At 35.6% G+C, this 72,089-nt stretch overlaps 1 protein-coding gene across 1 annotated transcript; it reads right to left on the reverse strand.

Annotated features, from left to right (window-relative positions):
- Positions 1 to 25,734: 25,734 nt before the first annotated feature.
- LOC150097224 (chaoptin-like) lies at positions 25,735 to 44,340 on the reverse strand. Its single transcript, XM_090407618.1, has 3 exons — positions 41,357 to 44,340; positions 33,045 to 33,460; positions 25,735 to 26,057 (listed from the first exon to the last, which is right to left on the reverse strand). The coding sequence occupies exons 1-3, from the start codon at positions 44,338 to 44,340 to the stop codon at positions 25,735 to 25,737; spliced, it is 3,723 nt and encodes a 1,240-aa protein (XP_090263744.1).
- Between the last annotated feature and the right edge of the window lie 27,749 nt (positions 44,341 to 72,089).

A 72,089-nucleotide genomic window follows, 5' to 3' on the forward strand; every position in this document is an offset into this window, starting at 1 on the left:
TTTTTCTTTCTTTTTTTTTCTTTCTCCCGTAATATTTATAGAAAATCATTGCCAGAATATCAGATATTTATTAAAATCGATCACCTAAATTAAATCGATCTGCTCTAATAATGGAGCCAACAATTTGATGTCATCCTGAAGTTGCAAATTCCACATCATGTTGGAATGTATTCTACGGTCAAAATGTTTCATAAAGATATGACCATTTAACAAAGCTTTTCTTTGTTTAAAATATGACCAGAGGAAATTATACCATTTACTACTAAGGCCTTATTCATTGTTCTCTCTGGTTTCCCGATCTCATATCATTACAATTTTATGTGTTTGTCATGGTACTAGAGGTGCACGTATGAAATCAATAGAACTTATAAGGCCGCTATTTCAATCATCTGGTATTCATTTCTCTGATCAGGCTTTCTGAATTATGCAGTGTAGCCACTGGAAAACTTTTTTCCTCTCTTTGAGCATTTCTGGTTGAATATCATCTACTATGGCTACCTTTCTACCTTTGAGGTTTTCGATGGTTTCTTCACCTTCTTGTATTGATAAGTATTCCTGGATCCATTTCTGTTGAGTCTTTTCTATCATCATGCTGTAGTTTGTTGTTTCATTTTGCAAATTTTTAAAGGTAATTATTCCAGACATTTAGACCATCTTTTTCTTCAGTTTTCATGTCATCTTGATCGTCTCTGATTCCTTTCACAGAACTCTTTTCACCCGGAGACTAAAGTTATGAAAATCACAAGTTCTCGACAGGATGGTGTTGTGATATACAGTGGCATGTATGTACTTGCATGTGCATGTAGGATTCCTATAGACTGAGCTCATTAGGGACGTATCTGATTGCCTTGTATCCATGAAGGCCAAATCCGTAATTTTCCTCTTCAACTTTAAAGGTAATTCGTGGGTGGATGTTGTTGAGGAACTGTAAAAAATTAGAAACACCCTACGGACTGTGTAACCAAATGTCAGAGACATTATATTCCGACCATAGAAGGGAGAGTTCTCGTTGGTAGATTGCTAAGAAGAGTCCATTCATGCTGAAGGGGAGAAAGAAATAAGCCAATGAACGAATTGGCCAATAATACGCGAAATCACATGCTTTATATGTAAACGTTTCCAACTGTTATACACGCAAAATAGTTACCACTTTAAAAACTACAGTGATCATAAAAGAGAAGTTAATTTTTCGACGTGTAATAATAAACAACTCATCCCAGAAGACGGATTGATTACCCTATTATCGGAATGGATTCTCCTTCTTTTGACATGCGCAGAAGTGTCGAAAGGTCTTGTATCTGTGGGCGTATTATATGTCTGTCCTTAAAGTGGGCTGAACTAAATGTCAACGTTTCAAAAGATTCCACGTAACGAAAGTCGGACGTCCATTGCTGTATTTTCGATTTATTTAAAGAGTAGATTATTCCACTTAAAATACCCAATTTGAGGCAGTACGTAAAGAGCATCCAAATGTCAATGGGGTGGAATATTTTGGAAAGGAGCACTAGTGCCTCGTTCACTGGAACATTAGTGAAAATGGAAGACACATCAAAGTATACCCTGTCAATGTGTGATCTAGCTTTGGACGGACGGGACCGATCATCCTATTAAGAAAAGAAAACATAAAAATATAGTCAGGACATTATCTTTGATAGAATACTTTAGTTTCAAATCTTATTTTGCGATCCTAATGATCTTTTTTACTTTCTGAATACCATAGACGGGGAGGGTCTAATTACTATTAGTTGTATCACATAATTTATATACTCGACTAGAAATTTTATAAAGTCTAGAATGTTATGGGCACAAAAAGAGTTTTTATCTTTACCTTTCTATTCTATTTTCTCACTATTCATTTGTTTATGACTTTTCCTACGACTTATTCTGACACGGACCTTTTAACCTGCGTCTGATGTGTACAGGTAGAGACGAGTCGGTGAGAGATTCATCGTATACCATAGGCGGAAAGCCAGCACTCCAGCGTCCCTTCGTGCATATTCGCACTATAAGTGTTATTTGTCCTCGTTAGTCTTATTTTTCACTGTCATTACCTGTGATGCCCTCTTTGTACAAGGAAAACAAACAACCTGTGACTTGCGATCGTAAACGCAGCTTTTTGCCACGACAGATTGCCAAAATAAATCTCCTACCAGAAATTCGTTTGGAGAAAGACAACTACAGCACACAGACAAAACCTCCCATGAATTTCATAGAATTCCTGTAAACAAAATTTCCCTATATACACAAATAAGGAATTAAATAATGGGTCGTAAAATAATATGACACGACAGCAATACAAAAATATACTAGGCACAAATAATGTATGAGATGAGTGGTCAGGAAGCACAAATAGAGGGCCAAGGTCAAACCAGGAAACACAGAACCATACCATCACACCCCCACCTCCGATTTTCATAGTTGGGGTTAAGCACTCTGCTAAGAGGTGTGTACCGGGCAACCGCCACGCCAATAATCGTCGATCTGCTCGGTAGCGGGGGAGGGTCTATCGTGATTCCTCACTCTATAACAAACTTTCCAAGCTTCCACTTCCCACCATGCATGCTATTTGCCCCACTGAAGACGTTCATGTTGGTGACCGAAGATGATCCTAACGTGGGATTTGCATATTGCGGCCCTACCATGTAAACTCATGTTGTGAGCCTCGGTTCCGAATGTTTTTGTGCAGATTAGTTTTCCACAGGATTCCCGAATTCAGCATTTAAAGCATTGGCCGATGAATGGCGCTTTTTACATACTATACTTCATATCACCCTACAGCAAAGTTCGGTGAGTGTGGTGAATCGTCCACTGTGGTCTGCACATTCAGTTGACTTCCTTCGCATCCATCTCAGTATGGTATCACTAGTTATATTGAGCTGGAATGGACAAATTGTCAACAATTTGCCTAATAGATAGGTCTGCAACATGACATCCTAAGAGAATGCCTCTTTCAAAGTCAGTTGCCTACTCATAGCCATTTTACTCGGGCACAGTTGCACTGATTTGGAAGCAACACATTCCTCCAATTTTTCCTGGCTACAAACACGGGGCTCGTTAAATGGCACGATGCACCTCTCCCAAGAGTGTGTAGGTTGACTTTTTTCCAAGCAGTGTATACTTTCACAACGCTTGCCTGCAATTGTACTTGAGAAGGAAAATTCTTGACACGGACCAGAAATCTATTTCTGCTTAGCTTTATTGAAGCGATGTTTGTTTTAATATTTGGAAGCAGGTCGAAGTTTCAGGAACTTCATTTAACTTAATTTCCTTGAATTTTCAAATCAGTTTCATTATTCACTTTAGTCATAAACGAAAATACGTATCTCACCATAGGTTGTTATAAACTCGATTAGCAATGTTTGTTTTTCTTTAAAAAATTCTAAAATTTTCACTAGTACTAAAAATAAAAATTAATAAAATACATAAATTTACAAACATGAATTACACATGCGAAATTTCTCATATTCATATATGAAAATGGAAATTTTATGAACAATGTAAGAAACTAATAAACACAACAAAAGGTTCAGATATTAAAATACGAATGGCAGTATTAGTGTAAATTTTACTAAAATTAAAGAAAAAAAAAAAGAAACAATCACAGTCCGTGAGTGTTTATTATTATTAGCAGAAGCAGAACGGATCGTTTCTTTTTTCCTATGTAGACTTTCACCAACAGATAAAAGGCGAATTTCATTTCCCTCTGTTCTTTATTCTTTGCATTATTTCAAAGAAACGTCCATTACTTCGATAGTTCCCTGCGAACATCTCTCAAATATCCGAATGCCACTGCTCTTTCCGTAAGCTTAATAGTTGGAACAAGTACGACATTGAAGAACCAAGTATTAGATCGCAAATATAAACTTTTATTGATTTTCGATTAGATTGCTCAGTGTCAAAAGAAATGAAATCGTAATCATAGTCCTGCGATTGAAGACGTTGATATTCAGATAAAAAACACATATTCTGTCTCGCGGCTTCAGTAACAAAGACTCTACGAACGTAGAACATATTAGTGAAATAAAGAGCCAAGAACACTTTATTTTAGTAATAAAGAGCTCTTGGCGATGCAACATCATAAAAATTAGGTGGATATTGAATCTAAAATTATTTCAAAGCGAATATATAGAAACTAGAAGAGTTTCGTGCCGAATATAGAAACTATAAAAGTTTCGACGGATCCAAGCGTAAGCAACCTTTCACGACAGGAACAGGTCGTGGAAAATTTGGGTAATTTCTGATCACTTTCCTTAGTATTCTCCATAATGCAAAGCACATCTCCTTGCGGGAAGGGGTCACTGCCTAGACCGGTTTCGACCTTTGTTGAGGTCTCGTCAGTGGGAGCCAGATCGATATGTAAAATACCCAGGTTGAAGTGATGCAGAAGTCATCATTTCCCATACGAGTTGCCAAAAGGTGTCACATTTTAAAATACCTTTTAAAATGTGACACCTTTTAAAATCATCAAGAATTACTGAAATAAAGAGACAAGAGGCATCACTTCGGTGAATCAACGCTGTCCTGAAAGGTTGGATCCGCCGAAACGTTATAGTTTCTATATATTCGGCTTTCAAATAATGTTATATTCAATATCCACTTAATTTGTAGAACACCTTTCTCTTATTTCTGCATCTGGAAACATACTTTTATAATGAATTGTATTAAGATATCATAATTTAATTTTCCAAGTCTCTTTTCCAATTGCTCAAACATTTTCTATTGTGGTATATCAGGAGAGTTACCTGACTACAGAAGCAATTGGATGTTCTGATTTTTGAGGCACTCTTTCATTTTTTGAAGTGTGGCATGGAGCAGGATCCTGTCTAAAATCAGTAGTTTGTGTTTTTGGCTCTCTGGGACCACTCTTTTCTCCTATAATTTTATGCACTGGTCACATTTCATCATCCTGTCAACAGGCACAAGTGATCTTGGACCTTCATTTAAAAATCGACTCCAGAACATCATTTAGACAGGGTGTTTAGGATCGCTGATAGTGTGTGTGGGAGGTGTCTTCTCAGCCATTTGCGAACATAGACTACTCACTTTCCTTGGACAAAGAAATGGCTCTCCTCTAAGAATACTACTACCTTTTCCACTTCTCAACCTTTGTATAGTTTGCCCACTGGGACCTCTTTTGCTGCAAAGCCTTTGTCAACAGTTGTTCACTCTGCTTCTAACAATCTTCGACGGACTGTAATATCAAAAATATTAATCCCATTAGCTGCAAAGTTTCTATTTAAGTATATTACAAACAATATTGCATTAATGTTTCATTTCCTAACTAGCAAATGATCTTGAGTAAGTGTAGATTTCCTTTTTTTGCCTACATTTTCCATTTTTGTCAGGAGAAAAGTTACATATCTCCTTAAAACCTTTTTAAAATCGCATTAACGCACGCAAATCAACACCACACTCATTGCCAAATTGTCTTTGAGTCATCGATATGCTTCAATTTTCAAAATATTTTGCAAATAGTTGAATATATTAATATATTTTAATATATAATATAATAGATTAATTTTAGAAATATAAATTTTATTTATCATTATAAATTTCATAATCGTGCTACGCAACGTTGTTTTCCGGAAATGATAAGACAGCAAAGAGGAAGTCGTCTTTTTTCTAAATTATATTATATTATATTATATTATAAGGAGAATTTTTTGTTCTGAATGGAAAACATGCTTGCAAGATACTTTCATTAATTTCTGTGTTCATAAGGGATGCCATTAATGTTGATGTCTGTAAATTGAGTATTTTTTATATCGTTTCACTAGCTACTTTCCAATTTTCGAAGCAGAAATGATATCATTAAAACTGTGTAAAAATAATTCGTACTGTTGCTGAATTTCGAAACATTAACTGTTTTAATAAAATACATAATTTTAGTAACAAGGAATACGATTTGCCCTAAAAATTCTGTGACAATTTCTGCAGTATTTACAGTATATTTAAATTGCGATGATTATGTGCATTTTTATTCCAGCGAACTTATAAAAGTTCGCTTGAATAGGCTTTTTATAATCTCTCCCTACGTAATTTGAAGGAAACAAACGCCCCGTTAAACTGCCTGTTTCATTTACTGCTTATGAGCAAGTAATGAAAATTCGTGAGCAACGTTTCCTTATTTAGGATGTAAGCAAGGATGTTTGTTCAGATTTCTTTTATTCTTTTTTCCTCCTGTTTTTCACAATCTACACTGCAAAACGAGGAAGGCATTCTTTTCTCTCTCTCTCTCTCTCTCTTAGAGAGAAGGAAAGTATCAGGAAAGACGTTGCTACATTTATCCACCTCAATTTGGTCACTTCTCACACGATGTAAGATAGACGATGACGTTCGCCTGAAATGTATCTCTGTACTTGAAATATAAAGCGATTTTAACGTCATTCTACATCGATCGTTGAATTGACTTCGGAAATAACGTACAGCCAATTCAACCATCGGTGGTCGAAGCCCAAGAGAACCGTATCCCAAAGAAGATTAACGCCGTGATCTACCGGAACGGTAGGACGTGAACGTTCCCTCGCGACCTATCTTCGCCCGACTACATCGTGAATCTTGTTTGGTGCTTCTCCATCTCCCTAGGCCCTCTCCATGCGAATTATCAACGAATGTCAACGCTAACCGCAGCCACTATTGAAATTTGGTGTTTTTTGATTTTACCTCCTGACATATACGAAGGGTTATTTAATTTCGTTTCTTTCTAACTTTTCTATATTCTAATTTGCCAGTGGCATTTCACACTAATTAATATACTTACAGTTTTACAATAATATATGTACTGTCTATTTTTATTATATTTTTATCATATGGTTTCCATTTTAAAACAAAAAATTAGTTCGTTCGCACAAATTAATGGAAAGGAGGCTATTCTTTGAAAAAAAAAGAGATTTTTGAATATAAAATACGAAAGAAAAATTACTGTAAGTAATTTTTTCAAAATTGTTAAAGTTCAGTAAATTTAAAGAGGAGAAATGTAATCAGTTTTAATATTACACCTTTTAGTTTTATATCTAGTGTTTTTAGTGACTTAACCTGTTCGGTTAAATTATTTCCCAGAGCGATGGAAAATTGCCGAGGTTTTCCTAATTCCCAAACCTGGAAAAAATACACTGTTTCCTGAAAACTACAGACCAATCAGCCTTCTTTCATGCATAGGTAAGATAGCCGAACGTGCTATTCTCACACGGATTCAAGAGGCAGCAGATATCAACCATATCATTCAAGACGAACAATTCGGTTTTAGGAAATATCACTCCACAACGCTACAAATTTACAGAGTTGTCGAATATATAACCGAAGGGTATGAATGGCAACACTCTGGCACATTTTTCCTGGACATTACTCAGGCATTTGATAGAGTGTGGCATCACGGACTAATTTTTAAACTACACGAAGTTGGAATTCCATTACCACTAGTTCTACTTATCAAATCATATCTAAATAACAGAAAATTTTAAATAAAACTCAACGGGATCAGTTCCACAGAGAGGAGAATCACATTCCTCAAGGTTCTCTGTTATCTCCCCTACTCTTCTCCATATACATGGCTGATCTCCCCAAATCATCCCAATCTATCACGGCTCTATATGCCGATGATACAATCATTATAGCAAGATCCCTCCTTCCACATCTGGCCATAATCAAGCTGCAGAGAGCAGTCAATGAATTGGAGGATTGGTACACCAAATGGCGTATCGCAATCGACCCCCCCAAAAAGCTCTGCAGTACTTTTCACCAGACGTAAAGCAGAACCGAATACAAGCATACAAATGTTTGGTAAAATCATCTCTTGGCACAATTCTACCAAATATCTGGGAGTTCATCTTGACAGAGATCTAAATTTCAAGTCAGACCATCGCACAGATATATCCACTTTTGAATAGGAACAGCTTTCTAAGCATAAGCAACAAAATTCTCCTTTACAAATCAGTAATCAGACCACAACTAACTTACACCTCTCCAACCTGAGGTCACACAACTAAAAACAATATCAACAGACTTCAGATAATACAGAATAAATGCCTAAGAATGGCATTTAATGTTCAGTGGTTCATCAGAAACATCCAGTTACATCAAGACCTACATAATAGTCATTGCAGAAATTCTTCACAATCACAGATAATCAGCTAATTCGACAAGCAGTGGACTACAAACCCTCACATCATTTCAAACATAAAAAACCGAAATCTTCCATCACAAGAGAAAGCTGATTCAGCCTTGATGATCACAATTAGCGGGTAAATTACCCGCAATAATTTCATCACCCACAAACTAAAATCCAGATGAAGGGTCAATGACTCAGTTCATCAACCAATTAAGTTCAAATTTCAAAGTTCAAATCTACATTTAATATTAAGTTATTCATTAGGAATTAGCTAAACATGATATATTCATAATGATGTAATTCACTTGTTATAAATAAACATTTCAAGATGTAGCTTTTTTGATATTTTATTTATGATACTCTGTAAGAAAAGATTTTAATTGAGTTACGAATATTTTCAAAAAATAAAGTTCCATGTTAAATATAATTGTTGAATAAATGATTTTAAATTACATTGATAGAGGTACTGAATTCAGTTCAACTATCAATTCTTAATAATAATAATAATAATAATAATAATAATAATAATAATAATAATTAATAGTATAAAATAACATTAATGAACATTACTGTAATTATTAATATAATAATTATAGTACCTCTAGTTACAAAATAAACTTGGATTAATAAATACACACCGATTTCCTCTTCATTGTATGGATAGAAATTTAAAAAAAAGATAAATCTTGAAAAAATGACTTTAAGGTTAAAATGAAGAAATTTTTCAAATTCACATAAATTCTGTTATTAAGTGGAATATTATTTATTTTATTTTATTTTAAATTCACTTTTATCAATATGTTATCACTGTAACCCATTCGAAAAATAATGCAAAGAAATAACTAATAATAATAATTGAACATACAAATTATATATAAATTCCACTTTATTCATTAAGATCAAAAGTGTTGGATTATAATACCTAATAATGCGCGATGCAATTTGTTAACAGAAGGGAAGAAGATGTTAACAGAAGATGCAATTTGTTAACAGAAGGGAAGAAGATGTTAACAGAAGATGCAATTGGTTAACAGAAGGGAAGAAGATGTTAACAGAATATGCAATTTATTAACAGAAGGGAAGAAGATCAGAGGACACATAACGTAAATAATTCTCTGAAATAAACAACGAAACAAGATATATATTTGAATACCATGTAATTGTATTTGTGCTAAGGAAAAAGGGTAAATGTTATTGTCTTGTCCTTCACTTCTTTTCTACAGTTGCCGATGAGTCATAACCTGGAGAGCAACAGACAAATTTGGTAGGATGTGGAAGTAGACATGGAAACAGCATATATTCTCGCTCGATTTTAGCTAAAACATTAAACGGAAGTAGTTAATTCAATTATTAAAAGCGTAAGCGAGTTTATGTCTCTAAAGTCATTTGAAAATTTCCACGTCATTTCTGTAGATGGGTTTGGCAAAGAAATTGTACAAAATCATGATGACGTATGGTGGGAATTATTCGTCATATTTCATTCGGCTCTGTATTCTGACGGGCGTATTTCTTCGATACTATTCACACATAATCATATTAACTAATTAGTAAATGTTAATTAACCTGATTTGTTCAGGCATTCTGTTTCAGGAATAAATGCGATTAATTCCTCAGGTGTTCAAGTATCACTCATGACGTTAACAGCTTTTGCGATTCTCACTTTAATGTTTTCGCTCAGTCGGTTGGTAATTAACGGAGACTGGGAACTGGTCCATCCATAATGAACCAGCTTTGTCTCTTAATCCCGATGGTTATCTCCCGCCTCACATTTTTCGTTCATTCTCTTGCAATGACTTTAATATTCAGAGAATAACCCAATATATTTTTTTAAATTCTTCCCAGCTGTTTATTTAATAACAGGAACTTTAATTTGCATCTCGCCGCGATAATCCAAGGACACGTGTTATTTTATTTATTTTCCAACTTATTTAATTGCTCTCATCAATGGAATATTCGTCTGCTTCTTCTGTCGCAAGAAGATCATAAAAGTGAAGCAGGAAACCACAATTAAAGATCATTATGTGAAGCATGAGAATTGCAGACTATCCGGACGATATAAATGTTAATAAAAAATAGAAAAGAAATAAAACTAAACGGAAAAATAATAGAAAGGCAAAAAGAAATAAAAGAACACGCATTCAAAGAAGCGGCCTTGCTACTTTTAATGCACTTCTTTTATTTATTTCAGTCTATTGAAGAGTTTACATTAACTTCAGTCATTCAATGGATATAATACCAGCAAGGTATTCATCACACAGCCTTTTTACTGCCTCAGATTTGCAGGGAGAGGACTTTGCTCCCTGAACAGCTTTTCTAATTTGTTCCACACATTCTCAATGATTTGAAATTCGGACTTTGTGATGGCCAGAGAAGATAGTGATAGTCGCTGTGATGATCACTGGACCACTGCTGAACAGTTCTTGCTTGATGGACATAGAATGTCGTCCATGAAACAACCATCACCTGCTGAATAAAAAGTCAACATTGCAGAATGAACTTGATCTAAAACAATGATCAACTATTCTTTGATAGGCACCCGACTTTCCAGAAAATCGCTGGACTCGTTTCGTACAAAGTGAACATTCTCCAAACCATCAAGAAACGTGAGTAGTGTTTATAAGGTAAACAGGGTTCATTGCTTAATTTGGCTGCCGCCAAATTTTCTGTCAGTACACAAGAAGGAGCACTGTGAACTCCTCGGACCACATGAATGTTTTCTGATCTTCGGGCGTTTAGTCACAGTGTTCCTGACACCACTGGAGAAAAAAATTCCTGTTCTGTGCAGAAATCAGTGGCTTCCGTATAGGCAAGCGACTGCTAAAACCGAATCTGTTCATTTCTCTGCGATTGGTTCGGTAAGATGTGGATCGGGAACAGCCTTCGTTAAATGCTTCGGTCAATTGCGCGCAGTTCCTTCTCTTAGACCTGCAGTGTGAATTATTTTCCCACTGATTATACCCCCTCAATATCTCTCCTTTTGAGAAATAAGAGTACTCCGTTGTTTTCAAAATCGTGGCTTCAGCCAGACCGGTACCAACAATAAGTCCTGCATCGAACTTCGAAAGATCCTTTGTTTTTCCCGCTGTGATCGATACTATTTACGAATACTGACCGCCAGCATTCTTAAGTAGTTTGCCTAGAACACGAGGTGACACACGTGACCAATCATTTTGGATATAAGCTGACGTTTATATATATATGTATAAAGGTTTCTTATTGAGTGCCGATATGTGTACAGTCAACGTTAAATCCCTGTGGATCTTTTAAGTTCTACATCATAACCAAATCATTTTTTTCTTGGAACCTTTAGAATTTCATTCGATAAAGTTGAATAATCTTTTTGAAAAGATAATCGTGTATTGCTGATTTTTTTTTATTTCATTTATATTTGTTTTCATGAATCTCCATTTAGTGTTTTTTATTTATTTATTTTCTTGAAAGAGAAGGATTGGTAAGATGTACTTCATTCATTATTTATGAAACTATTATCAAGTCAAACTACTTGTGAATAAAATATATTCCATTTTATTAAAGATCTACATTTGGCAGTTGTAATAAAATAATCTTTATGACTAGACATATGTAAAAAATAGAATAAAAGCAAATAATGGAGAGAAAGAGAGAAAAACAATAGCAGAGAGAGAGAGAGAGAGAGAAGAGAGAATAAGAAAGAGAGGTGGATATATAAGAATGAAAACAGAGAATAAGAAAAAAGAAGGGATAAACAAGAAACAAAAGAAAGAACGAAAGAGGGAGAGAGATAGAATAGAAACAAACGCACGAGCAGAATAGAAGGGCAAAGAAAGATGATATAGAAATAAAGAAAGGTAGAATTCAAGATTGAATGAAAGCCGTGAAAGTGCGATTTTAAACTAACTGATAAACAAAAAAAAAACCCAAAAAAAACACAAAAAGTCAGATGGTGAAAGAAAGAATGGTAAAAATTGGGAAAGAAAAAGAAAGATTGTAAGGCTCGAAAATACAAGAAATGGAAAATTATCGGAAATAGAACGATAAAGAAATAGAGAAAATAGGTCAGGAGATGGATGGATGGATATGTGGAAAAAATAGCCACTTTTCCATTGCTAATAAGGAGCGTCGGAGTTTACAGGTAGTCCACAAATGTTTACCTTGATTATAATATATTATAACTCTTCAGTGGATACTTGAAATGGAACACAAATTTAGACTTCAATGCATAACATAGAGAAAAAAAAGTCAATGAACAACTTCAACATGTGCACCGCGGGTAACACGTCTAAAGGTAATGTCCGGTGACCTCGGGGTCATGGGATTGGACCATCTCTGCCAATCCAGCGATTCGGGAATTCTCGATTAAGACGATTGCAAACATCACGAGACCAATGAGGAGGAGGGGGGGGGACTCCGTCCTGTTGAAAGATAACATTTGGTTGCATCTCCTGTAGCTAGGGAATGGCATAATTATTGAGCGTGTCTAAGTACACATTTCCATTAATTTCTTTTTCAAGAAAGAAGAAAGGGCCAATCACTCGATCATGCATTAGTACACACCACACATTGAGTTTTGGACTAGCTCGGATGTGTTCTCTTATGGCGTGTGGGTTTTCAGATCCCCCAGATCCTTACATTGCGTCTGTTGACTACTCCAATCACGTGAAATGTTGCCTCATCAGAGAAACAAACCCGCTGCAAAAAATTATTATCCTCATCGATGCGGTTCAAAATGAGGTTAGCAAATTCTTCACGCCTTGGAAGATTATCTCGCTTTATCTCCTGGACAATTTGGACTTTGTACGCAAACAATTCCAAGCGTTTGCGTACAAAGTCCAAATTGTCCAAACATGTTCCAAACAATTTGGCACTGTAACTGGAGATTTTCTTTCTGATAGTCACAAAACATATTGGGCTTTTTCCTGTACTGAAGCCATTTTTAAAGAAAATAAGCAGTCTTGCTCCCGGTGGTAAAAGCAGTATGCTGAAGAAACCAGTATGGAAACTTTATGAGTGCCCAAGTTTACCTGCAACAAAATTTATTCCGTTAGTTTTATTGTTAAAATATTATAGCCAGTTGAAATCAGGGTAAACATTTGTGGCCACCCTGTATTTGCTTTTAGAGCAAGGGAGTGTCTCAAAAGCCCGGGCTGATATTTAGCAAACAGATTGCTTTTGCATTTTACAACAAATTCTTCTTAATTCGACTGCAACCAAATTTATGCTCTTGTTGGGTTTTGATTCATTACTAGTGCACAGTAAAAGGAGGATCATTTGAAGCTAAATAGCCTTCTTTATATATTCTTCTACTTGATAATAGCCGAAGTTCGTAAACAATCTTCAAAAATGTGTCCGTCTTCGGTAGGCTTAACGACATTGAAAATCCACGAAATAGCGTAACAAAGATGGCCACCGAAGTGTACTTCTCACAATGTCTCTAAGTGATATTTCAATAAGGTCGAAGTAGAAGGTACATTTTGAGACTTCGGAGGGACATGTTTTGGTATAAAAATACGCAGTGACATAATCTCTCTCTCTCTCTCTCTCTCTCTCTCTCTCTCTCGTATAAAAAGGAAGGAAATCGATGCACCTAAAGAATGGAGACCGCGGCCCTTTGTAGGCCTTGCACCTGCATTGTTACGAGATAAGCAAAGAGAAGAGGGAAGAAAGGATACTCTATAGAAAGAAGGGATACGACCATCAAAAGGCGTTTATGCAATGAAGTGCGTTGTGACATCTACTCGACCATTTGTTAATGTTTCTTTCTGCCGAGGCCTTTGAGAAAGTTGCAATTTCCTTGTGGTAGAGCCCTGCATTAAACTCTACCGTGGTGATTGCCAGTGGCACCGATAACAACTTGCATTTCGCAGTCAGTGCTACAACAGACGTAGGGGGATATACTAGTATGACAGCTAGCTGGTCAGAGAGAGAGAGAAAGAGAGAAACTGACATAGAAGCAGAGAAAAGAGACAACATAAAAAGTGTGTGTGTGTGTGTGTGTGTGTGTGTGTGTGTGTGTGTGTGTGTGTGTGTGTGTGTGTGTGTGTGTGTGTGTGTGTGTGTGTGTGTGTGTGTGTGTGTGTGTGTGTGTGTGTGTGTTGTAGAGACAAGGATAAACAGAATAAATAGCCTTTCGTGTTCTGCCATAGATTTCCATTATGTTCCAATATCTAATAAACCTAATCGGACTTTTGATGAAGGTTGATTGCATCAACGGGAATTTCTTTAGCCGTTACAATGACTGAAGCAAATGCATGCTTGGACAATAACGTCTAGTTTTGGCAACAACAGATAATAGAAATTGATCGTTTATTTTGTTAACGACTGTAAGACATACAAAATATAATTTGGCATGTATTTTTATTACCGAAATATCCAGTGAATATTATCTCTGGATGATTGTTTATAGTTTCCTTAGCGCCATTATCTTGCTCATATCATCTTTCTTTAACTGTTCTAAAACCTAACAGAAAAAGAATGTAGGCATGATTAATGGGAAGAGCAGAGTCGTCTAGCATGCACTATTATCTTTATTTACTTTCTAAAGAAAAATAGTTCAACGTTTACTGAAACTCTTGTAAGACTCTATTAATCACAGAATCTTTGTCAAACACCTATTGGGTGAACTCTCTACAGTTCTAATATTTGATGGTCCCGACCTTTTAAATACCCCGTTAAGACCATCTGGTGCCTTCTGAAGTCGTTGCTGAATCCAATTACAGGTGACAAACGCAATAAGCGTGTCAGTGATATCAATAAGGCTAACAAATACCGTAGCAACGGCTCTGGATCCTTAACTCAACACAGTGTCTTTAAAAATGCGACAGATTGTCAGTTAAGGAAGGAAGCGTTGGAGATTGCATTAAAAAAGATGGAGACGAGTCCAATGTTAAACATTTTTATTAAGAAACAAACAAGTTCTTGTTTCTTGATGCAAACGTTTCACACTTGCCATCTGCACATGGCAATTTGGCAACGAGCCAAATCATGTTAACAAAAGATGCCTTCGTACTATGAATTTGGATCCCAGATTGCTACCAAAGGTACTGCTTTACCACACTAACAGTTCATTTTATTAAGAGATGGATATCGGTGTAAATCATCTTCACTTTTACCTTCCTTTTTATAATAACGGACTTGTTTTTCGTATCAATGAAGACAGTAACCGAAACACTAGGCTGTGTTCGATTATTAATGGAAAGAGATTCAGAAAATGAAAACTAATGTACACAATATACGCAAAGACTCGGTAAGAAAAAGGGTTCGCGTGGTGAATAGTGAATACTTCTTTTAATTTTTTTAGTCTCAAAAATTGAAATACAATGCAATGTATTTTATGTCGTTTATTTATTTATCTGCCTCTGTTATTGACAGAACAGTATTTCGTGATTTCTGATTTTTTTTTGTGTGTTTTCATTCTTTATTTTGTTAATGAAGTAAAACTTTTAACGATTAACATTTCTGACATAAAGGGTGAAGCAAAATGCTTTTATTACTCTCCGCTATCTGATAGAGAAACAGTGAGTGGAAAATTTTATGAGCCAATTGCTCACCCTGAGTGCGCTTGGAGATTAAACATCAAAATTTGAGTTTAGATGGCTTTTGGTCTTTTATGTTTGAAGTAATCCGTTGCTTCGTAATTTGCAGGCTAGTTTTACCAATTTGTTTGGGTGTATGCTTTTGAAAAGAACTTTGTTGCTATATGCAGGAAAATGTAAATATAGGGGACATCTTTGTCCCGATGGAGTTGCACATTTCTTACGACACCCTCCATGGTCGCATCATTCGTAAACATTTATTTTGCACTCGATGTCATTTGAGAATATTAGTATCAGCGGGATGGTTCCAAGCCGGAGAAGCATAAGTGAGTATAGGAGGAACAATCAGTTTGTAGATAAGTAGTTTGATTCTGGAGTTTAGTTTACTGTTCCCGTTAATTAGAGGATAGACTTTAGCAATGGCTTTTGATGCCTTTACACAGAGAGCTTTGATATGGCAGTTGAAAGTTAGCCTTCCGTCCAGTAGTACAACAAGGTATGACTTCTGTTTGCCACGGGATTATTGTGTTAAAAACGAAGATGTCCCCTTTAGGAAGCATTGGTCTTCTGGTGAATAGCATGGCCATGCTCTTCTGGGGATTCACTTGCAGTCTCCATTTGGAGAATCATTTTTCAATCAGTAGTCGTTTTGTTTTTGCAGTTTTTTGATGGTAAGATGTGGCTGTAGAGATCTGGCTAATATTGCTGTATCATCCGCGTAGAGGGCCATGATAGATGACAATGGATTGTGCAGTATATCAGACATGTATATGGAAAACAGAATCGGTGCGAAGTAAAACTTTAAATTAATAAAAATGTATAAATTAGAAAATTATATTTTACATGATAAGGTTTGCAAGACAATACATCATTATTTCGATTATTAATTAATATGTATTTGAATCATGTTATATTATTGATTACTATTTTTATTTTAATCCCCACCAATGTAAGATTCGAACCGTTGGGGATGGTTCAATTGTTAATATTGGATTATATGATTACCCTATTACTTCTTGGCTACTATTCATATTAGGAGAATAGTATTTATGATTCGTGTTCTTTATTATTGGTGTTGAATCTTCCTTCCATATAAAGTTAACTTTGTATTTTTAACTAATAGTAGTAATAGTAAATATAGGAGTCATCCTTGTCTCTATGCATGGAAAGCAATGTTTCTGTTGCCATTTTCTTCTGTCTTGCCATCGTTCTCGCTTGGGCGTATCTTCTGCATTCTGGTTCCCTCATAACTATTCAAAATCGGTTATTCCAGATATGTCTGCTTTGGCCTTATTTCCTTAATAAATAAAGCAAAGACTGATGTGTTTATCTATTTTCCACTGTTTCTATACTTTGTAATTGGTACATTTTCAGTATATTAAGTTTTAAGTAGACCTCGCTAACAGCAAAACTCAAAAAATGTCTTAATTCTTTTAATGTCTTGTTTTGACAAAGTCATTATTTTACTTGCATAATTCCATCACTTCTAAAAGCTGTTTCTTAATACTTCTAAATTTATCTTGGATGAGAAAGGATAACTGTCTCATCTTTATTAAAGCTTCATTAAAGAGCCTTCCTAGTTCAGTCGGTATAGATGAATCCTTCTGATTGAAAAGACCTGGGGTCGAATCCCGTCTAGGAGGCGAAGAAACCTTATTAGGGCTTTTCAACTGAAGGTGAGTTAGCCCGATCTTATACAGAGGTAGAGGGTTTCTTCTCCCATTAACTTGGCGTTCTTTCCCCTCAGAACTGGTAAACCGTCCATTAGAACACACGCAATTAACTTACAAATACACTGTAGGGAACAAGAGTTGTCCTCCTTCTGCCGAGGGGACGTAAAACCAGACAGGTAACCAATGGTCAAATAGTCCAGCGTCAATTTCCATAATCTCGTATTGCCAAATCATTATGGGAAGGACCACTACCAGACCGATTTCAACCTGCACTGAGATCTCATAAAGGATCTAGATCAAAGAGGATACCAATGGGGAATCAATGCAGAAGTCGTGAAGATACTTCACGCCCAGACTTTGTTTACTTACTGTTGGGTAAAAAACAAAAACAAACAAGAATACAATTTCTTGTCAAACTTAATATAATCTTAGAGAGTAGGATAAATATTCTGGTTTACATCAAAAACTGATAATGGAAAACATACTCTGTTATTTTCAAGGCTAGGTTTCAGGGGTCGTTTTAAGTTCGTACAGAATTACAGCAAAGATACTAAGATTTTTGAATTAAATAATCTTGTTCAGTGAATGACAATGAAAGCAGAATTTTACTTGCAAATGTATCCCTTTTATTACGATTCCTAAAAGGTGTAATAAAGTTTTAGATTTTTTTGCCATCTGTTTTAAAAGTTAATGCTATTATTAGAGTGTAATTAAACAAATGTTTTACAGATATTTATATTTCTTATAAAATATAAAAAAAATTATAAAATTTTTTTTTATTTTTACTAATTATTTCAAATTGTATATTTGAAGTCATTAGTAAATGTTAGCAAGCGATTTCAATTTATCTATGTTTCTAAGGTCGGAAATTTAAAGAAAAGAAGAAAAAAAAACGGTTTAACATGACTTCATCATAGAGATAATTCTATTCTCGAAGAAATTCAAAGAACGTGGTATTAATAATCTATACTGAAATATATTCCAGTCATTTGAACTGGAGTTTTTGAGGAGTGTCTTGAATAAATTCCTTACCTCTCGATATTGATTCTCTGCCACTGAATTTTTATAGTAATGTTTGCTTAAAATTTTTTATAAGCTTTCATAGAATTCATCTCAGCAGTCTTTTGTTCATTTAGTGTGTCTAATGACATGGTCAGATTAAACAAATAAAGAAAACGAACTTCATATAAATTACCTTTCTCATTACTATCCATTCAAATTACTGTCGGGTAATGAAGATAATTTCCTATTATATTAATTGCTCCCAGCTAGGGCTGAAATCGAGATTCCTTTAACACAGGCTTTTGTGGACAAACATCGTTAGCAAGACGTGTTTATTTTAAAAGAGTGAGATTTGCTGTTAGAAGGTGTAATTCTTTGAATGAACACCGTCTACATTCAGGAATGTTTTCTTTACATTTAAATACCACACAAGAACATGCTAAGGTTTGAAGTGGACGACTGGTTATCAGGAAGTCGCGTTAATCTGCTTAAAGTTGAAAAATTTTAGAGTTACAGATAAATATTAAAACTCTTTGATATGATTTTATATTTAATCGTTTGAAGAAGATTGCTTTTTGTTTGTCTTCATGGTACTCACAGAAACACCCTTAGAGGTAACGAAAGAGCAAAAAAAAAAAAAAAAAAAAAAAAAAAAGTATTTATTTATTTATTATTTTTGGCTGTCGCGTGTTATTTTCTTTAGCCCATGGGAGAAACTGCCCTTCGAATGATAACAAGGAAGCCAAGAAATAAGAGAAAAAATTCAATCGACGTGTGTCTGTTTTGTTAATCTGAAAGAGACGTGCTATTGGTTTCATCTGTCTCTCAATATGCAGCGCATATGACAATAACTCTCAAATATGACAAAATGACATCCTCAGAACTATTATTTCCCTGTTCCAACTGTAAGCAGTTAGCAGCGACGGATTTCTTGCGTATTTTGGTTCAGATTGTTTCAGTTAGCATACTGAATTAAGAAGGATGAGATCAAAAACATGTGAGCGTATAAATTTACTCATTACAGTTTCCATACGTTTTATATAATAAACATTAAAAATAATAACAACCAAAGAGGCAGTCTGTAAGCACGAGAGTAAGATACAATTAATTGTATTTTTATGTTAGTGTCGATTTCATTGTTTGATAGAGTCATGATGCACTATCTCCCATTGGCTTACTCTAGGGATCTTTGGAAAATAGCTTTAATTGGACTATCAAGAGAGCAGTACGACATGCTCTTTTCATGACAACATCTTAAAATAGACACTGTAGTTTTTTCTTTTTGTTTGTTCCCTATTTTTGTAGTCTGCATAGCATCGAACATGATAAAACACATGGAAGAATTCGTTACTTTCTTACAAACCTTATGCATCGCATAGTCGACTTCTAATGAACTATAGAAGAACTATTAATTCTCTCATTTTCAGTTAAAAGAGATGAAAGACAGAATTAATTTTCTCACAGAGTCAGCACAGATATATTCACTAGAAAGAACGATATACTATATACAGTAATACTTGAATACTAGACTGTTTACTAGAAGAAAATACTAGATAACAAATTCGATCCACTAAATATAAACCGGTCACTGAATATAAATGATACCCGCAGTGAATGAGAAATATTTACAAAATACATGGTGTCCCAAGGGTTCGAAGAATACAAACGTCACAGTTCACAATCTTATTAAGGAAGATATTATTAAGAGAACGGGAAACAAATTTGGTGGGTATATAGATGATGATAACAGTTATGAACATTATAAGTTATTTAAAAGAAAATTATGAAAATTATATCTCATCCTCCGCATTTCCAACTTCACCACTACCCAGAAATATTACTGGCTGCATCTGCGTAGTTAGACACATCAGTATTTCCACCCTTGTGTAACGTGAGTGGAAAGAATATATCATCATTTTCTGTATTTCTCTTTACACAAGGGTAGTGCAGAAACTGATATATCTAATTAGGCAGATGGAGATAGCAGTATCTCTGGGTTGCGGAGATTTTGGAAACTGATGATTGGAGTGCGGGTAAGTTAACCATTTAGCTAACAGCAATTATGTTACTGTTCAGTTGACTGACTGATTTTCCCTTTTTAGTCGTTTCCGACTGGAGGTGACTTTGTAGGCTTTGTCCACAAAGTATTCCTGGTGAGATTTTTACAGGGTAGTTTACCATCGCTTTCTCCCCCACCCCCCAAATTTTATTTGGACTGGCATATGGCTAGAATGTATTCATGACTGTAGTCCATGTGCATACAGGGGTCGGTTTGCCTGATTGCGTGAGGAAAAACCCCAGATAAACTGGGGAGAAAAACCCTGCTGTCCACGCCCAAGACAAGCTAACTTGGCTATGGCTGAGGAAGATCCTTAAGCTTCTCATGTCGTCAACGGGAATCGAACCAGGACACTCCTTACCCAGGCATATGTTTGCGAAGCGCACTTCCACTAAGCTAACCGCGCGGACATCTTTCAGTTAGACAAGAGAAATGGATACACCATGGCAATTTTAGATTATCATGGTGTGTCTTTTATTCTTAAATTAATATCACGGGATGTGCTATTAATCCTTAGCAGGCTTAATAGCAGGATGCTTTTCAAAAGCATCCTGCTATTGTCATATTATTTCTTATATTATATCACACAATGTCATATTATTTCTTATACAAAGATTATATTGTAAGATTAAATATGTGCTGATAAAAGTTGTTTGCAAAAACGAAACTCCTATAATAACAATAATTAAAATATTTATACGTGAATATAGAAATTTCTTTCATATTCTACATGAAAATAATAACTTTTAAATTATTATTCTGTTTTCCAATCGACAAACATCCTCTTAAAGGAAACATCATAGATACTATATTTATTTGTATTTCTTGAAATAAAATTGTTTAAAATATTTTTAACAGTTTACAAATTTTTCCGAATATTTCAAAATATCCCTTTGGTTTAAAAATCTTTAAAATTGAATTTTGTTCCGTTCAGGAACCACATCTGGAAACAATGGTGTTAATCTGGTATTCTTCCAAAGAAACAACTATTGAACTTATCTGTTGGAAAGAAAATTAACGGACTTTGGAATGTGTTTGAAAGAAAAAAGAAGTTGTGAAAAGCAATGACAAGATTACGTTAGTTTTCACCAAATGCCTCACGTTCAATCAATAACGCTGAGAAAGTTACAAAAGTTGATAAAAATTAAATTGATGCTCTCCTTGCTGCCTTATAGCAAATGCAGCGGTGAGAATTATTAGGATGAAGCCAAAAGCAATGAGACTATGAATTCAACTTATCTTGTTCGTTAATTGCGTGTGTTTTCGGTTGATTTATCTCTTTTCGGGAAAAGAAACTGCTTTGTTATCTCCGTAGTAGAGTTGAGTGGTTGGAAGCAGAAAATTCCATCTGTTGGCTATCTAATAGTAACTGTAAGAGCCTATTACATAGCTGCAGTTCAAATTAAGCAGACTTTGCAGAATAATATGCAGTATCAGGATACGAGAAAGATTTCACATTTGACAAACAATGGTGCCTTTTTCTTTACATTTTGAAACTATAATCTCTATATTAAATGTGGAACAAGATGGGCAAAAAAATAATATTCTCGAACGGAGTTGCAAAGACTTTGATCGTAGGTAAAGAAGAAAAAAAAAAAGAAAATGAAAAACCGCTCAATTTTGGAAAGTAAAGCAAGGCACTTAGCTTTTAATGTTACTGCGAACGACCTGGCCTTGATAGATGACAAGTAAAACTAGGTCAACAGCAAACCCATCGATTTTAACTTGGTTGTTAGAACGATTGCTTCGACTCGACATTCTATCCTTCTACAAATAGCAAACTACTGTTCCGATGTCAGTAGAGAGAAATGAGAAAACAGGAGTGTCATATGAGATTAAAGATCACGACATCGCTAAGATAGACGCATTTCAAGTTGAACTAAGTTAGAACTATAAGTGAAAACAGGCAAAGATCCAAAATGGATCAATAATTGTGATCAAGAGCACACATTTGAATAATAAAAAAAAGGTCGATTTCTTAGTTTCAATTAAACATCCTTTGTTTCCCACCTCTTCATTTGTCAGATGACGAGAAGAAAGAAGAGTATCCCAAAGATGTTTGAGCTGGAAAGCCCTGTAAATACAAGCAAGGAGCACGCCTGTATCAACTATGTTATCTGTTGTCAGTCATACATGGATGAACAACTTCGGGATAAATAGTTGTTCGAAGAATAAATCCTCCAAACAGAAAGCTTTCAGTTAATAGAAGATTGCGAAGGTAGTCTCTGTTGGTCGTTTGATCGTCGAGCTTAACGATGTATATTACCTTTAGCGGTGGTATTAAATCCTTTTGCCCTAAAGTCAGTCCTCTCTCTCTCTCTCTCTCTCTCTCTCTCTCTATCTCTCTCTCTGTCCCTTTTTATCATTCTCGGATGAGTACTAATTTAGAAGAAAATTACTGATAGTAGGAATGGAAGAAACATCGCAAAATTAAAAGAAAAAGAGAGAAATTAGAGATGTGTGTTTAGAGTGAAAAGCTGTGCAATAGTATTCTATAATATTTTTGTTGTTATTATCGAGTTAATTTAGCAGAGAACTGTATTTTAAACATTGTCACAGTGCACTTGTTGAGAATTGCTTATTAATAAAGGAAATCGCTACTAATGCTGGAAAGCCATGCGATTCCATGCTTGGTATCAGGTGCGCTTAGAAAACCGTAAGAAATCGCATAAAGAGCAAGTGCAATCTTGGCCTTCACATTTCCACTGAACCATTTTCTTTCTATTGAATACACTAAAACGAATTGGGAGAAACAAAGTCTGATGACAACGCATAACATATGTTATTTAAATAGAAATTGCAAAGGCTCAACGAATTTCAATATGATCCTTCTCTTCTCCTCGCACACAGAATTCTTTGTTTCTTTTTGATAAAAAAATGATACGATGGCGTCAGGTTGCATTTTTCCATAGCACCAACACATGTAATATCATCCAGAATAAAAGACATAACAAACATTTGTCGAACTTCTACAATTGCTGTATCTGGAAATGGTTTTCAACCTGAGGAAGAGGAGGAGGAAATTATAGTATACAGTCATCATCATTAGTTACTCACAGGCACTTAAGCGTCCACTTCCTTCTACGTCCTTGGATTTCATATCCATAAGAAACGTACAGTATACTCGATTATATTTGTATTATTTGAAAACGTGTAAAGAATTAAAAAGCGATATTTTACCGTTCTAAAGTTTGAAATTTGAATGTCTTGATGTACTACACTAGCACATAGTTATATCTAACATCTAAGACGGCCAGTAGAGTTTTCAGCTCCCACACCCTCCTCCACATACCGTTAGTAGGTATGTGGGGGAGGGAGGACTTGAGTATAATTTATATCTTCGTAGAACTTAACGTATTGTAACAATCGTAACGGTATATTTCTGTGCTTTTATTTCCAATGCACAAGCTACTAGTCTTCTATTGATTATTTTATTGGCTTATAAAGTGGATCGAAACACTATCTTATTTTTTAGGAAGACCAACAAATACAAACCGGTGGATAGTTCCATCGCTATACTCACACTGTACCACTTCCTCTATCCTTCCTTTCTTGGTAGGTTAAATCCCTGCTAGAGTAAAGGAAAATTTTGAAAACTTAATTTTTTATTAGGGTCTTGATTTTTCTGAAAAAAGATTGCTTAGAAGCAAGCTGGCTCTACTGTTAGCAGTACGCAATCAAGTGTTTATAGAAGGAAGATAAGCGTTGTCATCAGAAAACAAATGTTCCTGACATTTCCCGAATATCGATTCTTTTATTTAAAAGTCTTCTAAAATATATCCCGATAATTTATCCTCTTGCTCTTTCCAGATGTTGCTTTTATCTGCGCGCAGCTAAACGAAAACACACATTAACGTGCAATGTATTATTGATACTCAGATGAAAAGTGAAATATTCCTGTTTCTTAACCAAGCGGATAACATTGTGATGGCTTATGGAGTTTATTCCACCTCTGGCATGAGTAATCACAGTATTTAAAATACTATTTAAAAGGAGCTGGAAAAGGCCATCTAAAAACTGCCTTTTTGGTGAGATCTGTGTTATTCTTGAAACTAATCTTAATTCGAAATTAAACACACTGACATCTATAAATTTAAAAAAAAAACTTCTAGAGAATTTACGATAATACCGAATATTAATTTCAGCTGTAGTTGCGATTGTAAGACCCACATATTCCACCTTTGACCTCTGTATTACGAAGTTCGCTGCGCATGCGCCCACCCACCCACACACACACACACATAGGTATAAAAACACTAAGCTAAGGACATTTCTTCTTCTCATATACAAAGAGAATAAGAAGGAAAAAAACACTCATTAACTGACTGAAAGACAAAGCGAATGTCTTGGTCAGCAAAATGCACCAACTTCGTTAACAGAACTAACAATCACCAAAAGGGCTCACCCAAAAAGTCGTTTTAATTTCAAGTCTTTTTTTCGAATCTTCTTGTGTATTAAATATATGCTCAGTACTTCTTGAGCCTTGTTAGTATCGCATATGATCGCTAGACAGAGCTGATATACTTTGTATCAACTCTGCTTACCATCAAGATGCAACACTCTAAATAGTGTTGCATCGTGACTCGAAAGATAAGGAAGATATGTCTACTTTAATTTTCATTACTGATCCCTCTCCGCATGCACACACAAACACATACATATTACTGATTCTTAAGAAAGAACAAATACTACAAAATATTTCTTTTGGTTGGAATAACCGCACATTATTTTTCTTTCGCATTTAACTCGCCAACTAGGTGGATCACTAAGTAATTTAATAAATTCCCATCACTACTTTTTCGTAATCAATCTAGTTCTTAATCATTGCTTTATGTCACTCAGCTTATCACATCTCTTGTAGGCAGGCGTAAAAGTCCAAATTCTCATAACTTTCTTAACTCCTTACTACCGCTTTCTCTCCTTTTGCGTTCCACCTATCTTCCATAATTACTTCCGTTACTCACTGTTGCTCATTGTAACAAAGTCAGATTTTAGCTAATATTAAATGGAGTAGACAGTGGTTCTCCTGCTTCTGTATAGGAGAACCACCGTCACAGTGGTAACGTCTACAGCTATTTAATATTAACCAAAATCTGTACAGTCAGATGGAAATAAAGGATTTTATTTCGATTAGAAACATAGGTGCGTGAAGAGCACTAAGAATTGGAATGAAAAATAACACACCAACACTTTAATTTCGAAATAATCTTTAATTGTATATAAAAATGCAAAAATAAATTTTGTATGGGATATATTTCACATTCAGTGGGATTATTTATTATTTTTCTATTATTAAAGCTCAGTCTCTTCATATAAACACAAACTTAAGATTTCTAGATTGGCACCTTTATTAAAATGTACTATTCTTGTATCGGATAAACATTATAACGTCATAAATGACATCACCATAATTATGGTTAATAGAAATCTCATTAAGTGATAAGGTCGTCTTAATGTCCAAGTGGCACTACTGGGAGTATTGCCACAACTCAGATGCGATTCTTTTAAATCAATAAGAGGAACTCGACTACCAGTTGCAGGAATAATGCATTCACTCCTTCGAACTATGCTCTGGACGTGTAATGCGGTGTCAACATTCATCAGATGTACCCTAAACGTCTCCCTAAGCCAGCGTCGTAACCATTGGCCAAGCCACACGATTTCGCAACTGCAAATCCATGGATTATTATCGAGCATGACGCCACCTACCGAATATAAAACAAAAGTTATTAAATTTGATTTTAATGTTTTTATTTATTCATTTAAAAAGGAGTTAGTCTGAAAACAGAATGGATGAGTAATATCCTTTCTTTAAATGGAATTAATTTTATTAATTCGAAAAGTTGTATTTTGTTGTTCTCAAAAATATAATTTACAGTTGCACTTACAGGGTAAAACATAGTTTTACCCTGTAAGTGCAACAGTAAATATCTTTCGCAAAAGAGTACAAAGCTCTTTTGCGAAAGACATCAAATTTTACGCTAGATTTTACCTCAAGGACTCACTTTAGTGAGTACGGGCATGGCAAACCCGACGTACCTGATGCTGGACCATGTCTTACTTCATGTAATATACATCTGCTATATTATCAACAGGAAAAATAATAATATCAGAAAAGAAGAAAACATCAACCTATCAAAACTAAAAGATAGCTCAAGCAGAAGTCGATTTTTAGAACAGATGTGTTTGAAATTAAAACCCTCCATCTTCCAGAACAGCGGAAAATACTGGGAAGAAGGAAAAGAAACAGTGTTATCAATTGCAAAAGACACTCTAGGTTCCAAACCCAAAATAAACAAACAGTGGATAACACAAGAAATCATAGCTACCATAGAAGAGTAAAGAGAGGCCAAGATACTTGTAAACCAACAAAACAATGGAGAATAGAGAAACTTACAGAGCACTAAAAATAAAGTTGATAACCTATGCAAAAAAGCCAAAGAAAAATGGTTAGAAGAAAAAGCTAAGAAATGCCAAGAAGCATACCAACAAAACAACCTAAAAGTCTTCCATGATACTGTAAGAAAACTTACAAAGGAATTCTCAGCAAAAGCAGTAACAATGATAAACAACAAGATGACTAAAACCGGGAATATTGAATATATAAGAAAAATCTGATCAAACCATTTTAAGAATATCTTCCACCAAGGAAACAAAACTACAATGCCAACAATAGAAGAAAATAATGATCACGCAAACATTTTACAAGAATAAGTTAGATACGCAATAAACAGATGAAAAACAATAAAGCACCAGGCATCGATACTATCCCTACTGAACTGTTGTCATATGGAGGCAGCATATCAATATAATATTTAACAACCCTATTCAATAAAATACTACAAACAGGAGAGATCCCAGATGACTGGAGAACTGGAAAGATCACCCCAATATACAAGAAAGGAGAAATTACAGACCAGTCAATTTACTCCCTCACACCTATAAAATATTCATACGAATTATACAAAATAGATTAAAAAACACCTACGAAGAAATGATAGGCATAGAACAAGCTGGTTTCCGAAGAAACTATTCAACAATAGACCGAATTTTCACATTGCACCAACTGGCAGAGCTCAGCTGGGAAGACCAAAAAGAACTATATTGCTGTTTTGTGGACTTCAAGCAAGCTTTCGATAACATCAACAGAGAAATCCTTCTTAAAATTCTACTAGAAAAAGCAATAGACAAATATATAATACAGTTTCTGATAAAGTATTACTCTAAGACAAATGCAATAATTAAAAAGGACACACTCACAACAGAACCCATAGAGATCCAAAAAGGAGTAATGCAAGGATACCCATTATCCCCATGCCTATTCAACATATATCTAGAAGAAGTTGTAAAGAAGGCAATAGACAATGAGCCTGGAATCAATGTCAATGGTTTAAACATAAATAATATCAAATATGCGGATGACATCGTCCTTATTGCAAGAACCTTGAATCAACTACAAAAGTTGATCATCAAGCTAAATGAAACCTGTGAAACATATGACATGACAATAAATATACAAAAGACAAAAGTGATGAAAATAGGGAGGAACAGAACTACCATCTCAGCCACCCTAAACGGAGATGAACTCAAAACAATCAAACATAGAATAGCGATAAGATGGACCACCATGGGAAAATTACAGAAAATCTGGAAAACAAACAAGATATCTAAGCAATCCAAAATCAAATTATATGAAGCGATACTTATACCAACAGTCATCTATGGAGCAGAAGCGTAGACTGTTTAAAAAAGAGGAGAAAAAACTGCTGGCATTTGAAATGAAATGCTTAAGAAAAATAAATAGAACAAGTTGGATAGAAAAGAAAACAAACATCACAGTCAGACAAGAACTATTGTATAGAAAGACAATAATAGAAAACATTAGAAAACAACAACTGAGATGGTTTGGACACACTGTACGCATGGACACAAACAGACTTCCTAACGTTCTAATCAATATTTTCCAACTGAAAAAAGAAGACCCGGAAGACCAAGAATTACTGGCTGAAATTAATAAAGAACATCCCGGGATACAGAACATATAAGGAACTTTTTCGAACAGCAAGGAATAGAGAAGACTGGTAGATCCTGCTCAAGAGAAGACTCAACCCGTCTTAGAAGGAAGAGAAGAAGAAGATATTATCTGTAGACTGGTCCCTCCACTTCTTTCTTTGCTTCTTTCTTTTCTTCTTGCTCCCTCCCCCAATGCTATTAGAGTATTCGACTAGAGGTGAATCTTTCCTCTTTTGTTATGTCATTTCGTCTTATGCAGCCACCGAAAGAGGCAAGCCAGCTCCAGTAGGTAGCGGTTCCAATCCCGATAAATGGCCAGGGTTGACATCAAGAAGGACATCTAGCAACGTGCAGCTACATCCTCTTACAGCTGCGAGAAGTGCATATCGCTTCTATAACCGCATCAAGGCAGCATGCAGTTATAGAAGCGAGCCAAGGGGGAGAGAATGTTGGAAGCATGACTGGAAGGGGAAACGAGTTGGCAGCATGATGAGGAAGTGTAAGTTGGACATATTATGTGTGCAGGAGACAAGGTAAAAGGGGGGGAAAGGCAAAGGAACTGGGAAACGAATGTAATTTATTCTACTCTGGGGCGAATAAAGAGGGAAGAATTGGTGTAGGAATTGTGGTGTGTGGCAGAATGAAGGGTAAAGTACTGGAAATGGGTAGGAGGCACGACAGGATCATACGAATGAAACTGGGTCTTGGAGAAGAGCAAATGGTCATCTTAAGTTGGCTGTACAACAGAGGAGAAAGATGAGTGCTGGAACTTGCTAGTTGAAGAAACGAGGAAACTGGAAGAAAATGAGATGGTGATTGCGGGAGAAGACTTGAACAGACACATAGGAAGACACAATATGGACTGTGAACAAATGCATGGTGGACATGGGGAGAGAATGATGAACCAGGAAGGAAAACGGATTGTGTACTTCTCGTTAGCGATTGATCTGACAATTGTGATTTCGTTTTTCTGCAAGAGGGAAGAACATTTGATAACATTCAATAGTGGTAATAACAGTTCACAGATTGACATTTTGATTAGAAGAAAACATCTTAAGGAAGTAACAAATTGTAATGTAATCCAAACAGATCAAGTGGCACGGCAACACTGGCTGCTGTGTGCAGACTTTAAAATAAGGTCGAAGATAATAACCTTTGGAAGCCATGGGGTGAAGACAATTAAGTAGTTTCACTTGAAAAAAGAGAGTCTGATGAACCTTTTTAAGAAGAGGGTGTTAGAGAGGATTTCGGATGGACGAGAAAGTGTACAAGATTGGTGGAGATATAATTCAAAAGCGATTCTGAGCTGTGCGAGTGAAGTGTTTGGTGAAACATCTGGAAAGATTAGAGAGCAGGAGGAGGGTTGGTGGTGAATAATAATGTACAAGAAGCACCGACGGTTAATAGGACGGCAAAGTGGGATGAATCAAAAGTGCAAGAGGACAGTGAGAGAAAGCGAGAAAGAACAAGAGATTTATTGCGCAGGCGAAGGCCATGGTATATCAAGCTCTTTATGATAAATTAGAAACGTAAGAAAGACAGAGAAAAATTTATCGATCGGCAAAATGCAGAAATAAAGCATCAAAGGAGATCTTACATGTGAGGCAGATCAAAGACTCTGGAAGAAGAGTATTAAGAAGGGAGGTGGATATAACAAACAGATGGAGAATATGCCTTGAAGTGCTTTTGAGTGAGCAAAATGCGAGGACTCACAGAAAAGATGGCCAACCTTATGAGGGGGATGGTGCAGAACATCAGTAGATTAGAAGTGAAGGAGGCCATAAAGAGGATGAAGAATGGAAAATCGGTAGACCCTGAAAGATTCCCATTGGAGGCACTGGGGAAAGAGGGAATAAACCTGCTGTGGGACTTGTTCTTAAAAGTTTGCCAACAGGAAAATATATCCGAGGAGTGGAGCGAAAGTACTCTCTTCCCCATCTACAAGGGTAGAGGGGATGCACAAAACTGTGAGAATTAGAGAGGAATAAATTTGATGTCCCACACAATGAAAATCCTAGAAAGCGTTTTTGATGGAAGACTGAGGAAAAGTGGAGATTGCAAAGGAGCAGTTGGGTTCATTCCTTGTCGATCGACGACAGATGCTATTTTTGAGTTACGGCAGATGATGGAAAAGTTTCAAGAGAAACAACGGGAGCTACATCTGGTGTTTATTGATCTGGAGAAAGCGTACGATAAAGTGCCAAGGCAAGAAGTCTGGAGGTGTCTGATGGAGAAGGAGGTACCAGAGAAATATGTCAGGCTAGTGAAGGAGATATACAGAAATGTGAATACAAGAGTTCAGACCTGCCTGGGAGAGACAGAAAGTTTTCAACTGACAGTTGGCTTGCATCAAGGGTCAGCATTAAATACCTTCCTGTTTAATATTGTGATGGAGGTGTTGACGGAGGAGGTGAGATAAGGCGCGCTTTCGACAATGTTGTATGCGGATGACATCGTGCTATGTCCAGAATCAAGAGAAGAATTAGCCACTAAACTGGAAAGATGGAGGAAAGTACAGAACTGGAAGGGAGAAGAATGAGACTGAGAAGTAAGAGACAAAGTACACGTGTTGCAAAATGGATGGCAGCCAGGAGACAGATCTCGATCTGGAAGGAAATGTCATCAGGAAGGTTAAGGACTTTAGATATTTAGTTTCAACAGTGAAAGAGGATGGAGATGCTGAGAAAGATGTGGGATGCAGGATAAAAGCTGGATGGAGGAACTGGGGAGAGAGAGATGGCTGCAGTGCTATGCGATAAGAAGGTGTCGATCAACGTAAAAGGCAAAATCTACAGGACAGTAGTGAGACCAGATATGACGTATGCTATGGAAACTGTGGCCCTGAGGAAAAATAACATCAGCAGGATGGAGGTAGCGGAGATGAGAATGCTTAGGTGGATATGCGGTGTGACCAGAAAGGATGGTCTGAGAAATGACTATGTAAGGGGAACGGTGAAAGTTACTAACTCATGAGCTTAGTCATGTGATGAGGAAGGAGGACGAGTATGTGGGAAGAAAGGTTATGCAGATGGGTGTGCAGGGGAGGAGGAAGCGTGGGCGTCCAAAGAAGAGATGACGGAGCTAGCGGAGGAGGACTTGAGGATGAAGAATTTGGATGTGGTTACAGCACAAGACAAGAGGTGTGGAGGAGACTCACTAAAAACAGGGACCCGACATAAGTGGCACAAGCTGCAGAAGAAGAAGAATAAGATTGTACGCTACACACAGAAGAATGGCCATCATGCAGAATAGCATAAATCCACATTTCTTCGCCATTGTTGTTGTAGAATGTAAGAAAAGTGAAGCTTGCTCATGAATATTTTTAAGTCATTAATCCTACTTAGATTCGTGCGAAAGGGTAGAACGATAGCTACACCATCGCGTACTTCACTAGTATTTAAAAGTTCGAAAACTATTACATTACATTCCCAAAGCAGAAGATTTAAGTCATAAAATACAAAATATCAAGGCGAAGAGTTTCATTTCCTCTCATACAAAATGCAACATGATATGTTTAAAATTCAGTGCTTTCTATAGAGTATTGTTACAGAATTAGGTTCTCTTCAATATTTTTATAGATTATCTGCCGGTCAGAACTGTGTGGGAATGTGCGATAATGTTTCAATAAATAAATAGAAAATAACGCAACACACCACTGCTCACGTGAAAACAAATAGTTCTTCCAGAATGAAGAGGAGAAGAGTGTGTTTGCATCTCCTCACATGATCACCTGGTGTCTTCAAATGAGAGTCGTGAGGTTGCATCATCAGTTTCAGGATGAAAGTTAGACCGTAAACATGGTCAAAGAAGAGTTGCGCAGCATGTTTCGATTTCTTTATGTCAAGATACCTAATTGCCATGAAATTCATCGTCCAAATGAAAACAGATTTGGATTTGGTGTAAATATCTTTGCTAGAATTAGGTGATAACATGACGTTTGTTAATGAGCTACTCGTAGTGCCGAGGCACATTAGTCACTAGTAGAAGCTACAAACAATAATCAGAGAAGATTAAAACGAGTGATATTTCTACAAAATTTCTTAACTATAGAAAAGTTTGATTTAGGAAATTCCCTGTCTTCGTTCGAGGGTCTTCAGACGTGATCTTATATACAATGGTTTATGTTTTTAGACCATTGAATGAACAAGTGACTGGCAATATATATATCAAAGGTTCTGCACACGTGATTGCATGGTCATTAGGATGATCAAATATTTTCTACCATCATCATATTTGTTGTAAGCCAAATCTTGAGTAAAATCATCGTGTATTTAATTTTTGTTTCTCGTGTGTTTGTACTTTCTCGAAATAATACTTCAAAACGATGGAAGAATCTGATTCCAAATGGACATGCAGAATGAAAAAGACAATGCAAGGCAACATGTTTTCAGTCGAAGTATCTGATCATATTGAAAAGTACGGAAGGCTAGTGTTTTTCACTCCTCCCTACAGACCTGCATGTGCCATGAAGACTTCCATATATAGGTAAAAGAGCAGTTATGTAAGAAGTTTCAGAATCACTAATGATATTTCTACTGAAATAATCTGACGTATCAAACACATCAATTTAGATAAGATTTGTATTCCTAGCAATCAAAAAAAAAGGCGTGCTTACTGACAGGAATATTAATATATACTTTTCTCAGAGTATATATTAATACTGACAAAATACCTCATACCAGTGATATGTTGTGTTCCGTATCCATCTACGTAGTCTCCACTGACCATAGCTAGCACTTCTGGGTTAAGGGTTGACAGTTTGTTTCCCCTCAAGTCCAAGGTTAGATAGTGAACATCTGCCAAATAACGAAGCAGTCCTCTAGGGAGATGTTCTACGGAGGTGTCCGTAATCCTGAGAGTGAGCTCGTGGGTGTGCAACCCCAGAAACGCGTCTGGTAGAACTTTCTGAAGGTTACGTCCTGTGACTGTGAGGTCTCTGAGCTTAGTGCCGAAGGCCAACTGAAGTTGATGCGAGAGAACTGGCTCCTCTACATCCACGACAATTCGCCGAAGGGCTCCTGCGTGTGAAAGAAGATCACGAAGACGGAACGCTCTAACTCCAGCATAACTTCCTGTTTTGAAGGTGGTCAGGAACCTAGAAAAGATGAAGTCAGGAATATAGATTTTTTTTGGTGAAAATACTTTAAAAACTTAAAATATTCGACACTTATTTTTAAATCAAAATCATAGCTGCATTTCAAAAAAAAAATCAGGTCGAAATACAAAAACTAAATAATAATTAAAAATAAAGAAATTATTAAGGGGAAAATTAAATAGTTTAAAACACTTCAAAAATTTTATAATGTGGAAATGTTTTAAACGTTATCTCAAAAATTAGTTTTGCACGTTGAATGGTTTTGAAAACATTTAAATTCAAAAACAGGGATCTCAAAATTAAATGCATATATTGCTGCTAAAATTGGGAATCAAAGTATACTACAGATTGTGGGCAGATCAAAATAGAAATAAATGCAGAGATTTCTGATCATTTTATCATTTAAAAATCAAAAACATCTTTGTCTGATAAAAATGGTATCCATGATCATTAATAGATTATATAATCCTTATCAAAATGATTACTTCACAACTAACAGACACAATGATTTGTAGACAGACACCAGTTTCAGTATTCTCAAAAATAGCAGTGGAAACAATATTGATATCACAAAAACCAGGGGAATCTAATAAACAGAAAAATGTATAAATAAACTACAAAACGTACCTAGTCCAAGAAGATAGTATTTGAAATCTGTATCAAAACCGAGTGACTACTTAACACAAATTCTTGTCACCTCTTACATAAATAAAGAATGGATAAACATAAACAAATTGATAAAACAAGCAGCAGAAGTTCTTGAGACCAAAAAGAGCAAGTGAAAAAAAAATGACCGAAAATTTGAAATTATGGAACAACTACAGCTGTAGAAGAAAGACAAAAATCTTACAAGCTACACTGCTGGGGTGGTTGGCCAAGTGGTTAGCTTACCCGCTCTGAAACCAACTCGGCTTCCGGTTCGAATGTCGTCATAGAGTTGACATTCCTGATTGTCTTTAGAAGCGAAATGCGAGTCCTACGACCCTCTTATTGGCGGCCTGAAGTGTGTTTAAAACGTTCCATGTTTGACTTCTACACAGAGTTTCTGGACTGTGTAAAAAATTAATTTAAAACATATAAAAATGAAAAATAAAAATAAAAATACTTAATTCATCCACTATAAAATATACTATAGCTTTGCAATAACCTTTAGTGGGTGGAAACAAAATAATAAAAAAAAAATGTAGGAACGAACATCAGAATTCCTAGAAGCTTATAGAACTAAAAGGAATACTGCAAAAATATTTTAACAAAAACTCGCTCTATGGATAGATTTATTAGTAATATTGAAAATAATTTACATGGCCATCAAAACATTACTTAAAAATTAATGACATACTTGAATACATGGGACAAAGATGTAAAGATGTAGCAGAAATTTAAGGTATCTCAAAGAAAGAATGGATTCAAAGTTACAAACCATTATGGTATAATCGTTCGTTAGTAATGAAAAACTAGAAGATAAAAATGAAACTAATACACGAATAGATTTACTGAACATGGTGGAATGGAAGAAGAATTATCCACAATAAAAAAAAATTAAAAAGGTAGCAGGAACAGATGGAATTACCTCATAGTTAATAAAGTATACGCAAACCCATTTTAAATAAAGATTCTTCAATTTGTTAAATAGTTGTTGGATTATCTGCAACCCACAAAATGGAAAAAGACTAAACTAATATCAGTTTTTAAGTTAGAAGATAAAGAGACAAATGCATAGATCTTAATTATATGGTAAAATTATATATATATATATATATATATATATATATATATACGAAGGTGGTCTGAAAATTTCTCGGCCTAACAATGAAAAAACGAATTTAAAATTTGAAAATTATTTTTATTTTTAAACATAATTTCTCTTAAGACTAATACATTTGTTCCAGCGATGCCCCAGCGCCGTTATCCCGTCCCTGGGGTGGTTCTCAGTAAGATCTGCAAAATACCCCTCTACAGTTGCAATCACCTCTTGATTCGAAGAATAACGCTGACCAGCGAGGAATAGTTTTAGTTTTGAGAAGAGATAGAAGTCAGACGGAGTCAAATCTAGGGAATAGGGTGGATGTTCTAACAATTCATAGTTCAGATCCCTTAATTTCCCCATTGCCAAAACAACTTTGTGGGCAGGTGCATTGTCCTGATGAAAGGTGATTTTTTTGCTTCTGCAAACCGGATCTTTTCTAACGAATTATTTTGTCTAGTCTGGTTACAAGATCGGAATAATATTCCACTGTTATTGTTTTAGCCTTTTCAAGTAATTAATAAACTTTAGCATTCCAAAACACAGATGCCATGACCTTTCCTGCTGGTGGAACTGACTTTATCTTCTTTGGCGTTGAACACCGGCTTCTGTCCAGTGTTTTGCCTGCTGTTTGGATTCTGGTGTGTAATGGAGAATCCAAGTCTCATCCATAGTAATAAACCGATGCACAAAATCAGTTTTCTTTGTAATAACGCTCCAAGCACTGTTCAACGATTTTCATGTGTTTTTGATCTGCGCGGCACCCAAAGGTTTTTCATTTGTAATTCTTCATGCAAAATATATCCTGCACGTTCTTTGGAAATATCTATTGTCTCAGCAATTTCACGCATTTTGACTCGCCGGTCATCCAATACCATATCGTGCACTTGATCAATGATTTCTGGTGTTGTTACACTTTTTGGACGCCCTTCTCATAGATCATCTTCAAGGCTGGTACGCCACGTTTAAACTCCGCAGCGCATTTCTTAATTTTCGAAAACGAAGCAGAAGAGTGCCCAAAAACGTTTATAAACTTCGAGTGAATTTCTTTTGGCGTTCAACCTTCTTTTGCAAATATTTAATAACCGCACAATACTCAATTTTATCTATTTCAAGGGATACAGACAACACTTTTGTTTCGTACAGCTGTATAAAACAAATTACTTGATAGAATTTCACGTGGATGCTTATGACAGATGTACCAACTTGGAAAAAACATCGTGCCGATAATGGTGCCATCTATCGTCAAAGCTGAGAACTTTACACACCACCTCGTATATATATATATATATATATATATATATATATATATATATATATATATATATATATAGTTCTTGATGAGATTTTGCGAGGTGATTCACCATTTTATCCCCTCCACGGGGCTCGGGAACGGCATATGGCTAATTCACCTTTCGTCGAAAGAAACCTCATCGCCAGACTGATCGCACCGTAACAGTACGAAAGCAACTCCGACTAGTGCTGCCTTTCAACGTGCGAGGCACGACCGGTATTGTTGCAGTGGCCAGAAGGGATTCTGATTTCTAGGCGTTCAGTCATAATCCCACGGATGGTAGCTTCGCACCACTGGTCACTCGACTAAGCACATGTACCAAGTGTCCGAACTTGCAGATTCTCTCGTACTGAGCAGGATTACTATTGCGACGACTAGTCATCAGTAGGGTAACTATATATAATAAATAACGGAAAAACTCACGTAGAAATATTATTTAATGGTATAATTTTCGCCCGTGTGTCACAGGCATCTTCAGTACAATTAGGCACAAAAATCAAACATTAACTGACAATTCCAAAAAGCGCCACCTAAGTAGCTGGTGTAAGATAAGTAAAAAGGTCAATAACCTTCCTAAAAAAAAAAAAAAAAATTAATACAATAAAAAGTTAGGAAAGATTAGCTGATTTGTAAAGTACTATCTCCCATAAAGAGGATAGACGTAAGCCATCGGATCTGTTTAAGTTAGGAGAATGAAGTAGAGTTTCACATGCCTCTTTATAAAGGCGTTCCATGAGAAACTGACTTTTGTGAAGAACTCTTGTCTTTTTCCAATGAACTCTGTGACTAGTGAAGATGGCATGTTCTGCAAGTCCAGACTTTTCAGGTTTAAAGTATTCAATATAAGATTGGTGTTCTTCTAGCCGAATGGAGGCAGATCTTCCCGTTTGTCCGAAATAACATAATCCACAAGAGCACGGAATCTGGTAGACACCTGGATGATTAAGATGTGGAAGCTTGTCCTTTGGAGAAGCGAGAAAGGTGGAGATTTTTCTAAACGGTCGAAAGGCAACAAAAATATTCAGTGGTTTTAAAATTTTTGCTATACGTTCACTGATGTATTATATATAGTTATGTCTACTCACGGTTTACCTCTTTTAAAACTTATCAGTAGGGTAAAACTAACCTGTCTCAAATCATCGGTAGGGTGGACTCTCTTGGTACTGGCTAAATGGCTGCTTCACTATCATGTCGTTTTAAGAACCTAAAGATATTCAGGTCTTTATAAGTGGTATATTAACCTAAAGTCGTTCATTCATGCATTTACCACAGTATGACAATCAGCCATACTCGCCACTGTATTATTAACAGTATTGCCAGATGGTTCGTACTGTTTCAGTGCCAGGTCAGGGCCTGCCATGGATCTAGCCAGTCGAATTTGCACTTTTCTCAAATTTGACTAAGCACATAAGTCGTATCCTTGTGAACTACTCTATCTTAATAGAATAATTCATTTGTGGTGGATTCAGACTAGAGAGCCACCAAATCGACCGAACGAGACAGCCATCGCTAGATTGTCAGACAAGAAGGTTCCCCACAATTGCTGTACTGTGAAAGGGTTTTAAAGCTGAATGGAGTAAACCACCTCCTCGAATTCTAGCAAGTTCATCTAATGATAGAAGCTAGATAGCCAAATTCCCTTTGATAAGCTCTTGCGCGTAGGTGCACGGATGGGGTGGCAATTTCTCACGTTTTTCATAATAACTTTCCGCATGCCTCTCTACGAGATCCTCATAAGAGGCATGCCGGACCTGATCTTCCACCAGAAGATTTTGGTATGTGATATTTCATGCACCTGTCTACTATCAGGCTCATTCTGATGACTTATTCGCTTATAATGAGATAAATATAAATTGGCTAGTTTTCTTGACCAGCAGAACCAGGGGAAGGGGTGTACACGTTTACCTCTAGGTGAGTCACAGTTACTCCTACCGTTTACCCTCGCTTGATTGAATTTCTTCACTTTGGCATTCAGAGCTCTGGGCAGAAATCACATTGTGTTTTAACACCTCTCAACGGTAATCTCAATGCTTTGTTTTAATTACACCGATTCCTCTAGTCCGTGCCCGTTCTAGTCGGATGTTTGTTGCCAGCAGAAACGGTCGCGGCAGACGGCCTATCTGGCACACCGGGCAGCTGAGGCATTCCATGAGAAAGCCTCGATCGGATACCAACCGTTCCATCACTGGACACTTTCGCTCAGTCGCGGTGCAGTGTCTTGCCCGCTTTGGACCCCAGCCCGAAATGCTCAATCCTCAGAGCCAATCCTTGTTCCGAGAATACGGATCCTACATGCCGAGTTCCCTTATCTACATTGTTCATCTTTGAGACCTGCTGCGGATTGGTACGGTCCTCAGACCTGCTGCTGTGGATTGGTACTGTCCTCAGATCTACCAATCCTCAGGCCTGTGGTACGGCGGCCCTCAGACCTACCAATCCTCAGACCTGCTGCGGATTGGTACGGTTCGACACACACACACACACACACACACACACACACACACACACACACACACACACACACACACACACACACACACACACACACACACACACACACACACACACACACACACACACACACACACACACACACACACACACACACACACACACACACAACGCACGCACGCACGCACGAACGAACGCACGCACGCACTTTCTCTCTCTCTGAGATTTTCATGCGCTCCGGATACCGCAAGAGGCGCGGTGCTTTTTGTTTTGCATCCACACACGAAAGTCTATTATATATGTAGACTTTCTTGGGTGGGAACAAAACCAACAAACAAAAAAAAGTAGGCAGTAATTTACCATTTTTAAGCAATCTGAGGTAATATAAGACGAACAACAACAATTGCCGAAATAAGGAAAGAAATAAACTTTAAATCAATCGTAATACTACATGATTCAGAAAGTTGAATAAAGGGAAAAGAAAAAGATCAAAACAGAATTCAAACAGCTTAAATTAATTTATTTCGAGCAGCTAAAAGATGTATGTTATGAATATATTATGGGTAGAATGCGAAATTATAAAGAAATTACGAATACACGCACGATATGATAAAAAAAAAATACCATTACAGATGCAGAGTACAGAACATGTACTAGTGAAGAAGAAGAAGAAGAAAGGCTACCAAAGGGAGTAATGAAATGCAAATTCGAAGGGGAAAAGATACAGGAAGACCAAAGAAGAGAATGAAAGGTAGTTCTTTAGATTCGGAAACAGTCTTTTAGCGTATATTTTGAAAGATGGAGAAGAACAATTGACACGTTACCGAATACTTTGTATTTAGTAAAACAGAATAAACGACAGTAAAATCTGCAATTCACTTACTATATAACTACAAGTTTATTTACTTTGCAGTTTTACTTTCTTTTTTTACAGTAGACTGTCCCGTTCTTCTAAGCTTTCTTGTACCTTTGATTATACCTTCCGTTCCAAATTATGTAATTTCTATATAAATATTATGCGTACAGTTGGTGTCTCTTACTAATTTAACCACCCGCAGTCAGATGTGATTAAAGTTTGGCTTAAATATTTGCAGAATAACAAACCTCTATAATTAAGCCAATATCGCAATTTTATTAGCGAAATGTTAAAGCGGTCATATTCTGTGTAAATATTAATTAGGTAGTCCACCCATTATAGCTTTTGCTCATTTAATTTGATGTTCTTAAAGTAGAGTCCCATTTAATTTATCCGAAATAATGACCATCAACGGGAAAGACTTTTTTTTTAATTATTTAAAAAATATAGGACGACATTAGTTCTCCGCTACAGAGGAGCGAATTTTCTCTTGTATTTTAAATGGAAGAAGTAATATTAAAAAGTGAATTAATTTACAACACTTAATGCCCGTGTAAATTAAAACGAATGATCTCTAACACCGCTTCTCAAGTACTCCTAATGGGGGAGTAGCGATTTATTCTGAACGAACCATAAAAAAAGTACTCTAATCTCTCTCTGATCCTGTTTTAATTATTGGTGTAATGAATCATTAGGCATGATGTTGCTGAAACTACAGATATCTTCTTGCAGGAGATAAACATTAATTTACGTCCTTCAGCGAGAATGCAATGGCGTTATTCTTCTTCGACACTTTTGCTTACAATTACCAAAATCTAAACTGAAGAACTTCTTTTAGAAATATCATGGTTTGTTCACAGTTCTCAAAAAAAAAATAAAAAATAAATAAATAAATAAAATAAAAATAAAATTCGAATCGTATTGCCTGAAAATCAAACATCTGAAGACGAAACGATCACAACATTTCCCTAGTTTCAACAAATAATTTTACATTCCCCTCAGGAAAAATGGTACATCTCTCAGCAGCGATGACGTCCTATGAGTAGAAAGACGCTGGCTTCAATCAATTCAACAATGCTCAAAGCAGCAGCATTTTCATGAAACATAGGAAAAGGGAAGATAAATATTTTCGTAGTCAATAGTGATATTACTCTTTTTTTTTAGTGGAATACCAGGATAACCCTTATGAAATAACTGTCTTAATATGCAACCAAATATTTAAAATGGTTAGAGCAATAATTTTCTATTGTGATTTCACATACTGTAAAAATATAAGGAATCAATTTCAAGAATACTTAAATTTTTTCTTCAACATATTAAAATTAATATCCGACTTTATCCATCCCCCTAGCAACAATTTAAATTATTCACTTTCTTAATAATATTTATATCACAAGTATATGTCTGCAACTTATCATAGCGCTAGCATTAAATGGATGACTCCTAACTTTTGGTAGCATAGTATAGCTCAGAATATTTATTTATGTTTAAGTGAAAAGATATCCTTTTGCCTGGTTTGTTACCAGGATTAAGGGGTATGTTGCCTCTCACCTCAGAGTGTATAGTGTCCTGGAATCAAGTTGACGTAGATCCAATCCTCTAATGTCCAGTTCCCTTAATTTTAGAAGTCCAGAGAAACTAGTTAGCCCTAGTACTTCGATTGGATTATGAGATAAATGCAAACTGAGCAATCCAGGCATGTAGGCCCACAGATGTTTTGGCACCTCCTGCAAAATATTATTTGATAAATCCAAATGGCGCAAGTACTTCAAATGGACGAATGCTTGCTCGGAAATATTATGAAGTGCATTTCCAGGAAGTAGCAGGGTCCTAAGTTTAGGCAAGTGAAGCAGTGGCAATGAAAACAGAGTGCAATTTTCCATGGCTAACATTTGAAGAGACACCAGTGGACGATAGACAGATTCATCTATCCTCCATAGAAGATTGTGCGACACGTCCAAGCTGAGTAGTTGATAGAGACCATGAAATGTTTCATCATTTAGGGAAATAATCCGATTGGAAGACAGATTTAAGGCTTGCAAATTCGTCAATTGTCCAAGTTCATAGTCAGGGAGTTCTTCGATAGCATTGGATGATAAATCAAGGTACCGTAAAGTGCCTTTAACAGATAGACACTGTGAGAATGGAGGACGGATTATGTAATTAAAGGAGAGGTCAATCCGTTCAAGTTTAGTTCCTAAAAACACATTGTCTGCAAGGGAGGTTATTTTGTTATGACTTAAATCCATGATTCGGAGTCTTTCCAGTCCTTTAAACACTTCATCAGGAATCACAGAAAGTTCGTTGTGGTCCAGGGCTATAATCTGTAAGGATGGACACTCCTGAAAGACCTCAAGAGGAATGTCTGCAATATAGTTGTTATCCAGGTGAAGTACTTGTAGGTAAGGGGCTTCTGTTAGGACGCTAGGCGAGAGGTAGCTAAGGTTGTTGTATGATAAAAACAAATAATGAAGATGATCACCAATGCAATCCAAGAAGCCGAAGGGGATGTCTGATATTAGGTTATGACTAAGATCCAGAGTTCTCACTCTCAGAGAAATATCCTCCGCAGTCTCGTTACCAGCAATAAACAAATTAACGATTTGGTTATTAGAGAGGTTCAGATGTAGAGGGCTATTCTCGTTACCAGCGAGCAGCAAAGTCTCTAAGAAGAATTCCGTTAAAAGATTGTACTGCAGAAAAACATTCGTCAGTTGACTGAGATTGTAGAATGCTATAGGCTCTATCTGTTGAATGTGATTATTTGATAGCGCCACCGTACGGAGGATGGGACAACCACGAAACCCTTCACTTCTAATAACTTTGAGTTTATTTCCTGTAAGGATCACATTCGTCACGTGTGCTAACTGACTAAAAGCACCTGTCTCCACTTCTTCAAGCTCGTTGTTGGCTAAGTAAAGGTTCCTGAGTCGAGAGTGCACAAAACTGTTGAATAATCCTGGTGGAATTGTTCTCAACCGATTTCCTTCCAAGTCACAATGTAAAAGCCCGGGTAAGTCGAGAAAAATTGGTGAAGAGATGTTAATAATTCCATTGTGATCAACTTGTAACCATTCGATCCTTTTCAAGGTACCCACGAAGCTATCTGGTGGATAAGGGCTACTAGAAAATGAAGAACTCATTTCGAGCACTTCCAGAGTATTTTTCACAGGAGCAAACACGTGAGGATCCACAAAGGCAATGTGGTTGAACGACAGCCGAAGTTCACGGAGTTTGGGAAAATGTTCGAAGGTGTCACTTCCAAGACAAGCGAGTTTATTATTGGCCAAACTGAGCGTTGATAAGGAATGTCCCCATCCCTCGAAATCTGCCTTTGATATTTGAGTAATTTGATTATCTTGTAGACTTAAACGCGAAAGTTTTCGCAGAGGTTTTAGCGCATATTGTGGGATGCTCACAAACCAATTCAAAGATAAATCCAGAATCTCCAACGTGTCTCTAAAGCTATATAGATCGTACTGCTCAAGTTGGATTATCAGATTTCCTCGAAGATATAGCTGAGTTAAGGCAATCAGTTCCTTCAGAGCCAGGGGAATCATCTCTAAGAGATTGAAACTAAGGTCCAAGGCCAACAAACATGTCTGCAGTCCTATAAAAGCTCCCGATGTGATGGAAGAAAGTCTATTGTTAGCTAATGATAACCGTTCTAATTGCATGAACTGGAAAGCCCTTGCTGGTAGTGTTCTTAGGAAGTTAAATTCTAAGTGGAGATCTCTTATAAAAAGTGTTGCATTCACAACGCTTACATGCAAAGTTGACAACAAGTTATGGCCGAGATCAAGTGTTTCTAGGTGAGTCACTGGAAAAGGAAATCTCTTTGGAAATTCTCTGATGAGGTTTCCTGATAGCTGAATCCTTCTGATTCGCTTGAGGTTATAAAGAGCAAAGAAAGGAACCTTTTCCAGCAGGTTGTTAGATAAAATGAGGGTGATCAAGGAGGGTGGAAAAGGTCTCCCTTCTAAGTCAAGAATAATGTTTCCATTAAGATCCAGCGTAGTCAAATTGCCCATTTGGACGAAGGCACCATCGTGAACTCGAGATATATGATTATCTCCGAGGAATAGGCTTCTTATTGAAGACTTGGCACTAAGACGGGACCAATGTCTCGAAGAAATTTCTTCCAGTTCGTTAGAATGTACATTTAACCACTGTAGATGTTCAAGCTTTCTCAGTGCGGCAAACGGCACCTCGCGGAGGGAGTTATAACTAAGATCCAGGGATGCTAGGAAATGTTCGGCGCCTCGAAATGCGTGAGGCATCACTTCTAAGAGATTGTTGTGCATAAGACGCAAGGAGGAGACAAATGTGCCATCTATCGAGTCGTTCTGAAGTATTTCCAAACTTGACTTCACTATGGTTACTTGATAGATATCGTCCATCGGTAGAATCGGCAGCGTAACGAAAGGGACATTAGTACAACTGACGTCACGCTCTGCAGGGTTGCAGGTGCACAGCGAGTTGAAGGGACAAGGATCTGCTCTCGAAAGAATGTTCTCAAACCTTGTAATAGCCATAATGACAGCTAAGGTGGAGAACACTGGCGTTATCTGTATAGATAGAAAGAAAAAAATCAAATGAATAAAACTCGTACTTATTTCTCTTTTTTTTATTTATAACAAAATTTTCCATCTATTATGAAATTAACGTCTCCATAAGAATATCAAATGCTCAGTGATCTGCTTTATATATTGAAGAAAATGTCAATCATTGAAACATTTTCGTGTTTTGTATATAAAATCGAAATTTCATTTGTATTTTAATATAAGTGAATATGAGAATTATATTATAGTATTTTTTTATAAAACTAACTAAAGTCAGATATTGATTAATATATTTCAATAATCTTAAAAATTAAACTTTAAATAACTGTTTAAATTTGATAAACATCTGCGGCAAATTACTGTATTATTGATATTTCTAATTTTTAAGTAATTTTCTTTTAAAATAAAAAAACAATTCCGAAACTTTAATTGGCGTTTATAAATTGATTACTATGATGAAGTTAATATATTTTAGCATTTCGTGCATTATAAATTATATTAAACGTGAGTTAAGGGGTGCCTCTTAATATTCTGGTTAGTCACATCATCGGTGCAAAAACTCAAAAATCGTAATTAAGTTTTATTTTATTTTTTAAAAAGTAGTAAGACGAAATGGATCCAATACCTCGCAACCACAGTATAGCTGTAAGGAATGCCAGTGGTACTGTTAATGAACTCCGATAAATAAAAATAATTGTACTATTTCAAACCCTAGCAAAGAGATCCAGTATGAATTAACTTTGGAAATATCCCTATTAAAGCATTTCATTAGACAGACAACGAGAAATAGTATGATATCTAATACAAAGACTTAAAGAAACTAGATTATGATGAGAATATGCAGAACTGTGTGTAAGAGATACGTTAAGCAGCTATATTAATGTTACAAACATGATCAATGAGTTATGAGTTTGATGGAAAAAATGATTGGGCGTTCTCCTGGTTCAGACTTATGGGCACAGATGTCATAAGGAAAGCATTTACATGACCACCAATATGAAAGCCGTCCAACTGGGTCATACAGACTACAGGCGAGAGTATACAAGAAAGCATAGAGGTAACTTATTCTGTACACATATCCCTGAAGTAAAGGAACAAAGGGGTTGCGTTTGTTGCTTTAGTAAATGCATTGTGACCTCAGATTATTGATATTTGTGAGACCGAGAGGCAGATTTACGAACTAGTATTGAGTTTGAAGGGTACAGTAATTTTAAGAAGCATAGGCAAGATAGGAGAGGAGAGGTTATGATGCTAATGATATCAGTTGATTTAAATCCAGTTAGGGGAAGATAGCTTTGATTGCAACATTAGTAACAGTTTTTCATCTAGCAGCGAGTTTGAAGCTATTTGGGGTGAAAATAGAGTCTAACCAGATCAAATACATGGTGAGTTATTGATAAAGAACTAGTGCATGAACTGCTAGTAACGATGATATTCATTACCAAATAAATTTAATGAGTACTAAATGATTAATCATCAAAGGTGACTTTAATTATACGGACATGGATTGTGTGGTCGTACAATCTCATGAGAAGAATGAAGCTGAATTTATTGAGCTGTTGAGTAACAATTTCTTTAGGAGGAATGTGAACATAAGGAACTTTAAGTCAAATAGTGTTAAATCTAATTATATTCTTTCAGAGGGGTTTCAGTAAAAGACATGACAATTCTGCCGTCGGTCGGTGACATTAATCATGCTGTACTGACGAGGATAGCTAGCTAAATGCTAGCTAGCTATTGCATTGAGAAAGTTTCACATGCTGAACATCAAAACAGACAATTATGACTAATTGATGGTTTCTTGATCGGAAGTATTGAAAAATACGTCACTGGTGCAATATTGGAATGTGTCCCGAGGGTCCGAAGAATAAAAAGAATGGGAATGAAATGGATGTGCAATAATTCTTAAGAAAATATGAAGTGAATTGAATATCGTGTTCATAAGGATGGTTACAACTATTGTTGAGGATGCTAAGTATGAGTGAGGAACGAAACTGGCTCTGCAAGCTGAAGACAAGATAAGGCAATCCAAAATAATTCTATAGTTAATAGAATAACTCCCGTCAGTGTGGATGGGAGGCAGAAGATATCGTTCAACTAACGAATGCTCATTTTCATAGAAGGTAATAACCTAGTGTATGTAACATTAAGCTGAACTCTACTTCTACAGTGAAGTAAGAAACTCAGGTGTATAAGAAATTGGTACTAACTAGAACTGTTGCACAAATTGAATATCAATTCGGCAACAGCGACTGCAGAGATATCAGAACGAATATTAAAAGATGGTTCAGCTGAACTGAATATTCCTTTGACTTGGCGATATAATGTGAGTCTAAGTAAAAGTAGGTAAGCGATCTCATACAGAAATAGCTTCACAGGGAATCTGTAAATTGCAATACAAAGCATGATTGTATTAAAGAAAGGTCATGTCCTAAGGGTTCCTCACACTTTATAGTAATAAAGTGGTTTGGGTTAGATAAAGAATATGGGCACACCATGATACTTTTGGGCTTTGCTAACGCTTATGACTGGATTCCCCATGAAACGCTGCTACATAAATTGAAGAATATGGGATTGTATTATAAATTACTAGTGATAGATGTGAAAATAGTTATAAATAGTTATATGGGGGGGGGTGAGTCTACAAGATTTAATGTGACCAATGTACTCCATGGATCAGTCCTCGGTTCATTGTTACTAAATCTTTACATTAATGGTACTGGGGAGGTACTTGACATACAGCTATTTGCTTATGATTCAAAGATAGGCAATATAATTAGAAATAAAACTGACGTGCAGCAATTGCAGAATGATTAGAACTTGAAATGTGAACAGCATAAAATAGCTATAAGTTCTGTGTTAGTAAATGTAAAGTTATGCACTTTGGTGTATTATATTGGTGGGATTATGCCTGAACAATTGACCAGGCCAAGTATCTTGGAGTTTTATTAGATAGGAATTTGAACTTCAGTGGCTATATAACAAATATTGCAAAAACAACTCAGAGCATAATCGCAATGTTGAAACGAACACTGACATGTATGATTTAGGAAGTAATTTTGCCTGTTTCGAAGGCATTAATACGATCTCATCTGAACAACTGCACGCAGGTACGGTCTCTCGGTTTCGGAGGTGATACAGTGGAGAGGGTGCAAAGGGGGGGAGTGATAAAGTGATAGGATTGTTGGGAATGATATCAGGGTTATTGGATGTAAATTATGTGGAGAGAGAGCGAGAATTTGTAGACAGCTGACGCTAGCAGACAAGGGAAAGAGGGAGTGAGGATGACAGAGAGAGCATCCATGGAAGATGAGAATGTAGCAGCTAGGTCAGCTAGCTTTTTCTCTTTTAGAGAGCAGTGTGGCGTGGCTGAATGAGTTGTTTTGGGAGGTTGTGATTACAAATTTCCTAAAAGAATTCAAGAGAATGTATGTGATGTAAGTAGTATAGGGCCCACCCCGATGGACTGGCTCTCTGAAGGATTCGTATAATAATAATAAAATTCATGTGTAAGTTTCGAATAGAAAACTATATAAACACTGGAATGCAAATAAATAGTTTACTTTTTAAAATTAATTATTTACAGATGACGATTCGCTAGCTCCCCATTAGATATATACTCGACAACTCCGATAATTTTGGGTAGAAACAAGAGAGAAAAAACTAGGTAACTGAGATAATGATGTTTCTATGGCCCACAATGCTTCAGTGTTCGTTGTCGTGAATGAATCACTACTTGAAAGATATGTTGGTGATCAATGTTTCTTTCGTTCTGAAACTTCTATTTTTAATTATGTAACTTTAAATTGGATATTATTATTATTATTATTATTATTATTATTATTATTATTATTATTATTAAAGCACATCACACGTATAGGATCAGCACACAGCAAAGAGGTACATGTAACCTGTGGAGTACCGCAAGGAGCTGTCCTATCTCCCATTCTATTTAACATATACATACACGACATAAGCCAACTCCCCCTAAAAAGTAAAATCTTCCAGAATGCAGACGACACGGCCATAGTATCCATTCACAACAATGCAAATATCGCTTACACAAATATGCAACACGACATCAATCAAATCACTAACTGGTTAACCGAAAACGGCATATATATAAACCCCGGAAAAACAAAGCTAATGATATTCAAAAACCCCCAAACCCTGCCCATAGAAACTAAATATCTCACTATCAAACATTCATCCTCCTATACACAGTGCAGAACCTAAAATCACAACCATCACACAGGTGAAAACAACACGCTACCTTGGACTTCACTTCGATGCAGATCAAAGTTGGAATAGCCATACAAACTACCTACATACCAAACTTAGGATAATAGCAAGCAAACTATACAGATTAAAAGACATTGCCCCAACCCACATAAAAATACTAATCTATAAAGCATTATGTGAAAACATTTTAAGATATGCAATCACATCATACGCATTCTGCGCAGACTACAGACTTAACAGGCTACAATGGTTGCAAGATAAAATGATAAAACTGATATTCTGGGAACAACCCACTCTTATGCAGGAAGCATGGACAAAACACAAAATATTTAAGGTGAAACACTTACGCCACTACACAGTCATGTTAAAACACTACTACAGCCCAACATATAGAGTAACCAGAACAACATATCAAATAACAAGACCACAGTCAACAAACTACATAACATATAAGTACAACAATCATCACGGCAAAGCCACCCGAAACTTCTACGTACCTGACATGATAAACAAACTGCCGTTCGACAACAGAAACCTAGGAACATACAGATAGCTGAAACAGGCACTATATAAATATTATAGCGAGAATGAAAATTAGAGCAATTCCTGTTTCTCTCTCCCCCACCACACATACACACACACACAAACCACGACAACCTCCCCTCTCAAAAAACTACCACTACAAGAACATAAAGAAACAAACACACCATGTCTAAATCCAACCCTATTTGCACAAAAAAAAAAAAAAGTTAAACTGAAATAGCAGTCAAAGTCTTTCAAACACGTACCAGCAAACAGTAAAATCAACACCTGGCTTGTGACCACCATAGGAACACAACCATGAAACCACCACCCTCTGTCATCTATTATCTTCCTCAGATAAGCTCTGCTAAGCTTCGAGGAAGGAAATTACTAACTTGCAAGTATCTGTTATACACACTTGTAATGCGTTATAAATATTATATACATATAATTACTCCAGCAACTATGTATGCAATTCATCTGAGACATAAAAAAAAAAAAAAAAAAATTCTGTATAATCCTTATTGTAAATACTGTAAATATTATTATTCTATGTAACTTATACTCAGACAATAAAATGTAAAAAAAAAAAAAAATATTATTATTATTATTGAATTAAGTGTGTATGCTGCATTACTGCATTGTATCGTGAATTGTGTGCACATTGGTGCCAATCCATATTTAGCTAGTTTAAAAAAAAATGTATATTCATATTTATAAAATGTACTCTGCATTTTGTATATCGAATTTTCGTACTGTACTGAAAAGATAATATGTTTTTCATTGTGTGTGTGCAGATACTCTGTGTGATAGTAAACCTTATCATTTTCATTGTAAAAACAAATAAGTCGTTTATAAAAAAAAAAAAAAAAAAAAAAAAAAAAAAAAAAAAAAAAAATTATTATTATTATTATTATTATAATATTCTAAATTCAAAAATTCTGTATAAACCTTATTGTAAATATTGTAAATATTATTATTGTATGTAATTTATACTGAGACATAATAAAATGTTTAAAAAAAAAATTATTATTATTATTATTATTATTAATTGACACCTTCAGGGACCCCAAACACTCATCGAGGGAGGACATCTACTCTACAACTCTCTATCTCCACCAACTACAATGAACCACAACTACACCAACGCCATCTACCGCCCACCATATGAGAAATATGCGTTTTGTTTGCGAAAAGAGCATATTTGTTTTACAATACTGCATTTAAAAATAAGTCAAATGTGTTTTGAATGACAGATTAACATATTTTTGAAGTTAGAATCTTTAGAAATTCAAAATGACCGTGACAGTTGACTTACACTACACAGTCCTGGGTTTCGAATCCCACATGTAATTCAAGGAATATCATAATGGCTTTTAGCCATAGACGTATTAGCTGATCTTATAGAACAGTAGAATTGTCATCACGAACAGCAGAAAACTAGCCAGAGAACCTCCTAACTATCTATACACCAAATCTACAATTCAGTTAATGCTCTGACTTCATATCTTACTTGCTTCGGCGGTAATTCTTTCTACTAATACCACTATTAATCTGTAGAAAAATTATTAAAAGTAAAAACTACACTTTCGAGTATTTAATACTCGATGCTTTTTTTTAGGTAGAGCACCACCTCTGTTATTTAATTAATTTTCATTTGTCCTCCAGACCGAATTAATCGCAGTATATAAAATAATCACGTTTCCACTGGTGAGAAACATGAAATTTTCCTACCTATAAAGTGTATCATACCGTATAAAGGCAAATCAGCCAACAGGACAGGCAATTTACAAATTATAAAATAGTTTGACAAAAATACTGTTGGTGGTGGTGGGCAGTAAATGTAGTGGAAATGTGCCCTCCCACGATGAGTCCAAGGACTTCTTCTAAATGCAGCGTAGTAGTAGTAGTAATAATAATAATAATAATAATAATAAAAATAATAATAATTACGTACCGGTATCATAATTGTTACGTTCCTATTCTTAAATATTTTAAACTATATCATTAGGAAATATATCGGTTCTTAAAATTGATTATGTTGAGCTCATGGCAATATATGTTATGAAGATAAAAAATACCACTTACCATTTAGCATGACAGCTGTTTCTTCACTTCACACTCGGGCATTTAATCAACCCCCTCCAAGTATAGATTCACTGAACACAACAAAGCTCCATCTTAAGGTTATTCATATACTTTCATAATAAATTGGCGCAGGCGAAATTTCTTTACTTGGAAGGTGACTGAAAATAAATAATAACAACATTATTTTTTTTATTTTAAAGAAATTTTATTTATTTATTCTTTTTTGTACCTTTTTTGTGTTCTAATTCTATAATGTATTAATTTGAGAGCCCCTCTTCCAAAGCGTCTACAAACTGCCGTCGTACTATGGACCGCTTATATTTAAATTTAAAAATACTATACCTGTTTTCCAGCTTTTTTGTGCAAAACCATTTCACGTACACATTACATTTAAAATTTTTAATCCGCACGTGACATCAACAAGTTTTAAATTTGTAACCAGTGCTCATTGTTTAAAATGCAGGTCAAAAATATTGATACATGCCAATTACTTTCTTTAATAAATACATATCCCACTTTATGAGAAATTAATTGTGGTATCTGAAACTTAACATACATTATATAACATATTTTAAATCGTGTCAGATTACATTTATTCTACGAAGATCTTTCATTAATTTTTAAATAACTCTCGAATTAACGTCCAAAGAAAGCACTTTGCATTTAATACCGTATATAGCTTTAATATAAAGAACTCATGAAAATTAATTGCTTTAATACAATATCATCAAATGTCTAAATTTTTGAAAAGTGTCACAATATATTCTTAAGAATCTTATTCATCTCAAGATCCATGAAAACATGTGAATGTACTAAAAACATAGAATTCCTTTTGTTCATTTTAAAAATTTATGGATTGTTTGCTATAAACAGTATTCGATCTCGCTGACACTACTAACTTTGGTAACGCTGCTGGTTAGTCCTTTTTTGGAAGTAACGAAGAAAAATACACAATGCTTTTATTTTGTTTATTTATTGATTTTTTGCCTCTAGGTCTTGACCCTCTTAACTTTTCTCGCGCAGTCACAGTAAGCGTGTCGCCGTGTCCTGTTTCTCTGTAAAGTCTCCAAATCCTTGGTGATAAATCTTGCTCCACTGTTCCGATTTTTTCTTCACTTTTTGTTCAGTCTTTACGAGAAGAAATTACACTTGTGTGACTTCCATCTGCGTTTTTATCATTCACTTCATACCCAGTTGACACAGCGGGAATGGGAATAGAGAGAGAGAGAGAGAGAGAGAGAGAGAGAGAGTGGGGGACAAGGATAGAAAGAGAATGGGAGATGGAACCTTCAGCAACCGTTCCCTCTTCTCATCGTCATGACCCTGGCACATGCAACGAACACTAATCCAAGGCTTTTACGGTGATTAGACTAAGTGAAAAAGTGGGTCTTGCACCTTAATAGCTCCGTACATCAGTTTAATTCTTTGTGTGTCTTCGACAAACGAATGGTTCTGTGGAAGAAAAAAATTTCATTGTGTGCATCTGCGCCTGCGTGTGCGTTTGTTACTTCGTATTATTGCAGTGCTTCATGTCCTGGATGAGAATCTTTCTACTGTACAACAAATCTGTCTCTCTCTCTCTCTCTCTCTCTCTATCTTTTCATTCTTCTGTTCTTTCTGTTCTATCTTTCCACTGTTCCTCTGTACTGTTACCCGTGTCATACATCCAACCTTTCGATCTATATATATTTTTTCTTGTGTGCGCGTGTGTGTGTTGTATGTGTGTGTGTGTGTGTGTGTGTGTGTGTGTGTGTGTGTGAGTGTATCTCTTTCTTACTTCTATCGCTTTTCTTTTTTTTCTTCACTTTTCACTCACTTCACTTTATCTTTCATTGTTGTCTTTATTACCTCTATTCCTCATCTCTTTCCACGCTTGATACAGTTCATTTCAATCTTCCTTATCAACTGTAAATTATCTTTTGTTCCTTACACTTTCTCTCTTTCCTTCCTCCAGTTTTATTATGTATTTATCTTTATCGGAGTCTATTTTTATTTGTTTCTTCTCTTTTCTCTTTTGTATTTTTTTCCCTCTTTCTCGTGTTCTCTTGCTTTAGCTCACGCACTTCCTATTCTTTTCATCCTCTTTATCTAAGTTCCTTCTTTCTCTTTCTCTCTCTCTCTCCCTCTTTACTATTTCCTTTCCATCTCTCTTGCTTTCCACCATTCGGACATACCTGTTTACAGTATACATTCACAATAGTGACACACTAGTTCTTACAACAGTCTATTTCTCTCATAATAAAAATTACTTTTCACACATCCGCAGACTACGGCCTCGGTTCGAACCCTCAAGTTGTAATGTGATCCTCCATTGATATATTATATTATCAGGCTTTTTTTTTGTTGTTTATGTTTCCCAAGTCCTGAGCTAATCTTAACGAGACAGAATCACTTTCTTCATAAAGGCATGTATTGAACAAAATATTAAACCACAAATTATCAAACAACAAGCTTTTCGTTAGAAGCCTTTAAATAGCACGTTTAGATGATTTTAACTTGATCTAAACGTTAAAATGCCATATTTAAGTGGTTGGCTAATTTTGAATCACACAATATAACGAACACTATTAGACCAAGGGTATAGTGTACTTTTGCTTGCGCTGTTCGGGATAGTTTACGTGTTTTACGAGATGATAGAGATTAAACCAATTTTCGGAGATCTAAAACCCTGCCTCTTCTGTATATGGTTGGGCAATTTCACTTTCAGATGACGTTGGAAAAAAATTGAAAGTTCTTTGCACTTAGTCGTATATTTTGAGTTTGAGTAGAGAAATAAATTGTGCTCTACTTTTGAAGTGACTAGAAATATTCGTTTTATATTTCCCGTGAATCCAAAAACATATTGTATTGGACGGCCATTTTTCACATAAAATTAAACTAATTAATTCAAATTAGAATACATTTGTCTGTGCAGTTAGCCTAGTGGCTTTAGGCTTTGCAACTGGGAGAGGAGTGTCCTAGCTTCGATTCCCGTCGGCGACGAGAGGAGCTTAAGAATCTTCCTCAGCCATAGCCAAGTTAGCCGGTCTTGGGCGTGGACAGCAGGGTTTTTCTCCCCAGTTTAGCTGGGGTTTTTCATCCCGCAAACAGGCAAACCAGCCCCCGTACAGTCAAGAATACCTAAGACGATCCCTGCAGCCATAGGTCTGAATTGTCAGCTATGTCGGTCCCAATCTCAGATAAAAATAGCGGGGATTGAGGTGGTGCCGTACCTCCCCGCAGTAGAGACTCACGGCCGTTGAATCACCGTACGAAATAAATAAATAAGTATACATTTGTATACTGATCATTATAATTAAAATAAATCACAAAGGAAAATTTATATAAATGCATAATGTTTTGATCATTTATTAAATAAGTTTTAAAACGTTTTTAAAAATTTTAAAATTGAGTAAACATTTTATTTCTAACAATGTTGATGTAGCGCTAGCCTGTATTCTGAATTAGAATTAATTATTCAGTTAATAATATAAAACTAATTATTAATATATAGACTATAATTATTCAGTTAATAAAATTGCGCGGAACATATCTATATAATACTCCCACAACCAAGAAAGGCTGTTAGTGTGCTGTAAGCACACGGTGTAAGCACACGGTACTAATACCAGTGTGCTGTAAGCACACTGGTATTAGTACCGTGGAGGAGAAATGGGAGTAAACCATTCAGAAATCCTAGAGATTACCTAGCAAATTTTCCTTGCCGGAAATTCTGGATGTTAATCTCGCAAAACAGATGAACTAGCCAGCCGATTAATAGACGAAAATCTGTCCACAAACTAACTGAACCTAATTTTCTGGAAGCATGATTGGTACTTCTGAAGATTTATTTATTGCAAAAATTAAGATTTTATTTTTGTTTCGGAAGATTTCGTCAGAAATACTAATTTCTAAATTTAATGGAAATTCTTCCATTCAGAGTGATGCTCTTATATGATTTCAATAGAAGAAGAATCAGATGGTTTGGGTGGATAAAGCAATTTGGCATTTATACAAGATTGCTTTATCAATATTCGATATGTATCTAATTGATTCGAAATGCATCTAATAAAGAAAATTTGGAGAAAATTTAAATAAGCAAATTAAAGAAAAGAAACGAACAAAATATGGAATCTAGAAAAATGCATAAAAGTGAACAAATTAAACAATAGAGAGAAAACAACAGAAAAAAGGAAGACAAAGAAGAAGTAATGAGCGTAATGCACAAACAGAGAAAATCCTGTTAGGTGCTTATCCAAATTTTATTCAGGCAAAGTCACACGAACTTGATTGCATTATCGGGGCTGGCAAAGCAAAACACCGAAGCACCTGCTGCCTCTCCGCTAACTAATGACCCCTTCATTTAGAAGTGCTTCCCCTCGAACCGAAGACCATTAGTCCAAGATTCAAGTTGTTAGACTTGCAGGAAAGCTCATGCTCTATTTATACTCACTGAAGCTAAGCTTCGAGATAGCAAACACCTGGCAAGAAGTTGCATTATAGTAGAAAGAGTCCGAAACGCATTTTGCCAGCCATTCGTATAATTCGGTTTACCTTATAGTAATAGTGGGAGTGTGTTTGAAATATTCGCCAGTTACAGATCAGTACGTTCAATAGAAGGTGGAAAACGCTATATTTTGGACAAGGATAGATAGATGACACCGCTATATCTTATTTAAATATGGCATGTTCAGTTGTGAACACCATTAATTGGTTTTGTAAAAAAATGTCATGTAAACTTTCATTTCTTGTATTTCTCGTTACTTGTATTCTACTTACATCTGCATTTATTAGCCTGCATGTCTCTGCTCCATATGTCGAAATGGACAAAAAAGTAACTTCTGTTATCAAAAGCATGTGCTCCAGGAAAGCATATTTAAATTATGTGTGCAAACCGTCTTTTCTTTGAATACAGGTATACTGGATATTATCCAATATATATTGCATCTAAATATATCAGACGTAAACTTTTTTTTCGGTTTCAAAAGGTCCACTTGAACCTGACCTCCTCAGACACCATTACCAGTCTTCTATATTTTCCAAGATATTTAAATTTACATTCTTCCTAGAGAGCATTTTTTCTCGAAGAAAACAGGAAAATTATTGTTCATTAATTCTGCGTGGTTTTTAAATTGGTGTTTAATTAATTTTTATTCTTTTCCATCAGAACACTTATTTCCTTTTCACCTTCCTATTGACAGTATTCTTCAAAGAACATTGGTTCTTTTATTATTTTCAATAATTTCTTTAACGTTTCTACTAGTAAAGGATCGGATGTTGTAAATAATTCATTTTTCATCTTCTTACTGTTGCGCATATTTCGGAATATTTTTTTTCTAGTCGCATCTATATTAATTTCTCTAAGTTTTTCTATGACGTCTAATATCTCTTTACCATGATTTTTGACTATTTCTTTATTTTAAAAGAATAAAATAATTATTATTTCAATTCACAGATTAATTGTGATCATCCGTTTCTGCTCTGGCCCAGAATATACGAAGAAGAGAAAAAACAACAATAATCGATTTGTGGCATTGTTTGGAATTACGGCTGAGTAAGTGAGACTTGAGATTGATACGCTATGTGCATTTTCTGTTTTTCGTAACGAAACTTTGCAACTCCGTATGACATCGTCAAGCTCACTTTAATTGAAAACAACCTTCTTTCACTTGAGAAAGAAATAGAATAATGGCGAAAACAAGATGATAGCGATGAAGTAGACGAAACAAGAAAATAACATGAATAGAAGAAGAATAAGATAAATAGGAGAGAATAAGATGATCATGATAAGATGACAATGAAAAAATGAAAAAAGGTGAAAAGTGGGAAAAAAGAAAATATAGGGTGGGAAGTGCTGAAAAAGATAGAAAAACAGAAAGGGAAAATAAAGATGACGATAATGGAAAGAGACAGAGTTGTTGCACTGAATTAAAAAAACAGATAAGGCAAATAATAAGAAGAAAGAGATGTAATTACGGAGAAGGTCAATGAAATAGAATTAGGAAATAGAAAAAGAAAGAAGAAGCGAAATAATGAGAGTGAGTGAGTGAGAGAGAGAGAGAGAGAGAGAGAGAGAATGAAGAAAACAGGAAAAAGAGACTAATTCACATACCTGCACGAGAATGAAATGAGGACTGGGAAAGAAAAGCTGAATGTAAAACAGAAATGGTGCATAACAAAACGATCGACAATAAAAGAAACAAACTTCGAGATGTTTGTGAAGAACTCAAGAAGTTTGATTTCAATGGATCTTGAAAAAGGGTCAATGGTGGAACCTGAGTCCTCTAGGATCTTATGATGTGATGTCTCCTATTTGACTACCGTTATTGGCCATTGACATCGATCACCTTTTGGCTTCTAAGAGGATAGACAAAAATTCCAAGAACGGTGGCTGACCTCAAGTGACAAGCGCCCCGTTCAGTGCCCGCCAAGACTCCATTTCTACACAACATTCTTGTCACGAGTTGGAATTTCAACTTATCTCGTTTGTTCAGGTCGTCTCAGCAAATCAAAAGCAAACGGAAAGCCTAACAAGAGATGCAAAGAGAGAGAGAGAGAGAACAAAAGTATAAAGAAACGGCGGAGAAATTCACCACTGTTAGAATCCATAACGAGTACGTGCTAGCCTCTCTCCTGTAAGGTGGCTCCCTCACAGAAGAAAATATCTGTTGCCATACGAGTACTAACATGCAGATGACATGGCAAACAGCAGTGGACTTCACTGAGAATCTATAAAACGACGGGGTCTGCTCAATGTGCATTATTTTGGAGATGGGGTTCGCCATTAATTTTTCTTATTGCAAAAGATGGTTCGGCTTTAAGTTCGAAATATTACCCCTCCCAGCCGGAGCTTTCTCTTTGTATTTTCTTGAAGCGTTGAATTTTAGTGTTCTACCTGGCATGGATTTAAAATTAGATGGCGCACTTTAGCTAAATACTGATCAGAAATTCAAGGAGAGCAATTGTGTTCTTTCTTCTTTATTCCTTAACGTAGCCTTGGAAGCTCAGCGGGAATTAATAATGCGCTTTGGAAAGACTTGGTTCAAATCCCGTTTTAATCACTCGAAGATCTTTATAAACACTTCCACGATAGAGTTAGTCATTTTTTTTATTATTCAATAGAGACTGGCAAAATTTTATGCAAAAATTTCTATTTTAATTAATATTTAATATAAAATTGATGTTGTAACTACAATTACTTTTCTCATTAGCTCAGTAGCAAGACTTTATACTTGGGCTTGGGCACACCAATCTCGTTAATTGGGGAAATCTTCTGGTGGAATTAAAGAATTTTCTTAATATGTATCCTGTCATCTGACATTCCAACACAACTCGTACAAGCATGGTATGAGTCAATATCAGTAGTTTATACTTTATATATCTATATTTCTCAATAATTGTTAGGATTTTTTTAAATGATGTGAAGCCTTTACACAATACAAACTTGATCCGTTTAGATGATGGATTCTTGGTTAGGAAAATTTAAATTTTTGTGATTAAGAATGATGTCTTTTCAAGTATATCCGATTTTCACCTATAATAAGTTTCCATCTGTGCACTATATGGAATTATGCTTTTCTCGTTTCAATTCAATTTCGAAAATTATTTCAAAAACTTACTTGAATTAAAGCTTAATAATTTCATTCAGTTATTTCTTTTCAGTTGTTATTGCTGTCACATCCTTTACACTCGCAATAGCAAAATAGATTTTCAATGAATCATTCAACCAGATGGCCTTATAATTTTTAAACATCGTCCAGAAGTTGATAAGAGTCAGTTTTTGTTTCAATTAAATCGATAACTGTTGGAATTTCTGTTCAAAATTGGTATGTAACGTGGAGCTAATTTCTCACACTGAGTGGCGGTTATTTAAATTATGTGTGCAAATACTCATCAAGAATTTCATGAAATTATATTATAGAAATCCAGTAAGATTTCCTTTAATGGTTACCATGTCAGTAGACATGGTAACCATTAATATCATGCCCAGGAGAAAGGAGGATGGCAGAATAATATGAAGTAGCTGAGAAGGATGCCCCAGGCATGTCCTTCCTCGCCCTTCCAATAGCGCTGTAAGTGTTATTAAGTCTAACTGAGCGAGCGAAAGAGCGCGCTGCGCTTCTGCAGATTAGTACTGAGATGGATGTAGAAGCTGCAATTATCCTGTCTGTCCACCTAGTTTATTCCTCCAACATATTTTGCAAGTGAGCTTTTATCTTTAGTGTCATAGCTGGAATTCATTTTCCGAATTTTCCCATTCTCCTAGCTTCTCTCTCTCTCTCTCTCTCTCGCTCCTTCGTCTCAGTCGCTAGGCAAAGTCACTGTAACACGATGCTAGCAAATTCCCGGAGCTTCGTTTGTCCAATAACGCATGAGTGAAAGGATAAAATTAAGTCACTTCCATGAGCTAGTAGGATGCTCCCAATTTCCATGATCGCCTTAGAAACTGGTTCTCAACCAAGGAGCATCTATTGACCAGAGTAATGGAACTTTTCTAAATAGAATTTTGTTAACCACATATTCGTTGCAGGCAGGCAGAAAACCAGTGCTCAAAGGGGTTTGCGTGGAGTGCACGAACATATAAAATTATTGTTGCTAACAACGAGACCACGATAAAGCTACCATTCACTTTGAATACATTTAAAGTCGCTGAGAAAACAAGTGGAATCCAATTAACATGAACGACCTCTTCGATTTTCAAATGCATATTCTCATTGGTAAAGTGCTTTTATGATGTAATATAAGAGGATGGAATCAAATTATTTCTCTCGAATTTCTACATAACATGCAAATAACATCCTTCATTGTCTTGTAATACACATCCTCAACTAACACTTCTGTGCGATCTCCTTCCAGGAATAATTTACATGCGATTTATTTATTTTAATAAAGCGATTTTAATAATATTAATCCTGTTTATTGCATTATGTCATGAAACCGATATAAGTGATAAAATAATAGAGAAAATCTTAGCCCACCAAGGTGCAAAATGTACTACAAGTCTTCATATAACGTTTCGTTAATGGGAGCAACATAAAAAAGATAGAGAATAAAGGAAAAAAGAAGTCAATGAAAAACATTACAAAAGAAATACGGCGATAAAGAAGGAAAGACAGTATTTCAAGAAATAAGAAATATAAATTAACAAAAAAGAGATGTAAGAGAAGAAACGCAGAAAAAAATAACAATGAAGGAAAAATAGAAAATGGAGGGAAAAGTGGATTAATGAAAACTGATGAATAAACCTCATTTTCAACTTTTTAATCATCAGCAAAAATTTTTGTTACCAGTTCTTCAGCGGGTCAAACAATCAAAAGTTCCTGTTGGAAAGGACGTAGCTATAAGGTGGATTTTGAAGGAGTTCTCACTGATCTTCTTCAATTCTCTCAAAGGTCCCTGTAGTTGTATGAGGTATCACAGTGCCATGAAGGAGGATTATTCTCTTGTCAGTAGCCCTGGTCGTTTGCGGTGAATTGCATTCCGAAGCGTAAATAAAATAGGAAATATAATATAAAAATAGATGTTGGAGGAGAAACGTGGAAAAAAAAATGAATTAAAATAAAGAATAGAGGGAAAAGTGGATTAGGTGGAAAAGAATGAAGTGTGGAGCATCGCTGCCAAAGTTTCTCGAAGCATTTACGAACTTCTGCGCGTGGCAACACTTCTCACTATAAATAGCATACATGTCTTCATGAATGACCTTGGTAGGAAATCCGTTTGCCCTCCAAAATGGCAACATAGCTCGAGGAATTTATAACTGTCGAACAGCAATCAGTTGCGTTGTTTATGGGCAAGAGAGTAAAAAAAAAAATACACGCATACACATCTTCTACATATACCCTGTACTGTCTGTACTGTCATCATCATCATCCTAGATTATGCTGGTACCTAGTGATGCATACTGAAAACCATTCACGTCCAATTCATTTGTTTTATTTTCGTGTGTGACTTACTGAATCCGTAAACCTCCTAAGTACATAAGTCAGAAACATCGCCAGGTTATTGGATTCATTGCGCATGCTATGCTGAAAAAAATGATATTACAAAACACAACTTTTCATAATTAGCTTCCATTGTTTCCAACTCTTTTATATTAAGTGTTTTTATCAACTTCTAGAGAACAGTGGAAGGCATATATCTTGCTTGTCTGTTATATTGTATATTTTAAAACAACTCAATCGACTTCCAGAAAATCTAGTTGAGTAGCAGCAGAAGGTCTAAATACTAAAGTATCAATTCTAATATAAATTCGATATTGTCGCTCATGTACTTGCGCTCTCTTTATTAAATATTATTAAATATTAAAATTCATTCGAGGAGTATACTCAGACATAACAAAATCACAGTTACCTAGCGCTTATAGCAATGCCTGCTTACCAACCAGTTTCAATTCCTGGCAATGCACTTTGGCTGACAAGGTAATCTGCACAGTCAGGGGTATACGTTCATTATTTGGTTGTTAATAGAAACTATATAGAATAAGATTAAATTCCCAAATCGAGAACATTGGATAGCTGAGAGTTGTTCTGCAACTGCTGTACTGGCATCCAATTTATAGAAAAACGTTTTCAATCTCGGTGATTTTTATACAGATATAGTATTCAAAAATTATAATCACAGTCTAGACAACATGTCATTTCGGTGAGTAGAGATTACACGTAATGTTCCCGTTAATAAGTGATTGAAATACTGCATATATGTACGATATCTTTCTTTCTTTCATAGCAAACAGAACTTAATGCTACACATACGCCCACTCTACATGAATTGCATAGCCTCGTACAGAAGTGAAAGAAAAACATATTAAGAGAGACGAGACAGACTTTCATATCAACAAATAATAACGTTTGTACTCATAGTTATAGCCTTCGGGGAAGTCGACGGCATGGCTGATATATACTTCCTGTTGGTTATGGATTTTGTGATAATGCAGCTGTGTATCCATTCCATCTGTGCATCGCGAAAGATTAGCCAACAGAAAATGATTCTTCTCATCCTCCCTTTTGCTTTGAGACATTGGTAATGGTGTGAATGACAAACGTTTATGTTCGAAGCAGCTACTTTGCTAAGGAAAATATTCCATAAGGAAAACTTTTAAGCGAGATATAAAAATGAACAGCAAATTCCTTGAGAACTTCGCACATTTCACTGGTGCTCACGAGTGGAGCGACAGAGACGCTTTAGGCACTCCACTGAACAATTCTGTTTGACTGTGTATGCACCAGACTTGTACCTTCTAGATGTTTAGTTAGTGATACAAATTGAGTGAGATGTCTTCTGTACTCCGAAATTGTCATTTGGCGGTTCTGAAACAGTAAATAACCACTTGATAATTTGGACGTAAAGACATTGTAGAATTTTTATTGATTTTTAATTTAGTAAAAATATTAGAGCAAAAATGAACCAGTTTTAGATGAATAATTATTTCTCTACTATAAATCGATCATCATCACACAATTTCTGATATCAAATTAACTACGCCCCTTAGCGGGATGTAATGGATATTAGAGAGTACTACATCAAAAATCTGTACTATTGCTAACTTCCGATGCATCTGATATCTGTCAACACTTTAATATTATCAGATCTTTTATATCTGTCTTCTAAGGCTTTTACCGTATCAATCCACCTATATATTGGTCTTCCTTTGGGTCTTTTTCTGTCATCCTGGCAAAGAGCATTGTTTTGCTATCCTTTCCTCTCCTATTTTGTTTAAGTGGCCAGACCAAGCGAAATTTGCTCTGTTAATACATTCCTGATTGCTATCAATGTCACGTTCTTTCCTAATATCATTCTTTTTAATATGTTACTTACACTGATGGTATCTGTTCAGTCTCCTAATCTTTCTCAGGACTCTCATGGTGTCCGATCAAGAGTTTTATTTCTAACCCAGCTTTGGGAGGATCCATGAATTAAAAGTGGTTTGAACACTAGTTTATACAGCTAGTTTAGAGTTTTTACTAACTTCTCTCGTATTCCATATAAATGTGTTCAGATGATTTCCTACCATGTCTGATAATTCTGCTGTCTATTTTCAAATCTGGTTTGCTGTTTTCCCTAAAACGTGCACCTAAATAGCTGCAATGTGTTACTTCCTGGATTCAGGATGCAGTTGATGTTTCCAATGTTCCTACTTATTTCCATGATTTTGGTGTTTTTATTGCTGATTTCCATGCCAAATTTATTTATTACAGTAGTTATCCAGTTTAGTTAGGGAATCTTTCATAATGGCCCTGTATTTATTTAGGAGTATAACATCATCTGCATAAAGCAAAGAACTGAGATTAACATCTCCAATTATGATACATAATGATTTCATATCACACCATCTTCTTGCACCACCTTCAATTCTAATTGTTGACTTACAATTCAACTGTAGGAGAAGTATTGCTTGATATAATGTCCGTTTTACACTATATAACTGAAGCATTTTGAACAGTTTTACTCTTTACACTTTTTCATATGCCTTTTCCAAATTCATAAAACTTAAATAAAGTTCCTTGTTATATTTCCATGATTTCTCAATTACTTCTTTTAAAGTGAAAATCCGTTCCTGACAAGTTCTGTTTGCTCTGAACCCAGCTTGTTATTTTGCACGTTTCCCCTAACAGCTAAGATAAATACCATTTATCTTAGCCGTTTCTCAAGTATATTTGCATTAATTCTACCAGGAACACTCAACAGAAAAATTCCGCTGTAATTCTCACATTCAGTTTTACTTCCTTTTTTATATGTGGGTATCATCTACTCTAGCTTCCTTTCTACATTTCAGGCTTTTGATAACTTTTTCTAATTCAAGTGCTGATATATATTCCTGATTGCATCCTTCTTGAATATTTTCTACCACCATGTCGTTACTTTTTATTCTATTAATTTAGAAATCTTTCATAGTAATTACTCCAGTCAATAATGAAAACAAATTTAAAATATTTTAAGACTAAGTGTGCCATGTCAATCGTGTATGTAAGATGCTAAAATATAATATTTACATTTGATTTTCGCTGTGTATAAATACAATAAATATTATAATAATATATGTCTGTATTACGATTTTTTTTCCGATGGGGACAGTGAAATATTTAAAATTTTCCAAGGGGATCCTTACAACCATAAGTTTGGGAAGCACTGATCTAGGGTATCGTTATCATCGGTTTGAATGTCATCTTTATAGTCTGTAATTCCTTTTATAGTAGTCTTTCTCCCTTTTCTGAGCTTTTCCAATACCCTTCAGAATATTTTACTACCAATCTGATATTTAGTTTCCATATTCTTACCAAAGTCTTCCCATGACTTTTGTTTAGTAGTTTCATACAGTGTTTCGCTTTCTTACATTTTTCTCTGTATTCTCTAAGAGTACAAGTTGGCTTACTTGCTAGGAACCTTCGGTACGCTTTCATATTTTTCTTGATTGCGTCTTTAAATTCCTGAATCCACCATGTACTTCTGATTTCGTTTCTATCCTTGAAGATTAGCTCATCACATGCCCCTCTGGCAAAATCACTCAATGTTTTCTTTTTTCTTTAGGTTTCCACTGAATTTACAAGTTCCGAGTCTTGTTTCAAACTCTTTCATTTGTTTTCTTGAATAATGATTGTATATTTGAGTCCACAATTCACCTCTGATAGCTGGTTAGCTTTGATCCCATTCTAAACTGAGCTACCGAGTCTCCATTATTCGTTACAGTAATGAAAATAAACGTCATCAACTGACAGGATTACCGCTATAAATAAAGACAATCAATTAAACATAAAATTTTATATAGGAAAGACAGAAGCTGACAGATTGGTAAAAATGTCAATTTCCCTCCCCGCATAACAACTTATGAGGGAAGGGAAATTGTCTAATTAAAGCGATCCCTTTGTCCACAGGAAGTAGAGCGCAAAGCTACAAGTCATCATCTGGAATAATCTTTATATTGGCTTATTCTCCACTACTGAGATTGGGATTATAGTAACGGTAACGCTATGAATTTCACAGTTCTAATCTGAAACTGAACTTAATTGTTCCATTTAAATATTGCTGATTGCTATTTTCAGACTGATTTCGGATGAAAGAGTGTAGAGGAAGTTTAAAATGTGAAGTTTGTCATTGTAATGATAAGATGAGGTTCTCATCGAAGAAAAATCATGTAAAGGTTTTAAAAGAATCAAAGTGTCGAACAACTTTCACATGTAAACTGTGCACTCAAATATACAAATGTTATATGAAAAAATTATTAATAAATGCAGGATATTTTATCGAAACAAAAAAATAATATACATTCTTAGAGACTCAAGCATATAAAAAAATAACGCAAAGGACATTATTCTCAGAAAGTAAATAAACCCATGAGATAAATAAATGCTAAATCAAGTATAAAAAGTATCTAAACAAAATATCAGGGTAAGCTTCGAACGTACGTAGAAAATAAATATTATAAATGAGAGAATTTTTTACTCTTGTGATTATGATGAAGATGCTCTATTATTGGAATTGTCTGGGTTTTAATAGCAGGGTGAATAAATTTTTAACTAAATGGGGTCAGAGTTGGATCTCATGTTGCAAGTCATCGCATATTGTCGCCGTTACTCTTCAGCTCTTGGCAAATATTTTGCATTTTTAACAAATATTTCGGGCCTCTCAGAAGCCCATTACTAACAATTAAATATCTTCACATGAAAATAATTACGCCGATTTTTAATATCTTACTTTAGAGTAACAACAGCTTTCTTCGTCACCACTCCGACATCAAGAATAAGTTGGAATAACGAATTATCTTTTCTTGGAAAAAGTCATGCTAATGAAATAATTGAAAGTTTTACCATATAAAGGCTGCCTGATTTAGGTGTTTCAAATCCCAAATACATTATAAGAATATGCGTACCTAAGATTTCTTGGAAAAGAGGACATTACGTAACAGAGATAAAGAAATCATTTCATTTATTGTATTAAATTTGCTGGTAAAAAATTTATCTGTTTAGTTATTTATAGGATCAATGCAATGTATTATAAAGAAAAACTGTCAAGTCGACACATCTGATTCCCACTGACTAGAGAAAAAAATTCTTTCGCCGTCTAAGACAAGCTAGCTATCGGTTAAATCAACAAGAAAATTTTTGTCACAAACAGGGATTGAAACTTGGTCTTTTTGACGGTATCCGGAGAGTTCATCGAAAAACAGTTTACCGAAAGACAATTCATCGAAGGCAATTCATCGAACAACAATTCATCGAAAAAGCAATTCACCGAATAAACAATTCATCGAAAATCAGTTTATCGAACAACAATTAATCGAAAAAGCAATTCATCGAAAGACAATTCCCCGAAAAAGCAATTCACCGATGAGCAGTTAATCGAAAAGACAATTCATCGAAACGCAATTGATCGAAAAACAACAATTCATCGAAAAATCACAATTCATCGAAAATGCAGTTCACCGAAAAATGAATTATAAGGCGTGTGGGGGCGAAGATGTGTGTGCAATTTTTTTTTTTTTTTGTTTGTTTTGAATTATTTTGAGAGGTATATATCTTTTTATTATCCTACTGTTTATAACTACTATTTATCCGACTTCGTTCGGAAAGCGATTTTTTGGCGGGGCATACTGGTTGCAGTGAATGATATCCACTGAGGCGGGTATAGTTGAGATGTTAAAAGAACATTTCATAAAGGGATTTCATCCTCGTGAAATTTTTTAGCTCATATTCTAACCGTTGATGAAACATGGCTTCGTCACAATGACCCAAATAATGGGTCATAGTGACGAAGAAACAGTCAATGGAGTGGAGACACAAAGGTTCTCCATGGCCAAAGAAGTTTCGAACCAAACAGTCAGCAGGGAAAGTTCTTGCCATTGTCTTTTAGGATATGGATGGTGTAATCCTTACCTTACCTCAAGAAAGGTGAAACTGTTACAGCAGCTCTGAAGGAATTGAAGGAGGTACTGAAGGAAAATCGGTTCGAGAAACTAAGCAGAGGCGTGTTGCTTTTGCAGGACAATGCACCTGCTTATGAAATCCAACAGACAATATACGACTTGGGATTTCAATATCTACCTCAAACACCATATTTCTCTAGCATATTTAGGTATGCCACTCTCGAAGTCTTCTCCTCATGGAAAAAATGGCTAAACAATGCGATCATGCACGATCGCATTGTTGAGCCATTTTTTCGAACCAACTTGAAAATTCCAAAACAGAAAAATCAACTTTAAGAAACATCTCATCTCTGAAAAATGGAAGACTACAAAAAAACCTGGCGTGAATGTATTAAAAAAAGTCCTCCATCCTAAACTTATTTTCTACAAAACTGCAGAAACCTAGAAGAGAAAAATTCTACAGCTCATTTAATGAAACTGCTGAAAAGGACGTCAGCATCCTACGTTTATCAAGGATGTCAAGCGCCTTTATCAGGGCGTTTAACCTGAAGGTGAGTTAGCCTGTCTCATACGAGGATGGAAGGTTTTTCCTCTCTGAAATTTTTTCTTTGTTTTTTTTCTTGCTGAAAAACAAGCGAACCGAATAGGAAAAACACGCAGGGATTTAAGGCCAGTTGCTTCTTCCTTAATTCAAAACAGCTCAACCCAATTCCAATTTCCTTTAGCACTGTGTTTTCTAACTGTGATCTGCCGACCACTGGCATCCTTCAAAAGTCGAATAAGACTTCCAACCGCTGCTCATCTAAATATAACACTTTACAGGTTTGTTTTTTAAGACTCTTTATTCATCATTCCTTATTTTATTATTTTCCTTTCCTAGAGAATATTTTAACCTATTATTTTTTTTTTTTAAACAAACTGCACCGATCACCTCCTCAAAACCCAGAAATATACCCACACATATACTCATTAGTATTCTTAGCCTATTCCTCCCCTTATTAACTGCAGTTACTTGCTTTCGAGGTTATTCGGGAGATAAGTGCATGTGGCACTACTGTCGTTGAGGAATAACAGAAACAGGAGTAAATAAGTGAAACATGCTTGAAAAATCTTCAGGAATGAATTTTTTCAAGTTTTCCAATATTTTTACTCTGAATTCCTGTATATTTTATTATTATATTTTGAAAAATATTTACATCAAAGAATCAATTTATTATTATTATTAGTAGTAGTAGTAGTATTAATGATTAATACTATTTTCCCTCATCCTCCTCAATATAATGATTGTTGGTATAGCAATGCTGCTTTACTAAGGAATAATTACAGAACAATATCGATTCTTATTGTTCTTCTTTTCCGACTTGCCTATTTCCAGCAGGAAAAGCCTAGTCATCTCAGTATTAGGCTTACTAACTTACGTTCAGTAAATTTATTTATTTAATGCATTTATTAATGAAAAAATTTTATTTGGATTCCGTATTTGAAACTTTTACAAAAAAATGTCGAACCATTCCAGTTTTCAGTTCAGCTATATTCGGGGCGACAAAGAAAAATGTCGAAATTATGTATTACAATAACTTGCTGACTTAGCAGACGTTTTCAGTACAAGAAGCTGAATGCACGGTTCAGTTTTAGTTCGTAATGGATCACTTTTATCATGACATTTCCGTAAAGAAGTTCCTAAATGATATTAGCAATTTCGCTCTGGCTGGATGAAATTTAATGAAATTTTTAATTTCAATCGACTAGACTTATTGTGACAAAATTTGGTAGAACGAATTTCTTAGCCTATTCCTCCCCTTATTAACTGCAATTACATGTTTTCGAGGTTATTCGGGAGATAAGTGCATGTGGTACTTCTGTCTTCCCTACAGATAAATCGCTAACTGCACAATGAAGCAGGATGTACACTTACATTAAATGCTCTAAAATGCAAGAAAATAATTATTTCGTTTCAATGACCGCTTCCATATGTTGTCTGTATCATGAGTAACGTTCCGCATTGTTACTGAACATTTTCTAAACAATAGTTTGCAAGAAAAATGACTTTTCGATGAATTATGAAAGAATTCATCGAAAAATTTTCGGTGAATTGTTTTCTCGATGAATTGCATTTTCGACGAATTGTCGTTCGATGAATTGTCATTCGAGGAATTGGTCATTCGATGAATTGCATTTTCGACGAATTGACATTCGTTAAATTGTCGTTCGGCAAATTGTTTATTCGGCGAATTGCTTTTTCGATGAATTGCTGTTCGATGAATTGCATTCGGTGAATTGTCTTTCGATTAACTGTTTTTCGATGAATTTGCCTGTAACCCTTTTTGACGGAAATTGATATATCGATAGCAGGGAAGCGCACAATGTGAGAGAGACGTACTTGATTTAGATCTTTAATTTTAACATCTGCTACTCAGCCATAAGAATTTTATCCCTCCAGTACTATTTTAAAGCTATCTAATTATCCTTTGTTTGTAAAATCTTACTAGTTAATTAATTCTAAAGAAAGGGATGATAGAGAGCAGTCGCTGATCTTGTTATCTAACTGCTTTTCTATTTGTTAGAATGACGGACAGTGCATCCTATTATTCTAGACTTTAGTTACGATTTAAAAGCTTTCAATGTCTACCTAGAATTCTCCCAAACACATTTGCTTTCCTAATATCTGCTCTTTGGAATTTAAATGAATACAAAATAAATATCTTTTGAATTCCTTTTCTTTTTTCTCGATGTACATATTTGGGACTTCATAATACTTCCCGAAGAACTTCATCTCTCTTCAAAAATGTCTGAGATTTTTTTTATTGTTCGTCTTGAGTTCGGTGGGAAAAGGGTGCTTGGGATTACTGAGGATTACTATACAAACCTCATTATCATCTTCTCTGATCTGGTACATGAACTATCGAATAAAACAGCTTCACCTTAGAAGTGCTCTCTAGAGAGCGTTATCCTGTATCAATTTACTCAAATGCATCTAAGTAATTGCTGTTTTCGGCAAGAGATAGATCTCCTCGAAAACTCTTTCTACAGAATGCGGCTATACATAATTGAATTGAAAGTGACTGAATTAATTAAACCGATTAACTATTTTAAATGATTATTTGTATTTGGGTAAAATTATTTTAATTTTTAAGTAAACGATGTTACCAGGAAAACTACCAATGGCAAGTCAAGCGCGCGCACACCCACCCCCACACACAATAAATGCGTGTGCTGTATGTGTGGGTTGCGAACAGGTAAAATAATAAAAAAAGATATCGATCGATCCTGTCTCCTTTCACAAAAATGCAAAGTGTTAGTATACCCAATTTAACTTTACATATAAAGCTAGAAGTTAATTTTTGCTTTTCTGAATCTAGTTTATGAATTAAAGATTGATAGAGTAGTAGCCCAGAGCATAATATGCAGATAAATATACTTCCATTGGACAGGATCATAGCGAAATAGGAATATTTTTAACGCTTGTCAAATCACACTGTTTCGTATGTCGCATATGTTTGAGGGGTTGGGCAATGTGTGATAAGCAGAATCGGACAAACATGTTTTTGTAATCTGCAGGAAGGGAGTTACCCTACTGTATATGAGATGTTTTAAAATTAATTTCCGCGTCTGAATGCCCAGTAAACAAAAATCACATGATATATTTTTCTTACTGCTACTTTGCAAACTATTGCAATACTGCATGAGTCTGATATTGTTTAACAGAAAGTTCTCGATAGTTTTCCAATCACCTCATCCTGCCGCCCTACGTGTAGCTTGCAGTGAAGGGAAACGGATGGAGAGCGAAAAATATGAACCCACAATCCTACGGATAGTTGAACTTTGGTATAAGGAACATTAGAGCACCTTCTACCACGTGTGCTGTAGTTGTGAAAATAGACTTTCTTTTCCGCTTCTCAACACTACTGGCAAAAATTTCTCTACTTCTACCTAAACTCATGCGAGTCTTCGTTTCGTATGTGATGGTGGAAACTTACTTTCGACGGCGCTGTTTTGTTTTTGTTCATCTCTCTCTCTCTCTCTTACTCTCTTTCTCTCTCTTTCTCTCTCTCTCTCTCTCTCTCTCTCTCTCTCTCTCTCTCTCTCTCTCTCTCTCTCATCATTTAAAGTATTTCTTAATTCTCGTTTATATTTTCTTTTCTTCCACTCATTCATCCGGCCTCTCCTTTATATACGAGGGTGGTCTGAAAGGTTCTCGCCTTCGACCATAGATCGCAACACTATCGGAAAGGTTTTTTTGAAAGTTGGTACATGTGTCATAAGTATCCAGGTGAAATTGCAAATCATTCTATAAAATAGTTTGTTTTAACAACTGTCTACAGCAAACGTGTTGACTGTATCCCTTGAAATGGATAAATTTGAGTATAGAGCGGTTATAAAATTCTTTGTAAAAGAAGGTTTAACGCCAAAAGAAATTTCTTCGAGGTTCATAAAAGTTAACGTACGCTTTCTCCTGAGTTTTCGACAATTAAAAAATGAGCTGCCGAGTTTTAATGTGGCCTTACCAGCCTTGAAGATGATCTAGTGAATGACGTTCAAAACGTGTAACAACTCCAGTAATCAATGATGAAGTGCACGATATGGTATTGAATGACCGGCGAGTCAACGTGCTTGAAATTGCTGAGACTATAGGCATTTCAAAGGAAGATGTAGCATGTATTTTGTATGAAGAATAGGAAATGAAAAAGTTTTGTGCAAGATGGGTGCCGCGCTTGCTCACAGGCTATCGAAAAATGAAAATCTTTGAACAATGCTTGGAGCGTTTTAACAAGAATAAAACTGATTTTGTGAGTCAAGTTTTATTACTATGGATGAGACTTGGATTCATTACACACCAGAATAAAAAAAATAGTAGTCAAAAACAGTGGACAGAAGCCGGTTGTTCAGCGCCAAAGAAGCCAAAGTCGGTTCCATCATCAGGGAAGGTCATGGCATCGGTGTTTTGGGATGTTAAAGGCATTTGATTATTAATTATCATGAAAAGCTTAAAACAATAACAGGGGAATATTATTCCCATCTTTTAACCAGACTAGAA

The sequence above is a fragment of the Typopeltis vanoorti genome, chromosome 17 (genome assembly GCF_054136105.1).
Source record: "Typopeltis vanoorti isolate ZY-2024b chromosome 17, IOZ_Tvanoo_1.0, whole genome shotgun sequence".
Taxonomy (NCBI): domain Eukaryota; kingdom Metazoa; phylum Arthropoda; class Arachnida; order Uropygi; family Thelyphonidae; genus Typopeltis; species Typopeltis vanoorti.

Coding starts and splice junctions, on each gene's coding strand:
- LOC150097224 (XM_090407618.1), bottom strand. CDS start 44,340: ATGGCTATTACAAGGTTTGAGAACATTCTTTCGAGAGCAGATCCTTGT. Junction 33,461..41,356: donor AGGACACTATACACTCTGAG/GTGAGAGGCAAC, acceptor CATCTTTTCTAG/GTTCCTGACCACCTTCAAAA. Junction 26,058..33,044: donor CGGAACACAACATATCACTG/GTATGAGGTATT, acceptor TATATTCGGTAG/GTGGCGTCATGCTCGATAAT.